The sequence below is a fragment of the Saccostrea echinata genome, unplaced genomic scaffold, assembly GCF_033153115.1.
Source record: "Saccostrea echinata isolate AGI-Se365-2 ecotype Australia unplaced genomic scaffold, CSIRO_AGI_Sech_v1 ptg000054l, whole genome shotgun sequence".
NCBI lineage: Eukaryota > Metazoa > Mollusca > Bivalvia > Ostreida > Ostreidae > Saccostrea > Saccostrea echinata.
Genome location: NW_026889803.1, coordinates 5,450,349 through 5,522,437, shown reverse-complemented (window position 1 = coordinate 5,522,437; position 72,089 = coordinate 5,450,349). Strand labels below are relative to the sequence as shown.

The 72,089-nt window shown below is 33.0% G+C and overlaps 5 protein-coding genes across 8 annotated transcripts in view; 3 read left to right on the top strand and 2 right to left on the bottom strand.

Moving 5' to 3' along the window:
• The first annotated feature begins 6,297 nt into the window (after positions 1–6,297).
• LOC133171485 (neuronal acetylcholine receptor subunit alpha-10-like) lies at positions 6,298–7,701 on the top strand. Its single transcript, XM_061306244.1, has one exon. It carries the CDS (start codon positions 6,326–6,328, stop codon positions 7,637–7,639), a length of 1,314 nt encoding a protein of 437 aa, XP_061162228.1. The 5' UTR covers positions 6,298–6,325; the 3' UTR covers positions 7,640–7,701.
• A 5,836-nt stretch (positions 7,702–13,537) lies between these two features.
• LOC133172365 (neuronal acetylcholine receptor subunit alpha-10-like) lies at positions 13,538–14,950 on the top strand. The gene has a single exon (XM_061307236.1). The coding sequence runs from the start codon at positions 13,538–13,540 to the stop codon at positions 14,948–14,950; it is 1,413 nt and encodes a 470-aa protein (XP_061163220.1).
• An 8,993-nt stretch (positions 14,951–23,943) lies between these two features.
• Positions 23,944–53,212, bottom strand: LOC133172538 (nuclear factor of activated T-cells 5-like). Of its 2 annotated transcripts, none has more exons than XM_061307449.1 (15): positions 53,008–53,212; positions 51,019–51,099; positions 49,468–49,533; positions 42,288–42,383; positions 40,181–41,096; positions 39,648–39,927; positions 39,075–39,265; positions 38,053–38,225; positions 37,696–37,895; positions 37,384–37,507; positions 33,818–33,916; positions 32,889–33,712; positions 32,240–32,666; positions 31,424–31,651; positions 23,944–26,873 (listed from the first exon to the last, which is right to left on the bottom strand). In XM_061307449.1, the coding sequence occupies exons 2-15, from the start codon at positions 51,089–51,091 to the stop codon at positions 26,815–26,817; spliced, it is 3,756 nt and encodes a 1,251-aa protein (XP_061163433.1). In that variant the 5' UTR covers positions 51,092–51,099; positions 53,008–53,212; the 3' UTR covers positions 23,944–26,814. The 2 variants fall into 2 exon arrangements, with proteins under 2 accessions (XP_061163433.1, XP_061163435.1); XM_061307451.1 differs by having other exon boundaries at positions 31,442–31,651; positions 53,008–53,211.
• On the top strand, positions 51,863–66,728 carry LOC133172539 (uncharacterized Nudix hydrolase NudL-like). Of its 3 annotated transcripts, none has more exons than XM_061307454.1 (3): positions 51,863–51,898; positions 63,316–63,426; positions 65,911–66,728. In XM_061307454.1, exons 2-3 carry the CDS (start codon positions 63,387–63,389, stop codon positions 66,615–66,617), a joined length of 747 nt encoding a protein of 248 aa, XP_061163438.1. In that variant the 5' UTR covers positions 51,863–51,898; positions 63,316–63,386; the 3' UTR covers positions 66,618–66,728. The 3 variants fall into 3 exon arrangements, with proteins under 3 accessions (XP_061163438.1, XP_061163436.1, XP_061163437.1); XM_061307452.1 differs by lacking the exon at positions 51,863–51,898 and adding an exon at positions 52,776–52,864; XM_061307453.1 differs by lacking the exon at positions 51,863–51,898 and adding an exon at positions 52,784–52,838.
• A 3,628-nt stretch (positions 66,729–70,356) lies between these two features.
• The window catches only part of LOC133172360 (multidrug and toxin extrusion protein 1-like), a 22,397-nt gene continuing 20,664 nt past the window's right edge, over positions 70,357–72,089 (bottom strand). Inside the window, exons 15-19 of the mRNA XM_061307232.1 lie at positions 71,637–71,769; positions 71,427–71,521; positions 70,909–70,963; positions 70,594–70,743; positions 70,357–70,376 (exon numbers count right to left, since the gene is read on the bottom strand). Coding sequence (XP_061163216.1) covers positions 70,357–70,376; positions 70,594–70,743; positions 70,909–70,963; positions 71,427–71,521; positions 71,637–71,769 — 453 coding nt within the window. The remainder of the gene's footprint in view (positions 70,377–70,593; positions 70,744–70,908; positions 70,964–71,426; positions 71,522–71,636; positions 71,770–72,089) is intronic.

Here is a 72,089-nt window from a genome sequence, read left to right as displayed (position 1 = left end):
AAAAAATAATTTTATATGTATGGAACTACGATTGACTAAGTTCATTTTCATTGATCAATTGCCGGTATGATACCTTAATAAGGCGTGAGACTTCTCCATAACAACCAAGTTCATCGTGCCCGATGTTAATTTATACTAGGAAAAAATATTTTGATATGGAAACACTGAAAAATTTGAAAGGCGTCTAATTTTTACTGAACAATTAATTAGCTTACTATAATTTATTTCATTTTCTTTTTCTTCTATTTTACTTTTTTAACCGCATATGATTTGGAACCCCCCCCCCCCCCAAAAAAAAAAAACGGGAAAAAAGGTGCAAAGACTTCTAAGTACTAAGTATTCTAGCTTTAATTTAAAACCGGTAAAACTTAAGATCCTTCCCTCAAAACTGCTGACATTAATTGCCTCTCGCACACCTCCCTAGGGAAAAAATCACAGATTAACCGTAATTCCGCTTTTATTGAGTTCGCTCTAAAACTAGAATGCGTACTTTTTCTTGGCATGGGAGAAGCGAAAAGGTTTTATTAAAAAAATATTATATGAAGGGTAAGTCCATAATCATCTAATCGTTTAAAAATCTTTTTTCTATTCTCCTACGCATCTACTGGCCTGACCTCTTTATTAGGTTGTGCTACAATCCAAATCTCCAAACGATATCAAAAGCTTGATTAAAAACTATAAATAATCAAAAAAGTTTCTTCTTTCTCTGAAATAAAAGTTTTTTTTTTTTCAAACACTGTAAGTACATTGCATGTAATCTACAGTTGAATGGCCCTTTCTAAAACGTGTCTCTCAATAATTAGGTAATATCTAATTTAATGAATGTAATCTACAGTTGAATAGCCCTTTCTAAAATGCGTCTCTCATTGACAAGGTAAAAAACTGTGAAATCCATTTCCCTTTGGTTTAGGGTTCTGGCATCAGAGGAGGGCCAAGATGGTTACAGATCAAAATTATATTACACTTCTGAAAATCTTTCGTCCTGGACATATGGAACGCCATAGCTGCCTGAAGGTCATTTTCATATTATATGAGGTGGAATAACCTTTATGTGAAGTGGTGAAGTCATTATATATAGTGGTAAAATCATTATATTCAATGAAAACTTTATTATATGCAGTGGTTTTATCATTATATACAGTGATAAAATCATTATATTCATTGAAAACTTTATTATATGCAGTGGTTTTATCATTATATTCAGTGGCAATGTCATTATATGTAGTGGTTAAATAATGTAATGAAGTGATAATATCGATACATTATGTTGTAAAATCATTATATGCAGTGGTTTTTCCATTTTATACATCACTGATATCTTTCTGTGATGTGATAAATTCAATATATACAGTACAAACATAATTTGTGTGATAAAGCAATCATTACATTGTATGAAACCCGCTGCATGTGGAGTGCCAAGTTCATTTCATTCAGTGCGACACCTTTACATGAAGTGAAAAATCTATTATGTGCAGTACTAACATCATTATATTATATAGTAAAATTATTATATAATTATATTCCTTAAATCATGCTTTGCAGTAGTAACATCTTTATATGAGGTGGTTAATTAATTATATGATGTTGTTAATTTGTTATATGATGTGCTTAAATCTTTATATGCATTAGACGTTTCATGTTATGCAGTGGTAACTTCTTTATCATCATCTAAACTGGTCCTTTTATTTAAAAAAATGCGCGGAGTTCCAGTTTAAAGAGTGTTTGAAAATAGGAAACCCGGGCTGTGGCAAATTTAAAGCCGGGACTATTCGAGATTTTTCTAATTTCTGATTCTATTGTACAGCTTCCTGATTTTATCAACTGTGCTGAAATTTTAAGACTCATTTTTATAGGTTAATGTGTATTCGCTGTAAAAATTGCATTTAATTTTAAAATACTTAGTAATTTAGATTTTCTTGGCGATTGTTGATTTCCAAGTTCAGTGGTGGATCCAGGAATCTTGAAAAGGGGGGCCCGACAAGTTTTTGGTCGGGGTAGGTAGCCCACAGCCAAACCAAAAAACAATTGATTTATTAAATCTTATGTATATTTTGGACACAAGGGGGGGGGGGGGCGGCGGGCCCCATTGGCCCTCTCTGAATCCGCCCGTGAGGTTGGTAAATCGGGTAGGCAATCAAGTAGACATTTTACGTGTTTTGTTTGTTTGTTTGTTGTTTTTTGTTTGTTTGTTGTTTTTTTTTTTTTTTTGCCATATTTGACAGAAAGCTTATAAACTTTTAAATTATTCTGATGTTAAAAATTATTCATTCTTTGAAAGGCATTTTTTGAGTGAAATGACATGTTTAAGAAAAACCGGTTCACATAGGCGTCGGAACCGGGGGGGGGGGGGGGGCTATTGCCCCCCCCTCTTTTTTTTTTTTTTTTTTTTTTTTTTTTACAAAGGTAGACATAATATAGGCATTGAAAATTCGGGCGTAGGTCTAGCCTCCCCCCTCCCCACTTTCTACAGGCACGATTCATTGTAGTGAAAGAAGGGTAATTGGTAGTGTTTAAAAGAATTTGGTACTGAAAGATGTTCGACCCCCCCCCCCCCCCCCTCCAATCCACCCACCCACCCACACCCCCGAAATAGGATTTTCGGGTTTGGAGAAAAAACAATTTTCCTTTTTTTTTTTTTTTTTGCTTGTCAAGTTTTTTTTCAGGTTTGATTTTTTTTCTATTTCAATTAGCCACCCCACTATCAATTTCCTTCCGACGCAAATGGTTTATTAAAATCGGATTTGATCTCCCGGAAGTCAAACATAAAAAATCCGAAATACTCATTCATTATCTACATGCCATTTGATAAAATATAAATTAATTAAAGAATTATCACATATACATGTAATTATAGGACTATTAATGCAAAGCCTTGTGTCAAACTTTAATCACGCGTAAGTTGCTTGGTTTAAGGATATCCGATCCTCAGCCTTGAAGGATAACTCTTAATTTTATCATTTTATTCAAAAAGGCTAAAATGATTTTAATTTGGTTGTTTGTTTGCTGTTTAACGTCCCTCTCGAGAATTTTTCACTCATATGGAGACGCCACAATTTGCCAGTGGAGAGCTGCAAATTTTGTCCTATACTCGACACTTACGGCCATTGAGCAGTGAGGGATTTTTTTCGTGCCAACACCTACTGTGGAACGGGACCTCGGTTTATGGCTTTATGCGGTCTCTTACGAAGGATCGGTCTCAACGTCCCACTGTCGGATTCGAACCCGTGACGTAAGGATTGACTCCTTATTCCGCGTCTCTTAGAGCAGACACTCTAATCACCGTGCCACGTTGGCGACGGCAAAGATGAAACTTGAAAATGAAATGTTTTCATGCAGCAATTTTTATTTTAAGCATTTCAATGTGATTTTCTGAAGTCTTAGAAACAGTATTATAAATAGTTGATATTAGTAATTTAACACCCCCACCCCCCGAAAAAAGTATTAAACAAATTACATATTTAACGTAATCCAGTTTCTTTCCATCTACTAACAAATAGATACATGTACCAGTGCACATTTGCATATTATGAAATTAGAAATGATTTATGGTGTTTTGCACCAGGTTCTTCCCGGATGATCGGATCTGGTTTAATAATCCCTTTTTTAATGAAAATGTGTATTTTGCATAAAAATAGCATTTTCAAATAAAGAAATAACTATCAAAAAGAAAAAGTTTTTTTTAGCTAAAATACAGTGTTTAACATCGGAATAATTTTTAAGTTTATTAGATTTTTATCAAATATGTCAAAAAAAACACACACACATAAAATATCGCCAACCCAGTCTACTCTACCCATTTTACCAACATGGAAATCAACAATCGTCAAAAAAAAAAAATCTAAAATACTAAGTACTTATAGCACAATGGATAAAATATTAAATCAGAAAATTGAAACTGCCTACCAATTTTACTTGAAACCAAAAATCGTAAAGAAAATCTAAAATACCAAGTATTTAAATACAATTTTTTACAGCGAAAACACATTAGCCTAAAAAAAGAGTCTGAAAATTTTAAATCAGAAATTTGAAAAATCTCGAATAGTCTCGGCTTTAAATTTGCCACGGCCCGGGTTTCCTATTTTCAAACACTTTTTAAACTTGAACTCCTCGCATTTATTAAAAATGTTTTTGCAAGAGGACCAGTTTAGATGATGATAAAGAAGTTACCACTGCATAACATGAAACGACTAATGCATAAAAAGAATTGACCACATCATATAACAAATTAACAACATCATATAATTAATTAACCACCTCATATAAAGATGTTACTACTGCAAAGCATGATTTTAGGAATATATATAATAATTTTACTATATAATATAATGATGTTAGTACTGCACATAATAGATTTTTCACTTCATGTAAAGGTGTCGCACTGAATGAAATGAACTTGGCACTCCACATGCAGCGGGTTTCAAACAATGTAATGATTGCTTTATCACACAAATTATGTTTGTACTGTATATATTGAATTTATCACATCACAGAAAGATATCAGTAAGGTATATAATGGAAAAACCACTGCATATAATGATTTTACAGCATAATGTAACGGTACTATCACTTCATTACATTATTTAACCACTACATATAATGACATTGCCACTGAATATAATGATAAAACCACTGCATATAATAAAGTCATCAATGAATATAATGATTTTATCACTGTATATAATGATTTTATCACTGTATATAAAGATAAAACCACTGCATATAATAAAGTTTTCATTGAATATAATGATTTTACCACTATATATAATGACTTAACCACTTCACATAAAGGTTATACCACCTCATATAAAATGAAAATGACCTTCAGGCAGCTATGGCGTTCCATATGGACATCTATCTGCAAACTAATTAAATTGTAATAATTAGTTAGTCACCCTTGATCAAATATTGAAATTCATTCCCCACATGTACCCTGCGTACATTCTGTACCAAACATTTAGGCTACAGTGGTCCTGTACCAAACGTTTGGGCTACATTTGTCATAAATGGTCATAAATGAAATTCACATGCTTTAAGAAATCTTATTCAAACCTGGATTTTAAGCAAATATAAATGAGGGCAATAAGCTATGGGTCATTGACCTAAAACCTATTGCGCTATAACGCCTGTCTATTTCCCAATATAATGCGTAACAACACAGAGTTACACCGTTCTCATTTCATGTTAAAGCGCCTTAAGGAAAGGCGTAGTGACGTCTTATAATTTAGCGTTATAACATGTGTATCACTTGTTGATGACATTAAAAAATCTTTCTTTTCTCGTTATAGCACCTTTTATTTTGCCTTATTGCACGTTTTTCAAGGTGTAGTACTTATGTAGTTTGCATCCTTTAAAAGAAATATAAGGAGATAGTAATCAAGCTCAAAAGGCCATTTAAACAATACAAACAGGAGCAGACCAAACACGGACCTCTTAGAGGTGGAATCAGGTGTCATGGAGGAGTGAGTATCCTCTGCCGACCGGTCCCACCAACCAAAGACTTCTGAGGCAGATTTTTAGAAAAAGGGAATTATTGCTGAATACTGTTGATAAGATTTTCTGTAAAGAGGCAATTTTCTGGATTTATTGGAAACCCGCTAATAAAATTTTGCTCCTTGCCACTTATTTAGTACTAAATGAGTGACTATTTGAACTTTACAAGTAATGACGTATTATTTTGCACGTAGAGAAGTTTAATATAAAACAAATGAACTTTCTATCTTCGAAACTGCAACAAAAAAGGAATTTAACAGTAGAATTAAAACAATTTTTTAGTCACTTATAGCATATTTCCGCAAATAATGTTAAATGATCTCACATTCTTAATGAAACGCAGTTTCTATATTCTGATAATTTTCTTAAAAGTGGAATAACCAGACTAAGAATTTCCGCATGAAAGAGGATAGCATAAATGTTCATAGATGATATTGAAAAACGTTTAAAACTTTTTTTAGGTAAAAAGGCAATATTTCCTTTAGGATAAATAGATAGGAAATATCTAATGCAAATGCAATTAAATACTGAAAAGAAATATAGAAGCAATATCCTGCCTGAAAAGAATAACAAAAAAAAAAAAAAAATTCGTGAATTCTTTAGTGAAGCAAACAGGAACAGTTCATAAAACGGGAAACAAAAATTACCTTTAAAAAGCCATTTTCATAAATTCTGTAGAAAATTAAGCTGCTTAGAACCAACAATGTCCACGAAATTTATATTGAACGCTTTCAGCTTCTTCATTTTAGTGCCTGTGGTTATTTCCAGTGATGGACAGAGCCATTTTGCTTCAGTTTTATATAAGGCTTTGCTCGAAGGTAACTACACATCAGCTATGCACCCTTACTGCAGTAAAAATGCTGTTAATGTCACAATTGACCTAGGACTTCGAGAAATTGTGGATGTATCAGAAAAATACGAAACCATTAAATTGAAGATATGGATCAGACTTAACTGGAAGGACTGCAACTTCGTGTGGAATGCCTCTGAATTTGGTGGAATATCTCAGATAGGAGTCCCATATGAAAAACTCTGGATCCCAGATGTGACTTTGTTTGAAGGTATTGATGATATTGCAAACATGCCAGATATGAAGCAATACAGAGCGTTGATTACCAACACAGGACAAATTCAATATCAGTTTCCTACGGCTATTCAAATGACGTGCGGAATGAATATTTCTATGTTCCCATACGATCATCAAATGTGTACCTTGACATTTGGTTCATGGATACACTCAAACAGCGAAATAGAAATGTTCAGTAAATCCGATACCGGAGATCTCACTTCCTTTATCAATCACCAAGAGTGGGTAGTCATTAGTCTAAAAGCAACTAAGATGACAGAGTTATACACATGCTGTGAGGAACCTTTCTCTAGTATTTCTTATAAATTGGTGATAAAACGCAAGGCCACCTTCTACATAATTACAATGATTTTGCCTTTCTTTGCGCTCACTGTATTATCCATTGCTGGATTCGTTTTGCCATCCATCTCTGGAGAAAAGATAACATTCCACATGAATATCCTTTTGGCAGTCACTGTCTTTTTGCTCCTGATTCAGGATACACTACCATCATCATCTGAATTCTTTCCAAAAATTGGAATCTACTTCACCATAACCCTTCTGCTAACTTGCATGTCCTGTGTGATGTCAGCAATCGTTGTGTATCTTTTCTATCACGATCTTAGTGGCAAACAGATGCCAAAATGGGTCAAAAGAGTTTTGGTTGATGGACTAGGTCGACTGATGTTCATCACACCAGAAACCATTGTACGCTTCAAATCTCAACAAACTGGTAATACGGATTCCGCAGACCAGGGCCAGGTGGTAAGGAAAACCGTGATCCCAGTAGACAAAGCCAAAAAGAATAGGAAGAGTATAAAGCCAACAGCTCTAAGTGGAATTCAGAACGCTGTCTATGATGGCTGGGAGATCGAAGTAGGGGAGGTACAGCGACGAGACGATCACAGCGTCAGCTTCATGGAAACCGACAAGTCTGCCTTCTCTGATGCCAGCAAGAAGATGAATGAGTGGGAATTGCTGGCCTATACACTTGACCGATTCTTCACAGTTTTCTATATAATTGTCATATCTCTTAACACTATTGTTTTTCTTATTGTGCTGAGTCAAAATGATGAGCCCTGATTTAGCTGAGCACAAAATTAGTCTTAGAAAGAAAGCACTTGAAAGTGTTTGTATATAATAGATTACGCTGATTGAAAGTCTATTTTCTCTTTTTTAATACATTATTTTCTCTTGTTTTGTTGGTTCCTCAAGGTTTAAGTGGTCTTTGAAAGGAAGCTTTTGACAGCGGTAGGAAATAATAGATTACGCTTTTTTATACATTGTTTTTTTTTTCATTTTAGTCACTCGTGACCTAGCTATTGCTACCCGCGTTTGTCTGTCGTCGTGCTTTAACATTTGATCATTTTCAATTTCTCTGGAACCGCTAAACCAATTTCAACCAATTTTGGCATATAAGCAGACCTATTTTTGTATTCCTATGAAGCAGAATTTGTCCAAAATCTTTTACGTGAAAAGAAGAAAACACTTGCTGTGGCCTTCAACTCGACATTTAGATATATCGACGGTGTATTGTCAATTAACAATGGTTATTTCCATTCTTATGTCGACACGGTATATCCCGCTGAGCTTGAGATAAAAGATACCACAGAGTCTGACACATCTGTTTCATATTTGGATATTTTATTAGAAAAAGACGTTAGTGGTAATCTAACAACAAAGCGTTATGATAAACGTGATGACTTTAACTTTTCAATCGTCAACTTCCCTTACTTATGCAGCAATATACCCTTATCACCTGCATACGGTGTTCATATCTCTCAGTTGATTCAATACACAAGAGCATGCTTTACGTATGTACAATTTCTAAAACGATGTAAATTAATTGTTAAAAATCTTATTTACTCCTGGACATCAAGCAGTCAAACTGTTGGCATGATTGTAATAAGCATTGAGCCCTGTACCAAAATTGTGAAAATCATGGCTCCAGGGTCAGGGATTCTGCTGCTAGGACGGGACTTAATAGATCATATAGTAAAAGTGCATTATTTCTTTGACAATCTTCTTTTTTCCTGGGTATTAAACGTACGAAGTATGTAATCATGATGAACAAGGATGCTTCTTCCTAAATTGTAAATTTCATGGCGTCTGGGCCAGGGTTTCTGGTGTTAAGGTGGGACTCTATTGATTCTATAGTGAAAATGTATTAATTCTTTGAAAATTTTCTTTTCTGTTCCTGTGTTTTAAACAAACCAACTAAATCCAGGGTTATAATAAGCAAGGGTGGTTCTTCCCAGATTGTGAATTTTTATGGCCCCTGGGTCAGGGGTTCTGGTGTAAGGGCTTTATTGATTATATAATGAAAATACATTAATTCTTTGAAAATCTTCTTCTCTGCTCCTGAGTATAAATTAAACAAACTGAGTTCATAGTTATGATAAAAAAGAATGCCTCTTCCAAAATTTTTAATTTCATTGCCCTAGGATCGGTGGTTCTGGTGAAAGGGGGACTCTATTGATTATGTAGTGAGAAACATAATTTCTTTGAAAATATTATTATCTGCTCCTAGTTAAAAAGCAAAGAAACAGTGTATAGCTATGATGAGCAAGAGTGTTTCTTACAGAATTGTGAGTTTCATGTCCCCTGGGTCAAATGTTCTGGTATAGGGTTGCGCTCTATTGATAATATAGTGAAAATGCTTAATACTATTAAATAATCCTATCTGCTCCTTAGTGTTGAGCAGATAAATAAAGTGAATAGCTATGATGAACAAAAGGGTGCTTCTTACAAAACCATGAGTTCTGTTGTTTTTCGGGGGAGGGGGGGGGTATTGAAAACATATTGAAAATGTGTTGATTCTTTGAAAATCTTCAACTAAGTGCATAGTTATGATGATGAGGGTACCTCTTCCTTATTTGTGAATATCATGACCCTGGGTCATTGGTTCTGGTATTACGGTTGGACTATGTTGAATCTGTAGTGAAAATGCATTATTTCTTTGAAAATTTTCTTTGCTCTTTGGCATATTGGAAGCAAACAGAGTAAAAGTTTTAATAAGCAAGGGTATCTTTACCAGATTTTTGAACATTTTTGGTCAAGTATTCTGGTCCTGACCAGGGCTCTTTTAATTTGTTTTCTGCTACAAGAAGTTAATCCCCTTTAATATTCACTTTTGATATTTAATCACTGTAATTGAATGTATTTGAAAGGTTAAGAATAAGAGAATAATGCAAGAATTTTTATTGTATAATACAAAAAGTACTTTCATAGTTTTAATGATCATGTAGATTTGTAAATAATAGATAAATAAAAAGGGACAAAAATAACTTATCTAATTAGATCAAATTTTCTTCAAGACCAAAAGAGGCCAATGTGAGAGTTTATAATAGTAGCTAAAATAGTACAGAAACTCTAATAGTTTGTTAATAGTCTGCATAATGATATTGATAAATGGGGGACAGATTAAAACTTAATTTATGAGTTGTTACTGAATACTAGGCTAATTACTAGACAGTTTATTTTATGCTCTTGGATTCTCTAAATTGTTGTATTATACTCAGGTGACCATTAATGTCCTTGAACCTCTTGTTGTTCTTCCTTAACGTTTAAGTGGACTTAGAAAAGAAAGCTCTTGAAAGTGTTCGTAAATAATAGATTACGCTGGATGAATTTATGCACTTTTTTGCTTCCTCAACGTTAAATATGAATGTTATCTTGTTTCATTTTCGAATAGCTTTCATTTTAGTATCCGAGAAATTTGAATATTATTGGAAATATGAGAGAACTAGAATTGTGGAAGTGTAAATTAAATGCTTATTTGGGTGTATGTTACTTTTTTATGAGTTGGAAAAATAACAGTTTTCTATTTAAAAGCTGTGTAAAGTTTTTATCAAAACTTGGTTTCAAAATCTCAACTTACCTGCACACGGAAAGTAACATTAATGCACTGTATTATGTTACCTTATATTGGCAATGTGCTTCAAATCTCATAAATGTAAAAGGTGAAGGTAACGAATAGTGATCAATCTCAAACATAAAGAATCGTGAACAGGGCAAAACCATGTGGACTCCTAGAAACACCAGAGATGGGATCATGTGACTAGGAGGAGAAAGAATCCCTTATTGACCGGTCACACCCGCCGTGAGCCCTAAATACTGATCAGGTCTACGAGGTTCTCCGTAGTCCAATTTAATATAAAAACAAAGGTTCGAAACATTTCAGACAAAATACGACCAACGATAGTTTGTATTTACAACTTCATAATTCCCTCTATCTATGATGATTCGAGAGTGCATGTGCACGAGCAGATCTAGAAAAAAAATTATATTAAATATGTTGTAAGATAGAGAGAAAATATATAACCGTCAAATATTCACATATGAAATGTGAATCTTTGTATAACATTAGTCCTGACTCTTCAGTTTTGACCTTTGTTCTAAAGATTGATTCTCTTAACCATTTTTTACTTATCTAAGATAAGACTATCAGAAACATCAGAATATTTAGAAATATCCTTGTTATTACACCACACTGTTCTTTTATACAATCCTGATTTTTGAACTTGACCGTTGACCAAATTGTTCTAAAACCGGTAGATATTGCAATACGATCATCTTAACAATTGAACTTTGATAAAGCATTCCCAAAATCTATCGATAACCTCCAACCGTTCTCCATCTCTATACATGTTCTATGATTTACAAATGTCCAAGTTATTACAGCGCTACATCATATAAATGATATCTAACTTTATTCTTGTGATCCTAAAAACTATAAATACTTTACATAAAAAATTCTTAATCTCTCCTCTACAGATGAAAAATTTAGGTCATTTATTGCATAACTTTTACCTTGAACCTATAACAAGTGTAAAAAAAAAAAAGAAAGAAAATAGATGTCTTCTCTAACCATTCTCTACCTATATGGCATGTATGGAGTTTGATAGATAAAAAAAATACCCTATTAAATTAACGGCTTTTAATAATGGTAACAAGTTTGAATTTTGTCCTTTCTCTCTGGCCAAATTACCCCGAAAAAAAAAAACAAAAAACATTGGTGTCTTCAAAGTTTTTACCACCTTTTCAAACATGAATTTTATATATGGAAAGTACTTGAATTATCATATCACATAAAAGTGCTGAGAGATAGACAGACAGCAAAAAAAGCGAACCCTGATACTTTCATAAATTGGGTTTGTGGAAGTAGAATGGACACAAACATGTGGCTTGTGCTGGTATCAAATATATTAAAATTAGTTTCTTTAGAAGAACAAATGAAAATGACAAACGTTAAATCTCTTACCAAACCAGACTGGTGTTTTGTGCATTGATATTATATGTGTTTGTATAGGGTTTGTGTGTGATTTCTCCCCCACTTCTTCCGCTTTATCACTCACCTTTTTCCCATTTCCTTTCTTCTTCTGCTTTCTCCTCCCTTTCCTTATCCCCACCCTCCATGTACGTCCCAATATTTTATAAATTTGCTGGACTTCTCTGAAAAGCGTTATTAAATAAGCATCGCCCTCTCACATCCCTTTAACGTTAATGTATATGCATCATATGAAACACTAAGCACAATACCCTCTAACTCCAATTTTTCGAAATGGGCCATTAGAGATTGATGAAACAGCAGATGATTGATTAGTTTTTTTATTCTTGTATTTTTGTGCATTTGCATTTTCGGTACTAGTGAAACGAGATCATTGCCAGGCCAACTCTATTAGTGGAGGGCTGCAAATTTTGACCTATACTTGGCACTTAGGGCCATTGAGCAGTGATGGATCTTTTTTGAGCCAGCACCTACTGCGACACGGAACCTCGGTTTATACGGTCTCATCCGAAGGACCGGCCTTCACGTCCCACAGAAGATTCGAACCCGCGAGGTAAGGATTAAATCCTTAAATCGCAACTCTAGAGCAAACGCTCTAACCACTGTGCCAAGCGGATTTGTGAAGTGTTTATGACTGTTAAAACACCATGTCTGTACGTAGACTGTCCTGTAATTCTTTAATGATACTAAATAACCGTTCTGCACTACGAATTGGGTTGTCCATCAAATTATAGTACATGTATTAAACAAACATTGTAAATTAATAAATAGTTCAGAATTAATTCTGATTATGGTGAAAATGCAGAATGAACTTTGTGTAACATCTGCTCTGGAAAATTATCAAAGTCTGATTTCTCAGCCTAGTTTCATGGTTTTCTTAACTTTTTCTTGTCTATTGAAATTGAATCTGATTATGTTATCGATAATGGAATAGATGAGTGTAAATACAAATATTATCCCACTTGTTTTAATGTCGAAACAGAATTAACACGTGTGCTTTATGGAATGCCCTTACCATGCACATCTAAATTCCGTATTTTAGTTTCAGTTTTTTTATTTAATAATTTGTTTTTATTTAATAATTTCGTTTTTTGTTTAATAATTTCGTTTTTTAATTAACCATTTCGTTTTTTATTTAGTTTTGGTTTGCACTATTGGGCTTCCGTACTATATAGATTTGCCTTAAATAATTAACATTAAGTGTGTTTGGGATTTTTTTCTCAAAAAGATTTTTCTTGAAAATATAACAATTTCAAGGTTATCGAGAGAATTCCAACACCTCTAACTCTTCATAAGCAATGTAAATGAAGCCAGGGTTGTCAAATAACAGTTTGTATAAACATGATAATTTTTTTTCACTAGATAGAAGATAAAATAAATATCCAGTGACATTAAGAAATTTAATCAATGTTACTTTAGTAAAAAGAACAAAAACTTTCCTTATCATAAATAGATGGGAAGTATTTAATTCAAAAACTATTTAATTTCAAAATGAAAATAAAAACACTAATTTCCTGTATCAAAAATATACAGGTTATACTAGTAACCTTTCAGCAATACCACGAGATCGTCCATTCTTAAATGATGTAATCACGAACAATTTGTGAAAGTGCGAAACCTAAAAGAAGTTATCTTTAAAAATTCACACCTTCATTCGGGTTATGCATGTTTACAACCGCTTCGAACCAACAATGTCGTCAAATAGTATACTGATCACTTTCAGCTTCTTCAATTTATCACCCGTGGTTATTTCCAGTGATAATTTTGCTTCAGTTTTATACAGTTCTTTATTCAAAGGTAACTACACACCAGATATTCACCCTTACTGCAGTAAAAAAGCTGTTAATGTCACAATTGACGTAGGGCTCCGTGAAATTGTGGATTTATCAGAAAAACATGAGACCATTAAACTGAAGATTTGGGTCAGACTTCAATGGAAAGACTGTAACTTCGTGTGGAATGTCTCTGAATTTGGTGGAATTTCACAGATAGGAGTCCCATATGAAAAACTCTGGATCCCAGATGTGACTTTATTTGAAGGTATTAATGATGTTGCGAACATGCCAGACATGAAGCAATACAGAGCGTTGATTACAAACATAGGACAAATTCAATATCAGTTTCCTACGGCTATTCAAATGACATGTGGAATGAATATTTCTATGTTTCCATACGATTATCAAATGTGTACTTTGACATTTGGTTCATGGATACACTCAAACAGCGAAATAGAAATGTTCAGTAAATCCGATACTGGAGATCTCACTTCCTTTGTCAATCACCAGGAGTGGGTAGTCGTTAGTCTAAAAGCAACTAAGATGACAGAGTTATACACATGCTGTGAGGAACCTTTCTCTAGCATTTCCTATAAATTGGTGATAAAACGCAAGGCCACCTTCTACATAATCACAATGATTTTACCTTTCTTTGCGCTCACTGTATTATCCATTGCTGGATTCGTTTTGCCATCCATCTCTGGAGAAAAGATGTCATTCCACATGAACATCCTTTTGGCAATGACAGTCTATTTGCTCCTGATTCAGGATTCACTACCATCATCATCTGAATTCTTTCCAAAAATCGGAATATACTTTATCAATACCCTCCTAATAATTTGCTTGTCCTGTGTGTTGTCAGTAATCGTTGTGTATCTTTTCTACCATGATCTCAGTGGCAAACAGATGCCTAAATGGGTCAAAAGAGTTCTGGTTGTTGGACTGGGTCGACTGATGTTCATCACAGAAGACACTGTTATACGCTTCAGAGCTCAACAAACTTCTGGAAAAGAACCAGCAGAAAAAAACCTCGTGATTATGAAAACCCCTAAAGCCAAAAAGAGTAGGAAGATTGTAAAACCAACAGCTCTAAGTGGCATACAGAACGCTGTCTATGATGGTTGGGAGACCGAGGTAGGGGAAGTACGGCGTCGAGACCCTAACAGCATCGGCTTCACGGAAATCGACAACTCCAACAAGAAGATGAATGAGTGGGAGTTGCTGGCCTATATATTGGATAGATTCTTCACTATTCTCTATACTCTTGTCGTATCTCTTAATACGGTTGCATTTCTTATTGTCTTTGGTCAAAATGATGCACCCTCATAATAATTAAGGCATGTCACTCGTCTGCTCTTGAGAAAAATTTGGTCAGAACCTCTAACATCAATGGTATCCATCAAATTTTAATTTTTATAACATATTTGAGTTTAAAATAAACGCAAATTGTACAACATTCATTTAAAAAGTGCCCTTAAATGAGGAATTATTTTCTTTGGTGGAAGGACATTTACAGATATCGTATTAACGTAAAATTAACTTTGTTTTCAGGCTGAAAATTGTCATTATTTTACCCATATCTCAAACGAAGATGGGCATATTTGGCGTGCATATGATGCGCAGGAATCATATGTACGAAACATTTATAGCTTAAGTGTCCACGATTTGGTTGGCTGACTACTGTTGACAGACTTTACAAAGTTACGCACATAGGAAAATGTTGCATTTAGTTTGAAATACCTTGTCAAATTGTAATATTTAAGTCTGCTTATCTTAATAGTTACGTTAACATGGTAACTCTTCACATGAATGATAAACACTATAAGATAATGGAGTATAGTTATTAAATCCAATTTCAGGCACATGTGTATATTAAAGTTACAGTAGTTTGAAAGAATTGCTTGTAAAAGAACCAAAGTTTATTTTTAAATTTTGATAAATCAGTAGATAAACTTAGACTGAAAAAAGAATGGATTTTTTGCATATAAAAAATAATTCTCTATGCGAAGATCGAAGCACAATCTTTTCTTTCTAAAGGGAAGAAGCGTAACACATAATAATATGAGCCATCATCGCCACATACACAATATGGATTTTAAAACAATGAAGCACACATTTACTCAATGGAATTTTTTTTTTGGGGGGGGGGGTTAATTTTAAGGAGAGTTTTAACACCCAAAATATGATATTTCATTAGTACAAAATAGTCACATAATATTTAAAAGAATCCGTGATATATCCAGTCTCAGCAGTGACATAACTTGATGCAAAAATCAGTCTTACAAAGAAAGTATGCATAGTATACATGTATTATATTGCATGTAGAGCATGCTAATTCAAAGTGTATCTTATCTATTCTATAAAAACATTTCTTATATTTCTTATATTTTCATGTTTTCTTAGCATTTCATTAAATTTTGTATGAGAAAAAATTATTTTGTTTTATTTTCGAAAAGCATATCTTATTTAAAAGTTTTCCACGAAATCCTTTGAATAATATCGTGGATATGGTATCGGCCTAAAGAGAATTTCGGAGAGAATGAGGGATCTTCTGAATTGAATTCGGCAGGGATCTGGGTGCACTTCAATAGTGAAATTTCATATTTCAACTCGATATATCTCAGTGAACTCAAACTAAAAGACACCACAGAGTCCGTCACATCTGTTTCATATTTGGATGTTTTACTGGCTAGATGAAAAGGGATTTCTATGGCCGATATTATGACCCTGTTAGCCAATAATATTGTTTTTTGATTTGATAAAATCTGCCTTGAAATATCACTATATGAGTCATTTAATACAAAATGGTACATTTTAACAGAGGTTTTTCTATAAGTTTGCTATCTCTGGGTTATCGCTCCACGATTTAAAACGCTATTTGTGTGCATTTTAACTCAAGGAACTGAACAAACATTTGTTAGAAAAAAAGAAAAAAAAAAAGGAGAAATGTCACAGAAACCATAAAAATTTAACTTAAAAAAATCACATTCTGTAAATGCTCTGCTTCATAGTTGTTTTAAAAATATTAAGTTATTTATGTTGATATATGCAAGATAATTCTGTCAACATGCAACTCAATTATGTCATTCTGTAAGATTCTTTTATTTACTGGACGTAGAGTAAAAGTATCAATGGAAAGTCAATAATTGCATCGAAATAGTGAGTGACTATTTATTAATAATCTCAATCCTTGACCTTTAATTTGAAATTGACGAAGTGGCCCCCGACGTGGTCTCCTCTGACCATTCTGCATCGACACACTGTATATGAAAGGACAAGGTATGGTAACGGTAATTTTCATGCAGGGTCTAATAAATATGTCATCATTGATTATGAAGCAGTTTCTTTAAAAAATCAAATGAAAAGGACACCAGTTAAATCTGTTACTAAATCAGATTTGTGAATTTATATATTAGGCAAACTTTAAAATAATGTTTGTTTGCCCTCTCCCGACTCAGGATTAAAAAATTAGGTAGGTATAGGTAGTTGAGAAATTTTCTCAGAAAATTTCAATTTCAATGCTAATTTTTAAAAATCTATTGACCGGAATATATAAAAAAAATTTCATGGAAGTCTAAATAGTTTTGAGTCGGGCCATTTTAGCCAGTCGGTTGGGAGAGGGCAACCAAACATTTTTTTAAAGATAGCCTTAATACTTTTACTTATTTATGTCTATATGTGTGTGGGGAAGGGGGGGGGGGCTTCTCCCACTTTCTCTGTATTTCCTTTCTTCTTCCTACTACCTACCTTCTGCCTGCGTGTCTTTCTCAATCCCCATCTCCAATTCACCCCTCCCCTTCCACATCTTGTAAATTTTCTGGACTTCTCAGAAAAAGAAAGTTTATTAAATAGACACAGCCCAATCACTTCCCTATCAGGACAGTGACTAATCTACTGTGGTTTTTCAGTCATGGCTTTAAAAAATTGAAAAAAAGATTTTTGTTCTTTTAAGTCCTTAATCAAAATATTAATCAGTCCATTTGAATAGCCCATTAAATTCAAGGCAATGAGTTCTGAAATTGATATTTCTAGTACGAATTATTTTATCAAAATAATTCAGTTTATTTGAATACGTATATACTTCAATAGCCCATCTTTTTTCAAAACAACCAGGAAAAAATTTAATGACTAGATGCTGTCATAAGACAGTGATACCCGTATGTAAGGGTTTGGCTCGTCTAGGTATCGAACATCTGAAACACAATCCTCCAACTATAGTCCTGCTAGACACGTCATTAGTGGTGACGTAAATATAGTTAATAATGAGGACCTTAAATCACTTATTATAAAGGGCGAAAATTTAGGGAACCCTGATATTTCAACTGGCGACATAATTTCATAAATATTATGAATTTTGTGGAAGATTACACCAGGCGATGGGCCAAACATAAAAAAAGACCTCAAGCGACACTTTGTCAGAATGGTTTAAAAGTATCAGATGGATGTTGAAATCTCACATTAAGCGATTGAGGGGCAATATGATAACCATCTATCCTTCTGTCTTCAATATTTCAGAGGTCAAAAAAGAATTAGATAGATCACAGTCATGTACACGATCAGTTTGTACTGCTCCCGGCTGACAAAGCAGGTGACAACATTGTCTTTACTAAGGCTCATTTTTTAAATTGTATTTTAGAGGAACTGGGATTTAATTCTGCAAGTGGTAATCCAACTTACACACACTTTCTAAGGAGGAAATTCTTCAAAATCATATGTCAGTTTTAAATATTTTTGATATTCCCAACAGTCAAAATGAATTTGAATTACAATACCTATACATGTACATGATTCATAAACTTCGTAAAAATCCTTGCAAACAAAGATATATAGCGGATTCCAGTAAATCTTTCTTTAGTCCTCACTAAAATATAACAGCAGTGAAGGAGAAACTTCAGGAGTACTGTACAATATTATACTCGAGAAGTGGTGTAAATCAGATGTGGATACTTAAAAACTCCAAGGAACTTTCAGAAAATTTGAAATCACAAGATTTTAACAAAATCAATAACATCAAAACGAATGACTTTTCAACACTTTAAAATACAACCATTCCTCACGATAACTTAAAGTCCAGGCTTTTTGACACCATAGACAGCTGCTTTTTCAATGAAAATTTGAACTCGTAAATTTACCTACATCATTGATCATTTGCAACATTATTTTGTTAAAATACATTTTTATTGTACACACAAGTACTCTGAAGTTGATATCAAAAAGATGTTTAAGTTTCTAATTGATAATATCTATGTAGTTTTTGAGATCAAGTCTTCCAAATCTGTCGGAATCCTCATGAGAACTATAAGCACCCCAATTTTTGTATTCATATGAAGCACAATTTATTCAAAAACTTATACAAGAGAAGAGGAAAACACTTGCTGTGGCCTTCAATACCGTTCACGGTAGCTCAGTCGGTAGAGCGCTCGCTCCGTGATCGGGAGTTTGAAGTTCGAATCTCGGCCGCGACTAACCTAAGTCGATAAAAAAAATGGGTAGCAACTGTTCCTTCGCCATGCGCTCGGCACTTTGAAGTGGAAGTTGCAGGTCCTTCGGATGTGGCCTTAAAACCGCGGCAGGCGTTGGCACGATAAAGATCCCTCACTGCTCAATGGCTCTGAGTGCCGAGCAAAGGTCAAAATTTGAAGCCCTTTACCGGTATATGGTGACGTCTCTATCTGAGTGAAAAATTCTCGAATGAGACGTAAAACAACATACAATCAATCAATCAATTCGATACATGTATTTAGATATCGACGACGTACCATCATTTAACAATAGTTACTTCCATTTATATGTCGACTTGATACATCCCAGTAAATTTGAAATAAAAGATACCACAGAGACTGACACATCTGTTTCATATTTGGATATTTTACTGCAAGAAGACATTAATGAACAACAAAACTTTATGATAAACGTGGTGACGTAAACTTCTATATCGTAAACTTCCCTTACTTATGTAGCAATATACCCTTATCACCTGCATATGGACTTATGTCTCCCAGTTGATTCGATACGCAAGGGCATGCTATACATACCAACAATTTCTAAAAAGAGGCAAGTCCTTGACAAACAAGTTGATAAAACAAGATTATCAACAGTCTCGTTTAAAGTCATCATTTTGCAGGTTCTATGGTCGATATACAATGGCCTTGTCATCAAATACAGTCTATCATTAAGTTGAATGCTGACTGGCGTTTTTCATACTGATTGTCAGGCTATTTACACACTGAATTGTTTACGTATTTTTCCGTTTTCTCGATCAAGGACAAGGAGCACACGGCGAGTGTGACCGCTCGACAGGGGAATGCTTACTTCTGCATGGCACCTAATCCCACCTCTGATGTTTTTAGAGCTCCGAGTTTGTTCTGCTCCCTATTTGTATTGTTTCAATGGACTTTTGAGCTTGATTACTGTTTGTTATCCCCATCTTTCATTTTTAGGAGCCATAAATTAAAGATGACTTTTGAAACCAAATTGGTCAAGTCTTCATTCTACATTAACGTTTAAATAACGGAAAAATGAATGTGAAATCTATTTTATAAACAAACGTCCCATGGGCCACATCGCTCACCTGAGCACTTTAGCTGGGAAAAAGCAGAAATCAATTCAGTATAGAAATGATTAAATATAAAAGTGATCCCGACATTTGATCTTCTATTGAGGCCTTCCCCTACCCCCAGGGATATGATTTGAATTTGAATCTACACCACCTTAGGATGCTTCTGAATTATTATGACTAATCATGGCTTTGCTGATCTAGAGAAAAAAAATTAATTTATTCCTTTGTTTAACGTTGATCCCCTATAGTGGCTCCCGCCTACCTACAGGGGTCATGATTTAAAAAAAATTGAGTCTACACTACCTAATGATGCTTCCATAAAAATATGATCAATCATGGCTTTGCTGTTCTTGAGGAGAAGATCTTTAAATAATTTTCCTACGTGTTTTTGTGTAATACGTTGATTGTAAATTGTAACCCCTTCCAACCCTGAGGGTCGTGATAATTTGAACAAACATGCTTCTAAACTACCTGAAGATGCTTTCATATAAATACATGTATGACCAACCATAGTTTTGCTGTTCTTGAGAAGATTTGAAAGATTTTTTTTCTATATATTCCTATGTAAAGCTTTGATCCTTCATTGTGACCCCACCCTACCCCCGGGGGTCATGATTTGAACAAAATTGAATCTACACTACCCGAGGATGCTTCCATATCAATATGACTAAACATGGCTTTGTCGTTCTTGAGTAGAAGATTTTTAAAGGTTTTTTTTTCCTCTCTATATATTCCTATATAAAGCCATGATCCTCCATTGTGGCCCCACCCTACCCCCTGGGGATCTTGATTTGAACAATTTTCAGCTCAGGTGAGCTAAAAACATGGAGTCTGAATGCATTCTATATGAAAATCGAACATTTCTGGAGAAAATGCATCAAAAAACGCGTTTATATAAACCACCCTGACACACCTCCGTGATAAGACTCCGTAGGGAAGTGGTTAAAGCATTTAACATTACGCCTTAGCGTGAACTTTAGAGATGTTTGAATCATATTTGAGGCGCCTTTTTTCTTTTCACATATCTTAAAAACTTAACTGAAAAAATGTATCAATAAATAATTCAACAAGTTGTGTTTGTGAAACAATGATGTCCCCGTATGGCAGCTCATAGAGAAGGTTAAAGTTTCTCAAATGCAAGTCAAACTCGAAGGTTAAGGTAAAGAGAGAAAAAATGTTGATGCCAAAGAACGGTCTTAACGAATATATCTGTGAAATATGAATGCCCTAGTTTCAACTGTTGGAAAGATATGGCGAAGGTTAAAGTTTTTCAAAAGTAGGTCAAACGTCAAGGTCAAAATTATTGCTGCCCAAGACAAGGTCTTGTCATAAGAAATACATATGTGAAATATAGAGCCCTGACCAGCAACTGAACACCTGACCATATACTTAAAGTAGTCTAGAATTTCAAAAATCTAGTAAAATATCCTTGCTTATTAAAACTCTATTTGCCTCTGAGATGCCCAGGAGCAGAGAAGATTTTCAAAAAAATAATACTTTTTCACTATAGATTCAACACAGCCCTACCCTAACACCAGAGCCCCTGACTCAGGGGCAAGATATTCACAAATTTGAACAGATACCCTCGTTTATCATAACTATGCACTTTGTTGAAGAAGAGAGACTCATGGGCCATATCGCTGATCTAAGCAACTATAGGCAACTAAGAGAGAGAGAGAGAGAATTTTCCTGGTATGGAAAAATCATAATTGCTCCCTAAATTCCCCTAAGAAAAATGCGATGCTTTAAGTCACTTATCGACCCTACATCTACCAAACTTAATACAGAATGGATAAAATAAAAATAAATAAGGAAATTATTCTATGAAAAAAAACCATTCCTCCATTATTTCTAAAAGACCCTTTTCACTTTATAATATTTACGAAAACGTTTGGGAACAAGACAACTCTTAAAAATCTTTAAAACGTCTATAACTCAGATCCTGAAGTGATGTCATCACCGTAATGTTAACCAACCAGTTTCATATACACATGTAATTATTTATCATACCTTAAATTTGCAAAAATATTGACCAAATCGTGCACCTTTCTTTTAAAGTGCTTAACATGGTCGATATAAACGCATTTTTATAAACGAATTTTTTTAAAAGAATTTTTTTTTCAAGGTGCGTTAACTTGATCCCAAATTTAATACACTTTGAAAAAGATTTTTCAATGTGCGTTGTAACAACCCCTGACCCTGGGATCACAAGTTTTAAATTTTTTTAAAGAAGACCTCATCAATACTATGCACTATTTTTACCTGCTCAATACCCAGGAGTAGACAAGATCATTTAATATATTTCATGCGTTTTACTTTATTATCAATGGAACACCACCCTTATACCAGAATTCCGACCCCAAGGGCATGAAACTCACAATTCTGGAAGAAGCACCCTAACTCTACATAACTTTACACTTAATTTCTTTGCTTTATTACCAGAAGCAGAGAAAAATATTTTCAAAGAAGTTATACATACCCTATGGCCATGAATTTCATAATTTTCGAAGAGGCATCAATGCTCATCATCACCATGCACTTCGTTTGTTTACATAATACCCAGGAGCAGAGAAAAATTTTTTCAAAGAATTAATGCATTTTCACAATATTATCAATAGAGCCCTGCCCTAACCTCAAATTCCCTGACCCAGAGGCTATGAAATTCACAATTATTGAAGAGGCACCCCTGCTCATCATAACTATGCACTTAGTTTATATGCAAAATACCCAAGAGAGAAGAAGATTTTCTAAGGAATAATGCATTTTCACTATTTTCAACAGAACCCCCAATCCTGAACCCCTCACCCTGGGGAACAAATTTCACAATTCTAGAAGAGGGCTCCTGGTCATCAAATACATGCACTTAAGTTTTTCTGCTAAATACCTAGGTGCAATAAAGAAAAAAGAATTTATGAATTTTCACTATATTATCAATAAAGCCCCATCCTAACACCAGAAACTCTGACCTAAGGTCATGAAATACACAATTTTGGAAGAGGCAAATTGCTCATCATAACTGAATACTTGGTTTGTTTGCTTAATACACAGGGGGAGAGAAGATTTTTAAAGAATTTATGCAATTCATAATATGACTATTAAAGCCCCACCCAAACCCCAGACCCTTGGGCCATGAATTTCACAATTTTGGTAAAGGGCTCAATGCTTATTACAATTATACCAACAGTTTGACTGCTTGATGTTCATGATTAAAGAAGATTTTTAAAGATAGCACTAATTTTGATGGTTTAAGCCACACCTCTAAGGCCCTAGGGGGCAGGGACCATGAAATTTGCAACTTTTGTTCCCCTTCACTCATTAGAAGTTCTGTGCCAAAATTGGTTGAGTGGCTCCAGAGAAGACACTGAAAATGTTCAAATCTTAATGCACGACAGAATTAAAGATAGCAATAGGTAAACCTGAGTGACTCAGGTAACAATGACACTGCAGTTGTGTCTAAGTCATGTGGGTCATGGCACATTTTTGGTGTACTTAACCATTAGAGAAACAATGCATCTTTTAAAGTATTTCCCTTGCATAAATTGCACAGTAGCTGATGGTGCTGGAAAGGCATCACTACATTCATGTACACATAAAACCATATTTGGACATGAGTGACAATTATTGCTAAATTTCTGAATAAATTTCCCACTAGTTGTCAGTAATATTGATGTGCGGCTCCTTTTATTCCATGTCTACCATTTGTTTCAGACATATCCAAAGCAATGTTCACCAGCAATTTTCAAAAAAATTAAAAAAAACCACATTCTTTGTTCGTTTGTTTTTTAATACTCAATGTGACATCTAGTAAACAAAGATAAAAATCAATACAGTAAAGAATTCTCTATGGAAAAAAGCATGCTGTATTTTTTTTTAAAAATGACGCTCCAGTTCATTACCTTTGGTAACAAGTCAGTGCCAGTATGAATTTGAAAGTGATATTCAAATTTGAATAAGCACATTAAACAGCTGATGGAAGAACATAGTCTCTGTTTACTGATGGAACATGTTCCATGTTAGTTATTGTTAAGTTTTGTAGTAATTTTTTTTTGTCAGGATTTCACAGTTCTTGATTAAAACATAACAAATAAAAACTGTAACAAGCTGAGAACATAAAAAACAATACATATATATGTGTAAAACAAACCTGCAGGCTCTCTTTAATAATTATACTGAGGCCAACACTACATATACTGCAATGAGGAATGAAAATACTAAAGCCTTCAGGCAAGCATTACTGTGCCATTTATATATATATTAGTAATGAGAAATTACTAAACACAATGCATCTGATTTGATTTGCATACAAGTAAAACGATACCAATATCACAAAGTGTGAAGCAAACTAAAACAATACTTGTTTACTGTACAGGGCAGATTTCGGCTCGAGATTCACAGTTCCCCGAATTTTACATTTACTTAACGTCAATCAACCTTTATATACAGAAAACCCTCTATATCCTTGTTAAAACATACTTCCAAATCTTTCTAAAGATACATTATATTCAATTGTAACTCCTGCAGGCCAAAGTAAAAGTGTTAATACATAGTTACTCTACATAAACAATTATCAAAAATATTTTTAAAAATTTTATTTATATTTCTTTTTAAAATTGAAAAAAATTAGAAGCTACCATGTAGGTGAATTTCAGGGCTAATTCAAATATTACATCATCAATATGCTAGTCTATTAATGTATGCTGCAAAAATTCATTATCTAAAATACATCTTTAATTCTTAATGACAATTTATTTAATATAACTACTTTACTTTAAACTTTGAAGTGAACACATGTATGGAAAGATTTGTTATCTTTCACAAATACAAACTAGTTCTGCAACCTCTAAGGAATTCGGGCAAACTTTCCTTATTATGCAGTAAAAATTATCAGATTTGAAATATTTGGAATTTCTAACATTTTTTCACAACAAATAATGTTCTCTAAAGGCATGCAGTGTTGCAGATGCAAGCATGGTGAAGCTATTCATGAACAAAGATAAAATTCTGTGATGAAAATGACAACATCTGACTGTGCATGAAAAGTAATCTCACAGGATATGTACATCTAAGATACCAATCAACCGGTATATAGGAAAATAATTTGACTTTGTCCAAGGAACGATGAAAAATAATCACAGCACCAATTCCTCTACTCAATACTAATCTGATATATGCTATGATGTCAAATCCTAGCACTAAGTAATATCACAAAAAGGTGGAAAAAATATTGGATGCACAGAACTCTGAAAAAAGTGGTATACAAAAATGTCTGTTTAAATTCAATACATTGTACAGGTACAATAGATACTACAAGGTATGACGTCGATTTTTCTTCACAGTATTTGATTCATACATGAATTCAGGCATTTGCTTTGCAATGGATAAATTTATAAATATTCTAAGTAGGGTTTACAATGAAGAAGAGTGATAAAAATATGCATCATGTTTGATAATTGAATACGGTGAAATTTTTATTCGAGAAAAATGTAATTTTAATATGCAAAAAGCTAATACAATGTGTCAAAATCTGTTTGGCTATTTCAGAAAGTTCCCATTTCATATCAAAACACACAAGAATACAAATGTATTGTTTGTAAGCAGTTTTCAGAGGGAAAAAAATTTAATCATGAAAATTTCCACTTTAAGTAACTTTTGGTAATCTGTTAACAATGATGTTCCCCTGATGGCAATTTTCTCATTCTGATATTTCTTTGTATTAAATTTTAATGAGTACAATGTTCTAAAAAGGTGATAGAATACATAGATGTATCTAAAATACTATGCACAAATATTTTTTTTACACATTTAAGTCACTGCATTTCTTTAACATCCTACTCCCACACAATAATGTAACTGGAGAAATAACAAGAATGATTACATTTTAAAAACAAAAGGTGTAATAATAATACTAATAAATATGAATAGGTACACACAATGTTGAGAGCTGCCAAAGTAAAATCCATTTTCTTCTAAAATTTAAAAATTTTCAATTTACATGAACACATCTGATCAGGGAAAAGATATGGAAAAAATACAGGTACCTTTGAATTTCTGGTTTTAATTGTATGGCCATATGGGTAGTATTTTTTTTGTTGAAGTGATACATTCATCGTAGCATCAGCATTCACCTTTACCCTTTCTTAAGCCTTCAAAAAATAATCTTTACCCTAGCTAACAACCTTTTTAAAAAATTGAACAACCATGCTTTATGGTCTGCTTCAATCAAAACACTTTAATTACGTACGTACAGCAGATTTTTTCCGTCTCAATATTATACAAATAGCCTCAGCATCAGATTACTTGACCAGTAATCTAAAACTGAAGTGAAGTTTTGAGATCTAATAAATTATGTAACTCCAAAACTTAGAAATTTTTTTTAGAGGTTTGTAAAGACAAACTTGGGTTATATACATGTACATGTCTTGTGCTGTGAATCTTGCTTGGATCTTACACATTTTAAAGGAACTACATTTGTACATTAATAACAGAATAACCAAAAGAAAAAAAACAACATAAACAAACACAATAAAGTTTTATCACAAAAGAATTGTTGAATAAATACTGAAAAGTCAATCTGCAGAATCCCCCCCATCTTTTCAATGCTGTCATTTTGGCTACACAGACGCAGATGTGTATGTTATGTGCTGCCACCTTGTGGGCGCAGACTGTCTAAAATGGATCTCAGGATGTTTTCAACTGAAAAAAAAATTAAATAAATTTAAATATTCATAAATAAAATATATCATGTAGAACAATGCACATTTTCATCACTTTATACTACATAAAAGAGAATCAAGTTTTGACACCAGATGCACTTAAAATTTTCAATCTTAATAGGAAGATACTTTTTCTTTATATCAAAATCAGAAAATCATCTTTGTAACATTACCCCCCCCCCCCCCTCCCCAAATATAGCTTAAAAAATGAAATATTTCCTGGCTAATATTTTTTCTTTCAGTTTTCAAAATCTTTCAAGTTTACCAGACCTTCTTCCTTCTATTAAATTTCAATTGACAGGAACAATATAAAAAAAAAAAACCTTTCTACATTATACAAATAAATTCTAAAGATTGTCATTTTTGTTGAAAATTTTAACAATAAAAAACAGGAAAGTAAAGATTTTTTTAAAAATTAGTCCCATTTCCTCATTTCAATAGACACCTTTCAAATATCCTTGAAGGAATAATGTGGTCAACATTGCTATGGAGCATTTTCAGTTTATTTTTTCTAACATCTTTGAACGTTTCAAGTGTTCATCGAAACCATTTTATTTCTGTATTATACAAGACTTTGTTTGAGGGTAACTACACATCAACCATTCATCCTCACTGTAGTGAAAATGCCATGAATGTAACAATTGATGTTGGCCTCCGAGAAATTGTGGAATTATCTGAGAAAAATGAGGCCATTAAACTAAAAATTTGGGTCAGACTCATATGGAATGATTGTAACTTCATATGGAGTACTTCAGAATTTGGTGGAATTTCTGAGATAGGAGTCCCATATGACAAACTCTGGATTCCAGATGTGACTTTATTTGAAGGTATTGATGATATTGCAAACATGCCAGATATGAAGCAATACAGAGCCTTGATAACAAACACAGGAGAAATTCAATATCATTTTCCAACAACAGTACATATGACATGTGGAATGAACATTTCCATGTTCCCATATGATCATCAAATGTGTACTATGACATTTGGTTCATGGATACATTCAAACAAGTATATAGAAATGTTCAGTAAATCTGATACTGGAGATCTCACTTCCTTTGTCAACCACCAAGAGTGGATAGTGGTCAGTCTAAAAGCAACAAAGAGGATAAATTCATACATCTCCCGTAAAGACCCTTTCTCCAGCATTTCCTACAAACTGGAGATAAAACGCAAGGCCACCTTCTACATAATTACAATGATTTTGCCTTTCTTTGCTCTCACTGTATTATCCATTGCTGGATTCGTTTTGCCATCCATCTCTGGAGAAAAGATAACATTCCACATGAACATCCTCTTGGCAGTCACTGTATTCTTGCTTGTTATCCATGATACACTTCCATCATCATCTGAATTCTTTCCAAAAATTGGAATTTACTTCCTCATTACCCTTCTGCTCACTTGCTTGTCCTGTGTGATGTCAGCCATAGTACTTTATTTGTTCTACCATGATTTCAGTGGCAAACAGGTGCCAGGATGGGTCAGTCAAATTCTGATTAAGAAACTAGGTCGACTGATGTTCATCAAACCACACAATCTTAAACCTGTCAAATCTCATGAAAATAGCCCAAAAGAAAGAAGCGAGGAACTAGTTGTAAGAACCAGTGTGATCCCCACTAACAAAGGCAAAAAGAATAGGAAGAGTATCAAGTCACTCTACTCACAGGCATTTGAGAATACTATCTACGACAACTGGGAGAAGGGGGAAGTTCAGGGACGGGACCAGGAAAGCGACAAGTCTGTGCATTCTGAAGGCAGCAAGAATTTAAATGAGTGGGAATTGCTGGCTTATACATTGGATCGATTCTTCACAGTTTTCTACATCTTTGTCACAGCTGTTAACACAATTGCTTTTCTTATTGTGCTGAGTGAAAATGATAATCAGTAATTCTGTTCTAACAAGATTTTAGAGTGTTATCAAGTGGCAGAGAATTGCACTTGAAACATATCTTCCATCTATATATGAAGAATAAACAAATTCTATCAAGTTTTGAAGAAAAAAAATGCCAATATCTAATTTCAGCATATTGGAAGTTAATCCAAAAATATTTTTTAAAGGAAATTAAAACATATCAAGAAAGGTAATGCTATCATATATATATCATTTACATAATCCTACAAAAATTCTTACCAAATTGTCATGTTTATGTACAAAGAACACATTCTTTCAAATGAGTGCGGGACGGTTCGCCCCTAAAGACCATTTGCGCTGAGACGTTTCGCCCCAAGACGGTTCGCGCCTAAGATCAATTAAATTAATTATGTGGCAATTATCACTTGTTAACAGCAATTATTAAATTCTTAATAACTTTTGCATTGTGTTACTTCAATCCAATCCATTGGTTCAATTAATAAAACCAATTTATTTGGGATAAACTAAAGACTCAATTGACATACTAAAGACTTGACATACTGAAGACCTGATTGAGATAATTTTGCCTGTATGGGGGAAATATTGATAATAGATGATGCTTACCAAAATACACTTGTAGAGAATAAAAACTGAGAATTTATCTCTATATCATGCTATATACCCCCCCCCCCCCCCCCATAACCATACTAAAAAAAAAAAAAATTTTAAATTGTCAGACCTGATTTTTTTTTCTATGAATTCCTGTTACTTAAAAAAAAGTTATTTCTAAATGACCTGATATTTTATATGACGTGAGACAACAGCAACTCGTGATTATTTTAATGACATGATGAATTTAAAAAATGATCTATTTTGGTATAACAGACATAGAAATAAATTAAGGTATGTCACTTGTGAAATTAGTTATATTAAAGATTTTTTGGAGAAGTATATTTTTGATAACTACTTATATAGCAATACTCAAAATCGCAAAGAAAACTGGAGTTAGTGTGCATCCTATTGAGCAACGGAAAAATGAACTTGACCTTTTTGCACTTTAATTGTAACTCTTGGGTTATTCACTCTAACCTTTGTCATATTTTACCAGATTTAATCATGGCATTAATTATAATCTTATTTTACGTAAAATAGTTTGAATAATATTTATTAATAATATTAATATTGGATCTTCGCATATGTAACCACTAGTTCTCATTAACACCCGTCTCATAATTTAATTCTTCTCTTTATCTTGACATGGAGAGTCTCTAAATTATATAGTTATAACACCTTAAGGTCAAGATCTAGTAAATGAAAGGTGCCTACAGATTTTTCAAATTTGAGAAACGAGTTCTTTTAATGACCCTTTACAAATATAGCTTTGTAAAATAAGGTGTTTTGGGACATAATTTTTTGATAAACTAGACGAAAAAACATATTTCAAACTGTAATTTTTAATGAAAACCGAAGAAAGTCAGGTATAAATTTCCGAGATTTTTCCATCTCAGATAAAAGAAATGTAGCAATATTGCCTACAGTTTCTCAGAAAACGGTTTTTCGTTTCTTCTTAACCTCTACTTCAAAATGATATTAAATTGAATATAGATATCGGGGTTACTTTTGACATGATTTCAAATTGAATAAAATCAAAATGCTTCATTTCCTACATAATTCTATTACAGCTGTAAAGTACGGGAAAAAATAAACTTAAAATCAATTATGACGTCATAATGGATCTAGCACTAAAAAAACAGTCTAAAATCATTTACTAGATCTTGACCTTAAGTACAAAACTGAATCCGACAATTATGTTTGCTGAATAAACATAATTATATCTGCACATGGATAATTATACATTTAATTTTGGTATAAGCGTATTTTCAACAATTTAAACATGAAAGTTTTTTTTAGTAACTTTAGAACGTTTTTTTTAATAAAGTCAATATTAACCTTATATATAAATATTTATCTTAAAACATCGTAATATATCGTTATAGACAATGTAGATTAAATTCGGCGCGAAACGTCTCAACGCGAAAGGTCTTACGGGGCGAATGGTCTCGGCGCGAAACATCAAGAGGGGCGAAACGTCCGTTACCTTTCAAATGTATGTGCATGTTATAATTGTGCCATTGCAGCTATTATCTCATTGCATCTCAATAAATATTAAGTAACAAGTCTTGCATGCAAATCTTTCTGCAATTTCAAATTTAGTACATTTTCAGGAGCCTGGATAATTCAGATTCAATTATTTTTTTTAATCAAAATGTTATTTTGAACATTACAGAAATAATTTGCTCAAAGACAATAACACTTAATAGTACACTTTACAGTAAAACACACTTTTAGAAAAGTGCTATGGATGAACAATTTTGATTCCTTATAAATCTGATGATGATCTTACATATGTAAAATGAAACAACTGTTTTTTCAAGTTTCCAAAATCAACTGAAAAATTGTAACCAATTATCCCCCAGCCAATAAAAAAAAAAATTACAACAAATGTTTGCATGACCTTATATTTCTTCTCAAACTAATCTGTTTTAATATAAAAATATATGCATTGTATTCCTGTTTTTTTTCTTGTTTAAATAAAACTATACATTACCTACAGACTGAGATCAGTGATAAGCATGGTAAAAGCAGTGTAATGAGCAAAGGCAGAATGAAAGTTCTACCTTCTAACTGGTTATTACCTTGTGAGGAAGGATTGTTCCCCTGACCGCCAAGTATAACAATACTAGGGGGCTGTGCTGGGGCAGGGTTTGGCACAAAGTTATTAGCTGAGGAGTGCTGGGGTTGACCCAAGGGCTGGGCAGCGGCAGCAGGTGGTGGGTTACAGATGATAATCTGGGGTACATTCTGCTGCTGTTGTTGTTGAAGCTGTGGCTGCTGCACATTTATGTCTAAAATTATAAAACAAACTTTTACAATTACTTTGAAGCTGGAGACAAAAAATTGCTTTCTTTCAGAAAAATATAAATGTATGTGAAAGGCACAGAAAAGCCAATGAATTTACTTTCCATTGTGATGGTAAGGATTTCATTTTTATTTTTGAGGTTTCGTATGGATAATACTTTAACATGTTTAAAATGTTGTGGGATTAGGGGTCCAATTCTGTTTTTAAAGTGATGAAACAATGAAACACCACCACCCCTTGTGTCTCCATATGAGTGAAAAATTCTCGAGAGGGACATTAAACAACAATCATACACCATCCCACAAAAAATTTTAAGTGAACTGACTCCAATATCAGGACAGAAATGTCAGTATAGTTATTAAATACAAGTATATTGTTATGGCGTTTCCATTTTGCCAAACTGTCAAAAACAGGTTTAAAAAAAAGTTTAACAAGTTGTAGTTCAATAGTTGGTTGGTTTTAAAATATGACTTAGTTCACTAGTTGGTTGGTTTTAAAGTATGAGGAATCTTCATAGTTTTATGCTGACTTATTTGAAGTCAGTGTAAATTAAACTAAAAAGAGTGTGCCTTACTTTGTGTGGGAATAGAACTGCTGTTTATAAGCTGAGGCTGGGGATTTGCCATCTGAACTTTCATTTCAGGGGTTGATTCTGCAGTCATCGATGTGATAGTATGGAGAGGAACATTCATGTTTCTCAGTAGAGTCTGTGTGATGGATGTATTAACACCACTGTTTGTAATCCCCGTCAGTCCAATTCCTTGACTGGGGTTAAAGCTTTGTTGACCACTTTGAATATAGCTATTATGAGTCTGGAAGGAGGTGGTTGTCTGAAAATTAGCTGGGGAACTGACTCTGTTTGACTGGATGGAAGCTAAATGTGTGGCCAGCAGCTGAGCTATACTGGAGGACGCTTGGTAGTTGTTCTGAGAGAATTGAGGAGCCGTCTCTGGTGCAGGGGTGTGGGGCTGCTCATGGATCTCATGTTGGTTCCATTTCTCCTGAAAAGATATGAATATTGAATATTACATACCTGTATAATTGTGAGAATTTCAATTTCATTGTTTATGTGGACAGGGTGAATACATCGTATATTTGTAAGAATTTCAATTTTATTGTTTTAACTTTATCTGGACAGTATTAAAGAATTCTTCCTGTGCATTTGCTCAAAAAACTTTTCCTTTGAAGAAATTTCACGAGGATTTCAATGTAGTAGAACTCACATTCAGAATAGCTTCAGCCATTTTATCAATGTTTTCTGGGTGATCCTTTTTGGCATCTTGTAAAATATTTGCAAAGTCATGTGAAACATCTAGAATATTGGTCTGAGAGCTATATGAATTAGAACCATTGGACGTCAAAGAATTGTTACTGTTCTGTCGACTTAGCTGTCTTGATGGTTGTGCACTTGTTGCCATGGTTCCACTCAAATGACTAGAGTTGATATCCTGTGTATTTGTGTTCAAACCTCCTAGTTTTACATTAGAGTTAAGACCAGCATTAAGTATTTTATCCATATCAATTTGAGAGACACTAATGTTTCCCTGGGATACAAGGTTGTTCATACTAAGCCCAAACCCTTGCTGTTGATTTCCATTCCTCACATGATCTGGGATACCATGTGGTCCCTGCTGTTGCATTGTGGGAGTTGTCCCCTGAATCATTGGACTGGGCACTTGCTGGTGCAAGACTTGATTTCCTTGTTGCAGAATGCTGTCTATACCTTCTTGCTTGGTTACCACCACTTGCTGGAAGATGGCACTCTCTAAACTTACGGGAGTACTCATCATGGAAACAGGAGTATTAATCACTTGTGGATTTAGGTCTCCCATTGATATAGGACTGGCCATGTTACCAGAATGTTGCATCATCTGTGACTGGACAAGATTTTCTTTTGTATCCATGTTCTGTTGGGTATTCATTGGAGAGGCATCCACCTGCATCTTCATATCTATGTTGAGGGTCCCTGGGGGTAGTTGGAACATTCCCGATCCATTCTCTGTTTGTTGTTGTGTCTGTTGTATTTGATTATTCAGCTCCAAAGCCTCTGTAAAATGGATGACATTGAAAATTAAGAAAGAAAACAAAACATCTTACATTAGAAATTTCAAGAGAAACACTTATTTGAACTTCAGGAAATGGCCATTTGTACCTGGAGACACTGTAAACGATACTCTGCGCTTCTGGAAGGTGTCTGTCTCCATAGGTGTTTCATGCTGTTTCCGAGGAGTAGTTGGAGTTTGTTGTACAACTATAAGTATGCATTATCAAAGATTAGATATTTGTGACTTAGTAACATCTAACAGACACTTTCAATTGGCTATATCCATGTCTTGAAGAAAAGAAAAAATTATTCCATGCAGTATCAGCCAAGAATGGTAGTACTATCTGAACTCTAACATTATACACAGAGAATACACTGGGAGCAACTGTGAAATGTCATGACCAATGAATGTGTAATTATAGGATGACATGTTTCATACCAGACAAGGTTAGAACACTCAGAACACAACCACACTGTTCTACATTAAGCTACAAGTTTTGAGTTTTGATGACATTCAAACAAAAACACTCAACATGTCATCCACTGTAGAGATGCACAGTGATAACAGGAAAATACGGATGATCTTTTTTTTTTAACGTTTCAAATTCAAACTCCCATGCAAATAAGCAAGGACAGACATCTTGGATGTAGCTAATTGAAAGGTTTTAAATTATTTGATCTGCATCTGCGGGTCTGAAAGGAAAAAAATATATACAGCAACATCATTTATTTCCAAATCTGAAAGATTTTTACACTCCTTACCCCCTTACACTATGCATAAGAAATTCACAGATATTAAGGTTACATTTGTATTCATAAATAACCAGCAGTAAAAGCAAGAAACATACCCAAAGTTTAACAATTATCAGAACACTATGATAATTGCTTATTTACAAAAAAAAAAACTTGATGGTAGAACCACCTGTTTGTGGCAACTCTTGACCTCTGGCTTCTGATGGGAGAACCTCAAAATAAGGCTCTAGGTCATCGTTTGAATATCAGCCATAGTTCCGTCGAACAAGTGCGTCTAAGGGAAGATCACATTTAAACAATGTTAGCACAATCTCCCCCCAAACAAATAACTAAATCCACAGCATATCAAATGGCCTCAGTGTTTTTTAATCAGAGATTCTGTTTTCATGTTTTTAATATATATAGATATATATATGCAATATAAAGTTTTCAAGGTTTCAAATTTTGTTCCTGAGTTAAAAAAAAAAAGATACACACAGAAAAATGTAAATTTTCAAAGTTTGTGCAATGTCAAACCTTGAGTGTGGAACTGTTAATGTGTCTTCAGAGTTTTCTTCAGGCCAATTAACTTGGGATTATTTAAAAAAAAAAAAAACCTTACAATATCCTTTTTTACAATATCTTCTTCAACTCAGTACCAATGTTTTAAAATGCAACTTTTTACAGATGTTCAAATTTTAAAACTCTGAATGAGTATTGATTAAATTGATGAAATTAATCATTACAGGTACAAATGAAAGAAAATGGTTAAGATAATCATTCAAATAAAATTTCAAGACTAAAGCAGAAAATAGAACTCAGGAAAAAAAAACATTCTTAGGAAATAAAAGCATCTTTCACTAAGTAGTAACTATAGACGAAAAATGGTGCTGCAGCTATATCTGTGGACTTGAAGTACATTTATTTAAATTACATATAATAATTAATATCATAAAAACTTAAAAAACATTTTCAGCCATAAAATATGCATGAAAAAGTGAAATATTTCCTTACAATACCTCATGTTTCCCGATCCTGGATTCACACAAAAGTTACTAATTTATTCTTGATAGGCATCCTTGTACAGAACACATTTGGAAACAGAAATTTTCCTGCCCAATTTTTGTTCTGTTCACTTGGAGAATTTATCTAGTAAATTTCTAAAACTAAGCATGTGTACAATTCAAAAGGTAAAACAATTTCTTTGCTAATTTCAATTTTCTTTGTATAGGTTGAATAGAATTTTTTAACTTAATATCTTTTCTCTTTCGTTGACAATTTAAAATTTCTAAACATGCATTTTTTTTAGAACTGTTTTCAAAGATATTCAATTTATCATGTGTTATCATTGTTTTGTCCGAAAATTTGGCAGGAAAATGCTGAAAACTAATTTTTGTATAATTAATATCAACAACGTTGGACATGGTGCTTGAACACGGATGCCAATCTAAAAATGAAAGATCATTGATTACATATCAGAAACCATCCACACGCCATCTTTCAATCACAAATTTTAAGAAATATAACCATTTTTTTAAGAACAAAGACATTCAATCTGAATACCTTGGTTTCCTCTATTCATTGTCTTGCCTACAACATTGACATGTCAAACATTCACTTGAACCCAGAATCGGAAATTCCATCCATAGAAACTTTCACGTCTCTCATGCTGACACATAAAACACACAAGTTCCAAGACTTAACAATACCCTGATGCCATTCCGTATGTACTGAAGATGAACTTTGAGTACATATGTTAAATCCACCACCTCTTAGAATAAACTTGGTAGTTTCCAATGAACAAAAAATTAGATACCATAATTGAAATTTTCTCAAACACCATCATATTAAATGAGTCTACTTTCATCACAAGTCATTTACACTGTACAGAATGCTGTTAATTGAACAAAATATGGTCCAGACCATTAAATAAAACCATGGACAGAAAGAGGGATAACAGCCTTTAGCTGAACATGAAGGTCGTGTTACAAGTGTAACATGGTAAAGAAATTATACTCAAACAATATATAAACTATCTCTCTTTCAAATATTTGTACATACTGACACAATTGCTGGCAAGATAATGAACAAGTAATTCCAGTTCACATTTAATGCACCACTCTTTTGGAGAGCAAACCCATACTGTTGCAATTTCTGACAATATCACTGAAGAATTTCCTCCTCTTTAATGAAAATGTGGATGGTTCCTAATCTGCCAGTCCTGTGGGCTGTTCTCCTGGCCATTTCTTTTTTAAAAAATCCCCCCTTCACTTTTGAATATCAAATTTGCAAATGGGACTAATTTATTCATGGTCTTCTGCCACTAAGGGTCAGCAAGAACCACCGAGAGTTGAGAACCAGCACACTTGTGACCTCCTTAGAGCTATGAGGGTTCTGAATATATACACAGCAGCAATTTACATGTAAAATTTTGCCTTCGTGTTCGCATCAGCGCTATTGACAGCAATTTCAATTTCTTTGTAAGAATTTAGCCTCAATTTAGTCTCATTTCCATTTCAAGGTTTAACTACATGCAAGAGCAAAGCAAGGGAAGTAACTCTAGTTGTAGCTAGACTGTTCTCACAATCAGGCATACTGCTGACAGCACTGTTGATACCAACAAGAAAACATTATTGACCATTTACCCATAATGCCTTATTCATTATTCTCTTCAATTCCCCATAAAATCTTATCAAGGCATCCTTATAAAATGGTAAATAAGTCTTTCAACAGAAGCATATTCACCATTTGCCACCTATAATGGTACTGTACCATTCTTTCTTTGTAATAAGGAGACATTACATCATTTATCACCAAAACATTCCTCAATTAACTGAATATGATTGAGGTTACTTTACCCCTCACTGCCCAAAGGAGGTTCTCAGACTGACCGTCATTTCTATGAGGTGTAGGAGGTGAGATTTTGAAACTTCTGTCCTTACCTTGTGTGTACGTGAACTGGGTGGGGTCGCTTGCCTTACCAGCACAATGAACAACAAGTTGAACCTTTTTGGATTTGATAAGTTCCAGGTTATGGTATGGTGGTATAGTACACACTAAATGAGTCTGCAAGAAGCAAATTAATGTAATCAAAAGTAAAACAGATACAATTTTTTTAAATAAACACTAGCTCCCCTGCTCTTCAAGACAACACACTTTGAATTTCATTGCATGTAAAATCATTTCACAGAAAAATGATTATAAGTTAGAATGAAATTTCTTTTAAGCAGTAACTGGTTTCTAATGAAGCAAACCTGCTGGAAATAATCTTTATCAATGTCAGCTTCTTTCTGCCACGTGATTTCTCCCTCCTCATCATCATCCTCTCTCTCCTGGAAGAAAACTTTGGTCCCCTTCATGAAGTTTTTACCAATGATGAATATTTCTCCTCCTCCTTCCACAGGGGATTCCCGACAACTAATCTTACAAATCTCAGGCTGACCAATGGGTTGAGCTGTTACAAAGATATTGTACACTGCTACTAGATAATCTTCTTCATGAATTTTAGAAGCATTTCTAAATGTATCACCTGTACATACTATACATCTTTGGAAGAAACAAACATTAAGTTCCCTAGATTCAAATTTTGTTTCTCGTATACATGTACTTACTACAGAGAATGGAATTTGAGGAAATCTGCAGAGTCTGCATGTTGCCATCAGCTTTCTGAAACATCACACGGAATATCAAGCGAGCTTTAGTGCTCTTTTTCTTGGCTTTGGCTAGTCCTATTCTTTGCTCAACATCAGCATTTCTTAGCTTAAGAATTCCTACATTGTCAACCCTAGGAAAAAAGACTCACATTTAGTTCCTTATCCAGATTCTAAACTCAAATACAGCTCTCTTTTGAAAACCAACATATAATTGTTAAATCCCCCTCTCCCCAAAAAAAGAGTTGTATTTATGACAAATACTGGCTCCAAGAAGTGGACAACTTGCTCTTTAGGAACTTTGTATGATTCAAATCTAACATACATGTACATATGAAATCTTAGTTCAGAAGAAAATATTTTACAAAGTGTTTAAAATTTAGATCCATATTTAAATGTAGACAGCATACATCTGTATCTTCTCTTCATATCCATTTACAATCTTGATGATATACATGTAGATTATTTACATACACCATGTATACTTACGTTTAGTGATGGGAATTGGTAAAAATTTCAAAATCGATGATTGGTTTTCTGTAGTTAACTAATTATCAATTTAATCGATAAACAAAAAAATTTATAATAAGCAACTGAAAGAGAGTAAGTTATATTGAAATGTAACATTTCCTAAGAAGAATTTTCTTTCTTTCTTGCTACTGACAAAAAATTTCCTTGTTACACTTTTATTTTTGAAGAGTATAAAAAAGTAGCTAAGAATAATCTAGAAAATCAATGCAATATGTATGAAGACTTTTATGTTGTGGAATACACATATGGAGCACGATATTAGTAAAAAAGCATGATATAACATTACCAAGTGCCTTTTTAAGGCATTATATTATCTGTGGCTGGAATATAAGGCCCGTTGATAAAAACAGAACAGATTTATTGAAATAAAATTCTTATAATCAAGTGCATGGAATATACCAGCAAAATGAATTGACTTTTGATTATAATTGATGATTGGAACATCTACTTACGATACACTCATATCATCGACAGCCTTCATATTCATCTCTATTACAGTTGTTCCCTCAATGTCCCTTTCACGACAAGGTGTAGAATTTTTTCCGCAGACTTTACAGGCTTGGTAGAAGCCATGTGGCTTCACTCTGCCTGAATCATTGCCCACGAACACCCATAGCACAGCAGATTCCACCTTTCCAATAAGCTGAAAATCAGGACAAGTCATACACATATACATTAAGTATTTCAAGATATACCTCTAAATCAAACAGTTTTTATTTTCCTTTCTTGCTGTAAAATTATCAGTTTTATAAATACCAGCAAAACTTTACTGCTGCAGTTTCTTCTACTTTTAAATACTGTAAAATCACTTATTTTTGTGGGGTCAATTTTTGTGTTTTGTTGAAAAATTACTGGATCTAGGGGAATTAGATTTCGAGGCTTAAGGAGAAAAATCATACTGCAGTAAAAAATATCATGGGGAATATGAATTCAAGGGTCACTTCATTTCATGAAACAATGAAAATTAAACACCCACAAAAATAAGTGAAGTAATCATATAAAAACAGAGATAAGAGTTTGTGTACCTTGACCATAGCATGGCCATCCCCAGCTTTGTTTTTGACTGCTCCTCGGCTTCCCTCTGTCAGATATCTGGCTCTGTGTTGTTCCTCTGGCTGGTCCACAATTTGCAGCTCATAACCTGGTACACGACATGGAAATTGTTGGTTTAGAGAGAGTTCTCGTAGTCGGTGACGTGAGCGAGTCACATGATTTGTGCCCACTTTAGGAGAAAGCTGAATATGTGTGATTTCAGGAACATTCATCTCATCTGCTTCAAAGTCTGGTCTCAAGGAAGATATTATACTGAAAAAGCACAAGACAAAGTTGAGAATATGTACCAAATACTTAAAATTCATAGATTTATCTATATTTTTAGCAGGTTTTCAATCTATGTTATAAAGATTTGTGAATGTTGCTTCGTCAAAAATTTGTAGGTATATAAGGGCCCATTTTGTCAACTTTAAGGCTTGATGACAATGGAAATATCTTGGTAATCAAATAATCATAACTATTATTAAATATTCAATCAAGACAATAAAACCAAAAATTACAATACCTCACAGATGATGTACAATCGGTGTCATCTTTCTCTCCACTGAATGTAAAAACAGGAGATACATCAGCTCCAAACTTAGTGAAAGTAAATTCTGTAGTGCAGGCCGACGCACTTCCACCATCGAACAGACTATCAGGTTCAGTGTCTGCTATGGAAGTCCCGGCATTGGAATTCCTGTGAGTTTTCAGTGATTTGTTAGGTTCATGATCCACAGTATCCCAGGCAAAGTCTTCTACTTTCACATCATCACTGTGTTCAATCCGCAGCTGCTCTGATTTGGCTATCAATGTTGATTGTGTATTCGTTTCAAACAAGGACACAGGGGATGACATGGAGCTTCTAATCTCCGGACTAAGTTGACTACAGTTCGATGTAGGACTGTCAATCATTGAAGAGTCCACACCACTGGTCAGAAGATTATGCAACACAGACCCTTTGTCTTGTGAGGATTCATCCTTTGATGTAATTCCATTATAATTCATGAATGACTGAGAATTGTGAGGGTTCTGCTGGAACAGCACAGGATCACTAGTGGTAGAATCCACATTGTCCATCTGAACAGTCAATGTCCTGTTGCTGTTACCATGATCATTTAAGAATATATCAGAAGATGTCCTGACTTCACCATAGTTACTGGAGCTGCTGAGAAACACATCAGAGCTCCCTAAACTAGAGACTGTACATGGACTGGAGACTTGTGTGAGAGTAGGTTGGACAACAGCTGTGTTAATGGAGAGGGAATGGATAGGGGAGCTGACACCAGGGATTCTGAACATATTCCCAGCATTTCCAGATGAAGATACAGGGGATGCCACCTTTAGAGGGGTTGCAGTGAGAAGTGCCTTCAACTTGTTCATGCCGTCCAGTTTCTCTGGTGAAAATTTCACATCTTGGGCAGGATTGGATACAGGCAAAGCTATAAAAATAAAATGAGGATAATTCAAAGAGCACATACTGTATATATAGAATACAGAGTTTTTGTAGTTTCAGTTGTTCATAAAATATACTGAAAGAACTTCATATTAATTGTTCTGCTGCCTACCTCCAAGTTAATTTTCAAAAGTTAACATATTTGAATTATTTTTCATATTTGTATAGATATTTATATGAATTTTCAGGAAACATAACTTATTTGGGAAGACAAAGAGAGATAACTCTTTAATTTTGGTAAAAATTCCGTTTTTCATGATAGAAATCAATGGAAAACGGAAACTATATTTAAAACAACTTCCCCCCTCCAACTCATCTTTGCATTAAATCAAGTTTTAATGGCCAAACTGCCATTTATATTGAATAAAATGGGTGTAAAATGTAGGCGGGAATCGGAGAGTTGGCGTGCTTGGTTCTTTCACTTGTATTGAGATTGAGTAAATATTGACATAACACTAAAATAATACAGAAAAAACATAATCAAAAGTACTGAAAAACAATAAGCTGAATCAGTTATCAGTTAGGCAGAATATTATTGTTCTCCGATTCAGAAATTTCAAGATTGAGACAGTAACATTTCTCTGGGATCAGTTACCATTACAAACTATATTTCTGCACTGCTGCTTTACATCAGGCAAGCAGAGTAATATGCTACATTGTACTAAGACAAGTCTAACAATGACTTGTAAACATATTCTTAATGAAACCAAGAGGTGGCAGTTACCACGAAACAAAAGCATGAAAGTAGAAGTGCAACTGGTGACAAAAAAGTGCTTGAGCTATAATTATCTTTTTAAAATGCATCTTTGCAAGCCAATTCTTTTTGATCCAGTAATCACAAACCCTTGGAAGATTAGGCCAATAAAACTGTAGCTAACATTAGTAACCTGAGTTTACTGAATTTTATCTCTAGATTTTAGCCAATCAGATAAAAATTAAGTTTCAAAATGCAGTGAAGTATTCATTGTAAACAAGAAGTGGGGAAGCACATGGCACAATGCAAAATGATATGGGTCTCATTATTGGCATAATTTAATGTGACAAATCATAAAAATTATGCTAAAATCATAATGGCTGACAGTTCTGTAAATTAATGTAGCATTTCATAACATATATCACATGTAAATACTGGTGATTGTTTTAGATTTTTTTTCCCAATTTTCTTAAAAATTATTACCAAAAGTGAGAGTGCTTGGAGCTGTTGGACTTGAGTTGATTGGTTGGCTTATGAGAATTATCCCATTGGTTCCTGACACCTGTATCGCAGTCAACCCTGCAAAATGGAAGATTGAAATAACCAATACCACATTTTTCTTACAATGAACAGAATTCAAAGAATGACTAGTATTATGCATCCATATTGATATATATGCACATTCTAGAAAGTCTGGCAAATGTAATCATTACCCCACCCTTGAGAAGAGATGCCTTTACCTTCTTCCTTATTAAAAAAAAATCCCTAGGCATTTCAATTTGAATAATAAGTGATTTACTCTTTATATAAAGGGTATGTTTTAAAGAATTTTCCCATGCATTCCCAGGGGAAAAAACTTCCTAAATGTCACAAGTACCCTTGTAAAAAGACTCGTGACATGAATAAATTTAATTCTCCACAAAATGCCCCTACATGCCTGTGTATTTATTTGACTGAATTAAACAAACTCTAGAATATATTGAAGCTTTCCAATAAAATTTGTCTTCCTGAATGCAGTAGTTCTAAAGAATACCTTTTGATCCCCCCCCCCCCCCCCAGTTTTTGTTCTTTGGCTAAAGTGACTTAAAATGCTCAAGGATACTAAGACTTTGAAAAGAATACTGTGAGACAATTGTCCACTAATTGAAAAAATGTAGTGTGTGTACTTCATATATGTTAGCACAATGTTTAAATTCCAATATCGCATTAAAAATAGAATGCTGCAACTAAACATTGTACTTCCAAATGTCACTGCATGATATTATTTTAATTATTATGATGAACTAGAAAAATGACAATGCCAGACTGAGATAGGGTTCTGCTAGGGACTGTCATAGGAAAGTGACAACTGTACTATTATACAGTAATGTTAACTATATTTATAAAAGTTACAGGAAAATGTGTGTTTGTTATGAATGCAGTACAGGTCTATCAGTAATGGAGATCAATTGGTTGTTCATTTTATTTATGGGTGAATATTAGTGTTGTTATGATAGTTGCTGACAATTGAAGTATCGTCACTGAAGGCATCATGTCAGTAACGATCGATAGAAAATTTTAAAATCAATAGCCACTAATTTTTTTCAAAATATTTTTTTTCATACAAATTGGTTTTTCTTTTAACATTATCAAAGGATGTTCCTCTATTTCTATTGCAAATGGTGGACAAATTTTCCTACTTAGCATAAAATAAAGTTAGTCTCAGAGATTTGTATTGAAATATTGTTTCAATTTATGACTGATTGATTGATTGATTGTATGTTGTTTTACGTCCCATTCGAGAATTTTCACTCACATAGGGACGTCACCATATATCGGTGAAGGGCTTCAAATTTTGACCTTTATTCGGCACTCAGGGCCATTGAGCAGTGAGGGATCTTTATCGTGCCAACGTCTGCCATGACACAGGGCCTCGGTTTTTAAGGTCTCATCCGAAGGAACCGCAACTTTCACTTCAAAGTGCCGAGCGCATGGTGAAGGAACAGTTGCTATCCTTTTTTTTAAAGACTTGGTGAGTTGCCGCCGAGATTCGAACTCACGACTCCTGATCACAGAGCAAGTGCTCTACTGACTGAGCTAACGTTTCTTTCATTTATGAGGATATCTGAATATTTCATGGTTAACTTTACTTAATTTAATCTTTAAATCAAAGTTCAAACTATCGATCTATATAATTGATTGTATGCTACCGATTTTGCAACACTAGTAAATCTGTTGAATCCATGCTTCGCATGATTCAGTCATGCATAAGGTAGATTTTTGGGTGTTCAATGTCATTTGAAGTTCGCTGCTACAATGCAACACACTATTCCCTCTCCTGGTACTGTTATTTTGTACCGGGGTATGTTTTTGTTCGTTTTGATGTTGTTGCTAAATTTATATGAACATTTTTCTTTTGTAAAATGATATGGATAAGAAGTCGAACTAAAGATTGCTTTGTATACTGTATATGTCACTTCACTAAAGTCGCACTCGCGCATGGGAGCTCATCCTATAGATAAAAGTGTTTTGAGTTTATTGTATAAATAATTTAAGGTCAGTTGAACTGTGAATTAGAACACAAGAACAAAATGTAGCACATGAGGAAGGTGACATGGAACAATCACTCATTATATTTAAAGATTGGATATATATAAAAACATACATAGAAAGAGAGTTCTGTGAACTCCATGGAGACTGAAACCCTTAAAAGCCTTCCTTGTTCATACTGTGACCTTATCTTTCTATGAAATAGAAAAACCTCCATTTCCTATAAGCTTTCTTTACCATATATAATTACACATAATCTGTCTAACAAACAAACAAACCAACATCCCTCTAAGCTTTTCCAACTTTTTTTTCTGTTTACTATAATGCGGCCATCAAAAGCACTGCAACCCCCCTCCCCCCAACTAGAAAACTAGAACCTGAATGGTAACAATGATGGATAATATAATTTCTCAAAAATATCTATAATAGAGCATTTACACATTTTAGGGCATCCGTATGACAAGACATTGATAACTTTTAAATTGATACTTTAATCAAATAAATCCAGAAAGAGATATTGGTTAATGTATGCCAAGCTCAGAAGGGTTAATAACACTGTCAAACAGTAACAAACTTGGGCATTATGATGTAAGCATCTGCACAAACGTACTTCTCATACTTGTCACAAAATCAAACAAAAACTCTTAAAATTTAAAACTGAGTGAACTGAAAATACAAGATTAATCACTTATACAAACTGAAATCCCACCGTAATCTGTAACACTGTAGAGTTCTACTGTAACAAAGATGTGCACTCTCGATCTAGACCGACCTACTGACCAAAATCGGTCATTCTGACACACTTTTAATACACAATGACATAACATTACTAAGCTTAGACCAAAAGATGATAACAATTTCCTCTTGTGGACATAAAGTATACTGGTCATCAAACTAGTACTTATGTACCTAACCTAGGGATCATGATTATTGACCTCTTTTAACTGAGAAATTAAACCTTGGTGCAATTCTAATGGTATAGTCACTCAAAGGTTGATGTCACATTATTTTATCTTCAGCCAAAGTTATCACTGCAACATCTAAGTTGACATAACCTAACTTTGACTGCTACTACGAAGTATCTCTGTCCTTTTGTTCTTGACAGCTAGATCAGAAGTACTTGCCACTAGAAGTTCATGTGTCATTGGACTGACCTCATTTACTTTGCAGATAACAAACAGCTGTTAAGAATTAGGGCCAAAACTTTCTAGGTTAAGAATTTGTCTGCTTGCATCTTCTTGCTTTTCTATTTTAAGCAACTTCTTATTACGTGTGGGACATCTCCTTTCATCAAATGAAAAGGGGTTCAGATATCAGCACTTTACCTGAAGCATATGTTCATGTTAGAATGGATGATTTTTTTACTGTTATATGTGTTCTCAAAGAAAGAAAGCAATTACACCATGCTGTACCATGCACGTATGTTTATTGAAATATACGGCATCTTTAACAATGCATTGTTCCTACATTCTAGAGGATTTATAATGCACAATAAGTCATGTTATTACCCATCCATGTCAAAAACCAATTAAATCACATTTGTTTGTGCCAAATATTAACAATGACCCAGCTAGCCTATCCTTCTTTTCACCCCATTGACCAAGATAAAAAACGGTAAACACTGCCTATTAAAATACTAAGCATATTCTGTGAATATGGGCCAAGATCTATTTTTGAAACATTGGGGTCATCGTTAAAACTCTGCATTAAAATCAATCTCAATTCTTTCTTAACACAGTTTTGATCAGTACACTAGCTTTTAAAATATGTCTGGTCTTAGCCTGTCTTCAAAGATCTTATCAGACGAAAAACCCATGGTTGTCAAAAACATTCCTAAAAATAATAATGGACATGAACTTCTCAACCTATGTATATTAAATGTAGACAAAATAGAGACCAATGAAACATACAAATGAGTCTCTTAATGCAATTATAGTAGACAATTTTATTCCGCTATGTAAAACACAGAGATAAGAATCTTAAAGTGCATTTGAGGACTAGTGAATCTTACAGCTGTGCTTTACAACTCACACATTCCTTTATGTCTGGTATGTGTATTCTCCTCATTGCCCCTGCAGTGAACAGCTCATGATACTGATGATGAGTTGGGAAAAAATTTATAAACTTTGAAACTATTTCACAGAACACTTAAAAAGAGTAATTTCAATTTCCTCATATCACTGGAATCAACTACATTTTTGAAAATGATGAAAAACACATACTACTCATTTCCATTACTCATAGATCATCCACAGGCAGAGAAAGGAACCAGCTCGTCCGGCATAATTTTGTCTGACCTTACCATGCTTACTAGCACCACTACTCTTTGCAGTACATGGAACATGGAGGAATACACACTTCTCATTAGTTAGTATTGACCTTGGAGCAAAGAACACCAACACTGCACATGTACCTTGTATCACTTAACCAAATTACTTCTGCCAAATACAATAATGATGAAAGCCTAGTTTCTGGGTAACATAGAGTTTCTGCCATATTCAATATCTGACAAGCAAATTCCGTGCTCAGAAAAGCAAACTCATGAATTAAGTAGACGATCTGCTGGTATTTACAGGCAAAAGGAATATCTGCAAATCAGTGGAAGAAAGTCATAAGTAAATCGTGACAGAGCTCAGACTTTGTCCTGAGTTCTCTCCACTTTGACACTTGAACACACTTCAGCACAAAGGATCAATGACTCTGCACATGTTTATCGAACTCTCTCAATCAATATTGCAGACCTTGAGAGTAATAAACAATATCTTATCTGGCTTTTGAACTGCATTCAAAACATTATCATTTTGTATTTTATCATTTTTTTCTCTCTCTTAAAAAGATGCTACTTTATTTCCTGCGAAGTACATGAAGAGGCCAGTAGGCTACAACACTCACCTGAATCATCAAAATATGGAAGAGAAAAGAATTACATAAACAAGAAACAAGTCTTGTTTTAATTATCTTAAATCTACAATAAATATAAAAATGTCTAATTTTTAATTTCCAAAAAATTATCAAGATGTTATTGAAAAGATTTTAGAGATAATTCCAGGTACAAAATTCCCCTTAGTGACCCTGACATTGTTCTGGGCAAAAGGTTAAATTAGATTTAAAATAATTAATATCAATTCTTATAACTAGTTTTCAATTTGCTAGTATTTCTAAAATTGAGATCATGGTCATGACACAAGACCTTGAATATATATACACTCTAACAATATTCCCACATTATACATATTTTAATTATACTAAATAATGTTTTAATCCATCAAATTTTTGGGGGATTTTTTTTTTTTTTGTTGAGTTTCTTAGATTCAAACAAGTGAAAAGAAAAATACTGTGGAGAAATGCAATAATCAGAAAAAAAATAACAAAATGAGAGACAGCAGACTTCAAAAACTTAAAAATAAAAACAAATTTTGTTGATGTGTAGAAATATATACATGGGTTTTAAAAAAATACTGAAATTTCTCTCTATATTGTAAGTGTTAATATTTATACACCTATTATAAAATCATCTATTTATAAAGAGGGTGTATTTCATTCAAAAAGTAGGAAAAGAAAAAAAAATTAAACCTTGGATATACAAATTAACAACAACCTTTTAATTATACAATATACTAGCACATGATATATTTCACAATGTTTTATGGGGGTTACTAAAAAAAATCTACCATGTTTAATTAAACAAGTACATGCATGTTAAATTCATAATTTAATTCAAAAAAAAAAAAAACCCTGAAAATTATAGAAAAAGCTAGACATAAAAGAATCAAGAATACATTAAATTCTATTTATTGGCATTTAATAAACCTCAAAATTTTAATGAAAAATGATACTTGCCCTATCAAAAAAGTATTCAGTATGTCTTTATCATTAGAGAGACACAGCCCATAGCCATGCAGCAGGGCAGAAGACCAAAGGGCAATTTAGCTGATAGAGAGGAAATTCTGTTATTGGTGGAGCTATCATTGAACTTATTCAAATACTGCCTGATAACAAATCTGTACCAACCAACAAACACAGAAGTACACACAGTGCACCTAACATAATTTTATTCACCCCATGCCAAATTAATCAAAATTTTCCGACAAGTATCTTTCACCAGCTCTGAAATTCAATTCAATTCTACAACACCCCACTTACAGCCATACCTCCTGAAAAACACTCTGAATCAAATTAAATGCTATTGATTTTTTTCTCTCCCTGACATTCATTGATTTAAAAAATGCTCCTTTTCTGTGTTATGTAATAGGCCCCTGTCTGATAGAAGACAAATATTGTCTACATTATACAACACAAAGTCCCCAGAAGCTATTCATTTTCTTTACTTCTCAGACATAATTTTGTACTTCCACCCACAACACATTCATTTAGTATGCAGAGTGAGAAACAAGGCATTATAAGAATACCAACTTAAATTAATGGCCCTTGAAATGATTTAGCTTCAAGAAAACATGCTAGTATGTAACTATATTTGCCATACAGTAATGGTATAAAAAATCTGAGTGGATTGCATCACCAAACAAGGATGTTTAATCTCTAGAGGAGGCAAACAACAAACTATTAAAATATACATAATTAGACAAACTATATTTAATTTCCTCTTTCTACAACAGCTGGTCTGTGATGATTTTTCTCCCTTAAGAGCACTTTTCTGAGCATCATTATGGAGATTTCTGTATCAATCTGATAACATTTATGGTACATGTGCACTTTAGCTAAACCAACACATGAAGAGCAAATCATGGTTCTGATCAAACTCTGAACAGAAGGAAAAAACAGTGAATTAAGTATAATGCTAATAATTTACATCCAGTGAGTGTTGTCTTTTCAAGAAAAATCAGGTACATTTCTAGGCAACCTTAGGTTTAAATGCCAAAACACCAATCTTGGTTTACCAGTTTGTATATTGACACTGTCATCATCTTAAAAATATTCATACCTAGGCCAGGAGACTTAATATTATTAAATTCCATGCAAACTTTTGCACTGCTTACAATTTTTACTACTTTAAAATGTTGAAGCCAACTTGCAGCATGGAAATGAAAAATGAGTTATTTTGTACATATGCTAAAATAGAATGTTTTCATGCTGATTCAATATACAATGTGAATTGATTAAAAACCTCTCTTACCTAGTGATGATGGAGCAGACACCCCCTCCATATTGCTTGTCACTATCCCATTCAGTGTAGAGGTTCCTGAGGGAAAATAATGTTACCAAATCAACATCACAGTTATAACTATCTTCTACTGTGTCTGTTGCAATGGAAGTATGTTTCACAAAACATCAATACATTTACAAAGGTCACCTAGCATCAAAACAACCTACCTGAATAGTTGTCTGTAATGAATATTGATGACTAATACAGCTATAGATACACATGTATATTTGTTCGTACTATAAAATTACTGAAAATATTTTATTTGGAAAAGAACACTTTACACTATGATAACAAGTAGTAAGAGAACCTTACTGAATGTTAGATATATATATATGATTTTTAATTTGTTTGTGAACTTTACACTCTCAGTGAGAGAGATACAATTCTGGTTACATGTAAACGAAATGTCAGCAAAATGTCATGATATGCTTGTAGTTCCACCTGGTTCCAATAACATCCTACTATAATAACATATTGTTTAAGAAACTGATTACAATTACATGTATATCACTTAATGCAAACACATGTAGAGTCAGATTATATGTTCCTGTTTAAAATGTATTCCTTCATAAAAATATTCAATCTCACACCTAGCATACACTGAAATACTTATCTCAGGCTTTATATCATGATGCACATTGACAGTGATAAATGACTAGAATCTACATCAGGATCTACACAGTGTATACCAACAATGATGTCTAAATAAAAGTCATGTGATTCTTTAATTAAAATCTTATCATTCATAATAATTCTTGCTTTGTTTATATGTCCTAATGTTTACTTTTCCCATTTAAGATACATGTATACCTTCACGACTCAGACTGGGCTTCTTTAGTCATGTTTGTCAATATCATTATCCTTGAAAATACAGATAGTCATAAATTATTGTCTGTTTCATTAATTAATCAATATTGCCTGGCAATAAAATGTATTTTAAAAACTGATTTCTTTAAATATATCTGTACATATATGCATTTACATTTTCACAGTGCACTTTCAAATAATGAGCTGATTAATGCCAAAAGACTTGCATGTCACTAACAATTACAGAGGGTGCTCTCTGCATTGTACTATATTAATTGTATTGATGACATAAAATCTGTTAGAGCTGTCACGTACACTAACAATTCTGCTAAATATTATATATGGACTTTGATTGCATGCATTTTCTTTTCCATTCTTCTCTTTACCAGTACCTTCAGTTTTTTTTTTCTAAATGACAGGAAATAGAATCATTATGGTTACATGTATTAATTACAAATTAGTCTTTCAGGTAAATCACCTCAACAACTAATTTGTAATTAATACATATAATGCTTTGATTAAAACCTGGGTATCCAAAGACCAGTCATTCAGTACAGTGACCCTTTAAGTAATGTATATCCAGGCCGCATGCCACCTGTGCAAGGTAACACTTGTCTCAGGAAGGATTAGGAAAGTTCACCGAGATTCCTCCAGCCTTGCCACTTTACTCACCTTTACCCCCCCCCCCTCGCATTGATGGAACTCCCTACTCACCTGTAACAAGTACCCCACTACTGGTCCCCTGTAAACCATTGAGTAAGTTGGACTGATTCCCTGGAAGGTCCATCTTCTCTTCTGAAATTCAAGGTGCTAAACTTTTTTTGTGTTCAAATGTAGCATGACATGTTTCATTTTAAATCCTAACTGCCATCATGCATTTTATGCAGTTGAATGTGACTTACAGCAAACATGTTTTGCCCAATGTAATGATATATAAACCAGGCCTAAAAAAAATTTCCTGCTGTCACCTGTCCTCCCCCCTTGCAATAAGATCTGGTAATATTAGATTGTGTCTTACCTGACTTCATTTTTCTGTCTAGTTCTAAGATCTGTATTACCACCTAAACTTGAACATCTCATGGTTATCCAACACATTGCAGCTCTTTTGCAAAACAGTCAAAAAAGCTCTAAATCATTTCAAAGTCATTTTTTGAGCATAACATATTGTTCATGCTAGTAACAATGAGTATGCCAAAAGTACAAGGTAGTGGTATTGCCAATGGTTGCACTCCAGAAAGTAAGTCATATTATTTGGAATGTTTAGATTTCCAAATGTAATGTTTATCAGAAAGAAATGGTTGAATTTATTACGTATTAATAGAAGAATCGATCTGCTTAGTGGAAAATATCTACAAAAAAGTAACACAAGAGAACTTTTGCAACGTGGTGCATCGAACATTTAGCAAGATATTTCACCATGACTTCTTTCTTAAAATGTCTTTCATAAATTTACACTGAATGATCTCATAATATATTCAACAGCACATTTTCCCCATTTTCAGCTGTGTAATGGATGTTTCCTACCTCCACCTCGAAAGAATTAGAACTAGCTGTGAAGTAATCGCAATATCAAGTACTGGCTCCACACCCACAGGTACTTGGGTTTTGGCTTATAAATATGTGTATCTATATTGATATGTAAAGAGAGATTTATCTGCTATCCGACAAAAAATTCAAAACAAGCAAGTTTACTGGTCTGTAGAGACGACTATAAAGGGTCTGGAGGTGTATGGATAAAATATAAATGTATAAAGTTAAAGATAATTATGTCTAGAATTAGGTAATGAAAGGTCACTGACAGATTTAGAGGGGGGCCCATCCCCCCCCCCTTTTGTGTCCAAAATATACAAGGTTTAGATTTAATAAATCAAGTTTTTTGTTGTTGCCGCGGGCCCCTACCCCGACCCCAAACTGCTACCCCCCCTTCAAGATTCCTGGATCTGCCACTGAAGGTGGCTGATTGTCCAATGCTGAAAAGTGCAGAAATACACCCCCAAAGTGCGCAGAAAATCTTGCACCATAAAATGCATCTTAATTATTTGCATTACGGGATCTGTAGCGTTATGGTCAAAGACTATATTGTGATAAGAACAGTTTTTCCCTGTGCAAAATTAGAATTCAAAGCATATTGTTATCTCAAACTGAACTGTTTCAGAAATATTTATTTTATCAATTGATCAGTTCATGGACACTGTCATGGTGGTCAGTCTAATGATTTGTGTTCACTTGGTTTTTCCATATTTGGCAGAAACATAAATGTGATGATCATGATGATGTTATTTAAATGAAGTCTGCATTTAGCAGGTCATCTGGAATTATGACAGACAGACAACTATATCCCCAAAATAACACAGGGAGGGGTGGGGATGGACAACGGAAATATTCCTTACTGCTGACTAAAACTGATAACCGTGGCCTTCATTGTTATGATCCGCCACTTAATATTGTTACTATCGTTCCCACGTGATCAAATGATTAAAAACTTTGAGCTTTAATCTGCCTTTATCAGGTATCCTTCGGAGATAATAAAGCAGGTAAAAGCGCAACTCGTCAGATACATGTAAGTTGTAGGATGCCATAATTATTTGTGAATATTTTCACTTCAGATTTATGTTTTTTGTAGATATTTTCTTGATTAATGCGCTAAGGGTGCAAAATGGCTACGCCAGCCATCTTGAATTTTTTCAATGACTGAGCACGTACCTTAATATATGTTTCGTCCTTATATTCCCTTGATGAACGTATTGATATATCAAAATTAATCTCTTTTTGCATAACTATGTCCACAGTTTCTTTATACATCACAGTCTTTAGCTATGTCACTATTTTTAAGACAAATAGCACATTTCCCGTTTCCGAATTGCCCTTCTGCTTCGTGAATACATTAACCTGTTAACCCAAAACCTTCGGCAAGAAGGATTGTTATTCTCTACATTCTGATTGGTTAATTTTTAACAACAAATTACGCAATAATTTATATTTAGCAGGTGCCTATATATATATATATATATATATACTAGATGAAATCCCGCGCAAGCGCGGGGAATTGAATTTATACCACTACCGACAGAAAATATATTGTAGTTCTCTACTGACAGCCTACAGGCTTATAGCAGGAACAAATACTTTGTTCAAAATCCCGCATGAAGTAGATTTACCTATCCAACACCCCCCCCCCCCAACCCCCATTTTTTGTTTTTGTTTTTTTTTTAACTTGAAAAAATGCGATTTCATTAATTGACGTTTATTGTGAAACCTGTTATACTATGTTATGGATATTGTACTTCAGATGCTCTTATTTCATTTCCGTCAAGGATAAAAGCAACGAATATGCACATGTTACTAATAAATTGATTTTTTTTGGGGAGGGGGGGGGGTAAAAATTCACAGGTACTTGGGTCTTGGTTTATAAATATGTTTGTACCTTATTGATATGTAAAAATGTACGTTACTTTTTTACCTATCAATAAGGTACATACATATTTATAAACCAAGAACCAAGTACCTGTGTAAAAATTAGCTTTTCACGCCCTATGAATAGGCTGAGTATTTGATACAAAAGATTATAGCCCTCTCGGATTTTCTTTTTTCTTTTTCTTTTTTTTTGGATCTGATATTTTCTGACCTCCCCCCCCCCCCCCTGAAAAAAGGAGAGGGCTACATTATTCCAGCTATAAAAGATTGTATTCAGAAATTAACTGTGCATTGATTAAAGCGCAAAATTTTACATCTTTAATTGTATTTGAACATTATTTTATTCATTAATTTTCTATTTTCATGTATACAAGTTTATTACGAAGTACAAATTGTACTTCGGGTTCGTTGCCACGATGCGCTCAGTAAGGAATATATACAAATTTTACCGATAAATTAATTAGGAAAACCTACTACATACATGTATATGTTATAGTCTTTCGATATTTAATTATATTTACAACTTATATAGTGTTATCAGTGGTTTACCATTATTTCAATTATGACCATTTACACAAAAGCTTTATTTATGGTCATGTAGCTATAATCGCCTCGTTTTTTGTCCCTTAACATCGGGCTCGATGCTATATGATGTTCTAGAAGCTTCCGTCAATATAAAGATCGGCGAATGACGAAAATATTTTGCACATTTCCCTTTTTAATCGGTTATCACAACTTATTTCTTTTATATCATTTAAATCGAGTTTTGATTGAATAATTCAGTGATGACGTTTTATGTAATAAATAAACGATTGCTTGTTGTCAGTTTCATTAAAAATTGCCAGTAACTTAGATCCGCCAACCGGAAACGCCACCGTACTCACGTTTTAGCTATTTCATGGCTGTTTATAGCAAATGAAAGTAGACTTTTAATTTAATGTACGATACTTACTATGCGAGTGAAATCTAAATATAGTTTACGGACATCAGCTTGTGTCTAGTGTATTGTAAGAGGAGTAAGTAAGAACTCTGGTGCACCCGTTTCTGAGTTTATTTGCAAAATTTATTAATTTATAAGTATAGATATTTAATGAAACAGGCAATAATAATAATAAAAAAAAAATTAAAACAAGCTGAAATTTAAAAAAAATTTCGACAGGCCTAAAGAGACGCATCGGGGGGGGGGGGGTCATAAAAAATAATTAAATAAATTAAAAGCTATGAGTATGATAAAAAAAGGTGGGGGATCCAGACATAATTATTAAGGTGAGATAAATTAATACTTATTATAACCACGCAAACGATGGAATCGCTATATGTCCGTCTGTCTGTCCGTTAAATATTGTCAGTCTGTAGAATTTTTTTCCGGTATAAACATTGTAATGTTGTAATGTGAACAAATTGCATTATAATTATAGATCAATTATTTCCTGAAATAATAATAATAAAAAAATAATCCAATTTCCTCACGGATGTACAATGAAAAATTGTTGTAACTGTGAACAGAATACCAAATGCATTCCGTTTTTTGTTTTTGTTTTTGTTTTTTGTTTGTATAATTTTTTTTTCAACCAGTTATAAGTAAAAAGCTTTATAGTTGCATTTGTGGGGGAAAAAAACTTGAAGTAGGTAGGCCTAATGATAATTTGCAGAGAAATCAAAATAATTAAAATCTGGGGCTTGAAAAAACAGACACAGACAAGTTATGGTGCCATAAATTCAATAAAAACAATTTTTAAGCTATGTTTTAAATGTTGGTTATGTTTACATGTTCCTAATGAATCAATTTTTCTAGGAAAACTTTTTTCTAAATTGTAACTTAATGATTCCTATCCCTAAAAGGATTTGTTTAATCGACATTATAATTAAAATTAAGAGAAGTTGTAATTTAATAATTACTTTTCAAGTTTCCAATAATTTACCACATAAGCCCAACCCCAGGGATAATTCATTCATTTAATCTCTCAAAAATCATATAAACGGTACATGGGGTGCATATAACATATTTACAACAAACTGAAAGAGCAGAGATTATTTTGATTGAGGAGAGCAGACAATATCATAAATTTGGTGATAAATCTACGATATATATATATATATATATATATATATATATATATATATATATATATATATATATATATATATATATATATATATATATATATCGTACATAGCTTTCTTCAGAATGCAGTATCAGTATTTTTCATCAAATTGCAGAATTTTATAATATGTATTTCCAAGGATGCACATATTTTTATAAAAAAATCTTTCCGAATAATTACACATTACATTACATTCCAGTAAGTATGGTGAAATTCATCTTCAATTTGATTATTTATCCGTACTCTTTCATTTATATCTACTCACCTCTATAGGAAGACGGTGATTACTTGTACCAACTTTTGCCCCCCCCCCCCCCCCCCAAAAAAAAAAATAAATAAATTTTCTTGAGAAAACAGTCAAGTATAGTATTCTTCACATTCAAACCGTTTTAAAGATTTTATATTCAATACCTTTACTGGAATTATTTATATCACTTTATAGAAAATTCATTTAGTGCATGTTGTAAATCACTTTCAGTTTCAGAGAGAATAATAGTATCATCTGCATGAAATAAAATAAACGATATAACTTTTACTTTCTTCATATTTGCATGTATGCAGCAATATACCATTTTCCCCGGCATTTCCCAGTTGATTCGATATGCAAGAGCATGTTCTACAAACAATTAATTTTTAAAATGAGGCAAGCTATTGACAAGTTATGATACAGATACAAGGATATCAACAGTCTCTTTTATAGTCAACATTTCGCAAATTCTATGGTCGATACAATGACCTTGTATAAGCAAATACAATGTATCGTTAAGTCGAATATTGACTGACATTTTTCATACAAGTTGTTATGTCATTATTTTCACAATGAATTGTCTATGGATTTTTTCCCTTTGCCTGATCACGACAAAAGCACACGGCGGATAAAAGCGGTCGACAGGGGATGCTTACTTCTCCATGGCACCTGATCCCACCTCTGATTTTTTTCGAGGTCCGCGTTTGCTCTGCTCCCATCTGTATTGTGAGCTTGATTACTGTTCGTTATCTTTATGTTTCATTTTATAAAACTGCAAAGTTCATATTCAATCTTTAAGAGAAGCTCTCTTTACTGCTAACACTCCTTTCTGTAAGATACTTGTTTAAGTCATTGATATACAACGAAAATAAAAGGTGAAATATATTTTCCTTGTCTGACCCCAACATTACAGCTGAAAAATTCAGAAGATGCGCCGTACTTCTTGATTTTATAACTGCGTACATATTTCTACATTCATTTAATTGTAATATAAGTTAAACATTTCCCACTAACACCACTTGAAAACAATTTGTACCAAAGACCATCTGAATCACCTCCCTCGGGAAAAAATTTGCTAATCGTGTATTTTTTCTGCAAGTTTCCAAGGACTTAAATAGTCTATTGGAAGTCTAGGATCCTGAATAAAGCAGATTTTCAATCACAGCATTATTATTTTGCTGAATTATATCTATTCCTTGAGCCTCAAGTGATAGATATCGTGGATTATTTCATATTTAAAGACAAAAGTTTTTATATCTTTTTTTAATAAACATTTTTTTATTACCCCAGTGCATATATGTGTGTGTCCTTATAGCCAAGGTTGGGGAGCCTTGGAATCTATAAGTTAATTTAACATAGTATTTTTTTTTACATATACCTTAATGTAGCATGAGGTTATTATTATTATTTTTTTTTTTTACATACATTCATCTTTCATAGTCCATTCATAAATATGTCTTTTTGCTATACATATTATTACATTAAAAATGTTGAAATATTTGTAAAATCTACCAAGTAAAACATCAGTTTTGTTCAATGTGATATCTAAATGAAATTCTTCTTTTATCCATATTAATATATTATCCCATATTTCACTTACATAAATGCATTCCCAAAATAAATGGCCTAAAGTTTCTACATTACATTTACAAAATGTACAAAGTTCGGAGTCTGCAATTCCAATTTTATATAGAAATGTGTTAGTTGCAAGAATTCTATGTACAATTCTATAATGAAACCACCTCAACTGGACATCTTCAGTTATTTTAAAAAACAAAATATTTTGCTTTTTCCACCATATATCATTTACATTCAAGTTCATTTTCCCATTTCAATTCCCATTTTGGCTTTTTCCATTTCTGGTCAATAAAGATATCATAAAAATCTCTTGAACCTTGCTCATGTTTCTTAATTTTTTGTAAAAATTCTGGATAATAAGGTATATTTTGAACAATATATTCTTTGTTATAATCTAAATGTAACTTTTTTATGCATTCTATTATTCCTAAAAATTGTGTAAAAGGAGGTTTTAAATCGTATTGTTGACAAAAATGTTCATAGTTCATCATTGTACCGTCACTATTGAAAAAATCTAATAAACGATGCACACCATTGACAAACTGTTGTTTGTAGTAAACATATTTGTTATTAATACATATAGCATCATTAAACCACACAGGGCTAAGAATCGAGTTTTGACAGTCAATATATTTCCTTAGCTCAAAAAATGCCAAAAAAAAACATCTCTCCAAAACAGGTTTTTACATACTTTTGACAAGTTATTTAGTATTTGTTTTCCAAAAAGCAAAATATTTGCTACATTTGGAAGAATACTTCTAAGCATATCTTTCCAACTTGACAGACAAGTATCATTAAAAAGTCTATGAATCCATGTAATTTTTAGGCTTTTACAGAAAGAATCAAGATATATCATTCTTAAACCTCCCTTTTCATAACTTTGAATAATATCCTTTTTTGCTACTCTTGGAGTTTTATAATTCCATATATAATCATAAAAAATTGTTTCAATTTCCTTTATCTTTTCTCTGGGAGGACTTGGAAGACTAATCAGTAGATATGTAATCTTTGGAAGAATCAAAGTTTTAATTACTGTAATACGCCCTGCTGTAGATAACATTCTTCTAGACCATGACTTAATTAGTGATTGCATTTCATTAATTTTTGGATTAAAATTCAACTCGTACATATCTTTATTATCCAAATTCACACAGTATGTAATACCTAAAACTGTAAATGGGTCTTGGGACCATTGAAGATTTTCAATATCTGTAAGAAATTCATTTGATTCATTTGATAAGGATCCTATTTTCACACATTTAGTTTTTTCATAATTTGGCTTTAACCCTGAGTATTTTGCGTACTCATCTACTAGTGACAATGCTGACTTTAGTGAGTCCTTGGTACCTTTTAATAGTAATACAGTGTCATCTGCATATTGCAATAATTTATATTCTTTATCATTTACAACTATTCCTTTGATTTCTTATCATTATATGCCCATTATCTCAGCACAAAGAAGAAAAAGATATGGAGAAATAGGGTCACCCTGTCTGCATCCCCTGCCAATGTTAAAGAATTCTGAGAAAAAGCCATTTTGAATAACACATAATTTTGCCTCTTTAAATAAGGTTCTTACAGCATTCTGAAATTTTTCACCAAAATTAAAGAAGGTTAAAACTTTGAAAATAAATTTCCATGAGACTGAGTCAAATGCCTTTTCGAAATCAAGTAGCAGTATCATTCCTGGTGTATTATTTTCATTACAATATTGAATAATGTCATAAAGTAATCTAGAATTTTCTCCTATATATCTTCCTGCTAAAAATCCTTTTTGATTTTCATGGATAATTTCAATTAAAATGGGTTTCATTCGATTAGCTAATACACTGGATAAGAGCTTATATGACGTATTTAGAAGTGAAATTGGCCTCCAGTTTTTGAGGTATTCTCGTGGTTTATGTCCTTTAGGTAAAATTGAAATAATTCCTTGAGTTTGGGACTTTGAAAGCTTACCCGAGGCAAGACTACATTTAAAAGAGTTAAATACATAGGACCCAATATCTGACCAAAAAAATTTAAAAAATTCTGCAGTGAATCCATCTGTTCCTGGTGATTTATCATTTTTGAATGATTTTAATGCTTCAAATATTTCCTGCTTAGTTATTTCTAATTCCAGTTGATTTTTCAAGTTGTCTGATACTTTTTTAACATCTTTATCATATATTAATTCTTCAAGATTAACATCCTCAGGAAGATGATCATTGTTTCCATATAATGTCTTGTAAAAAGTTTTTATCCCTTCCAGAATTTTATCTTGTTTATTTACCTCTATACCTTGTTCATTTACAAGTTTAAAAATGTTTTTATTAATATAGTTTCTTTTTTCAAGTGCAGCAAAATATTTAGTAGGTTTTTCTCCTTCTTCTATCCATTTACAATGACTTCTTATAAGTAGTCCTTTTAATTCATATTTCCTTATTTCTTCCAATTCTGTCTGGAGTTCATTTAATAAATCTGAATATAACTGTGTTGGACAAATGTCATACATTTCTTGTAATATTTTTATTTGCGTGTTGAGGTCTTTTTTCTTATTTTTTCTTTCCTTTGCTTTATGAGATGAATAATAGATAGTTAGACTTCTTATTTTCATTAACAGTACATCCTAAAATAAATCCTTGGGAATATGCAATTCAGCATCAGGTCCTGGTGTATAAGGGGGTGTTGTGTATTCTGCTACTGTATCATTAATAAGTTGTTTGATTTTTTTAATATATTCTTTGTCCTTTAATAGATAATTATTAAATCTCCAAAAACCTCTACCTCGTTGAAAATCATTAATTCTAAATTCAATACTAATTATTGAGTGGTCGGTTCTATACCCTGGAATGATCTTAACATTTTCCAAAATTGACAATAATTCTTCAGATATAAGAAAAAAGTCTAGCCTTGCTTGTTTAATAGGGTTTCTACGGCTCCAAGTGAATTTTTTTACTATTGGGTTTTTTATTCTCCAAGGGTCCACAAGATTAAATTTATTTTTTAGGTTTTGTATTTCTACCCTATTTTTAGGATTATTTTCCTTAACATAATTATGACAGTCTAACTGAAAATTTTGAATTAAATTCCAATCTCCACACATAATAATAAATTCATTACCATATTCCTCAACTATATTACCAATCTCTGTGTAGAACTGTGGATCATCTCTGTTTGGACCATATACATTCACCAAAGTAATATTGTATCTATTATCCAAAATCATATTAGTAATAAGGAAATTTCCATTAATATCAGACTTCACAGTAGAAATTTTAACTTCTACATTATTATTCATAAGAGTTAATGTTCCTCTAGAATGTGTTTTTCCTGCACTCATCATAATATCATGGCCCCACTGGGCATAAACTAAGCTTTTTTCATTCTCTGTACAATGGGTGTCTTGAAGACAATATATTGAGGATTGTAAATTTCTAAGATAGCTAAAAACATCTTTTCTTTTTTTACTATCGTTTAAACCCCTACAGTTTACAGAAGTTATGCTAAAAAGTGACATTGCTATTAAGGTAAGATAATAAGTATCTAAGTATATTGCATATACACACCTCATACACAACATTCATACTTAAAACACAATATGCTTCCTGCAAGTGTACTCGAAAAAAAAAAACACAAAAAAGAGAAAAAATCAGACAAGTATGTGAGGCTACATATTAAGCCATCCGAGACCCTCTGGTGTTTACTTATTGGTCTATACCGACTTGAAAAAAAATTTGTCTCAAATAGGCTACCTATAGGGTTCAATACAATTCGATAGCCCTATTAGATGTACCAATATGTAGGTTAACATAGATTATTTTGGAAGGAAAAACAGTAACATACTTCATATTCTGATAATTATGTTAACTTCCATAAAGGGAAAGGAAAAAATCAGACTAGTATGTGAGGCTACATATTAAGCCACCCGAGACCCACTTGTGTTTGCTTATCGGTCTATAACAACTTAAAAAACAAATTGTCACAAATAAGCTACAATACGCCTAGTAAGTGTATGTTAACATCAATTATACTGGAAGAAAAAAACAATACCACAGTAATATACTACTTATGCCGTAACTGATAATTATGTTAACTTCCATAAAAGGAATGGAGAAACAACCGAAATCAGGCACAACATCAAAATTAAAGCTTATAGATGTTCCACTCCTCTTCTCCCTTTGCACGATATTGCAGAAGAACGTCATCCTTCGTTTCTATAATGCGGGTTTTCAGATTATCTTGGCTCCTCATCCTGTATGCTCTTTGCGCTAGTTCACTATGCTTTTTCTTCAAATGGTTTGCAAGATCCGTACGAATTGCCATTCCTTTTGGAAGCGTTGCCGTTCTTGAGTGATGAAGGATAAGATTGCGGTCAGCCATTCTCATAAACTTCACTATAATTGCATCTGGTGCATCTGGCTTGTAGGTATTTAATGGGTTTTTTGGAATTCTATGTGAATTCTGAATTACAGTGGCTTTGACATCTTCTTCTGGGATTTGCAAGTTGTGTCTCAAGCACTCAAGAACAGTCTCGGAAGTGTTTTCTTGATCAGACTTTGGGATACCATAAGACAATAAGTTGTACTTTCTGGAACGGTTTTCTTGTTGTACCACATAATCATGTAACTGCTTGACACGAGTCTCCAGTTCCGTAATTTTCTGTTCTTGAGGATCTACTCGTTCAGTCTTCAACATTTCTAGATCTGAGATCCTGAGATCTTGGTCTTCCAAAGCTCTCTCTATGTCTATGAAGTCTTTCTTCAGTTTTGATAGCGACTCTTCCACTTTATCAACTTTCTCTCCCACAGTTTTCAGGTTTTCATTCACAGAGCTTTCTAGTTTACCAATAAGCTTCATAAAAAGAGCTTTAAGATCATTATTTGAAACCTCTTCATGTTCTTCTACCTTTTCATCCTTTCTGCCTTGTTTTGAGTCCTGTTTTTCTTGTTTATCTGTCTTGTCTTGTTTTGTTCGTCCCATAGTTAGAATTTCCTCTGTTTTTTTTTTGGCCGTCGAGGAGAGGTTAGCAAGTATTTATACATCAAGGAGCACGAAAACAAAATGAGTGGAGTCTCTTATAACGTATTCGTTATCTTGCCGAATCCCACTACTAAAATATCCTGTCTTTACTTAGCCTACATTTTCCTCACTTTTCTCGCCTCTCGAAAAAATCACGCCATGCTTAATGATGAATATGATAAGAAAGAAAAACATGTATACATGTAATTTGATTACAGGTTGGGTCTAAATCAACATTCAGAGGCAAATAAACATGTTCCAATCACACAAAGCAAATAATAGAACTACGTGTATGAGATTTAATAATACATGATATTGATTTTTACTTCGTGAAAATAAGAATTTTGAAAAAGAGAAACTTAAAACATGAAAAATAAAAATAAATGTGAATCATCTAACCATCTAAAATATGGCATGGGATATAGTGAATAAATTGTATTTTGTTTATTGCACGACAACTGCAACGGATTGACAACAAAGCCAATTTTCCTTTTTGCAAACAATGTTAGATAACTCCGCGGTGTTATTTCACTGTTTAGATGCAAGCATCTAGATCTAGTGAAAAAAAATTCACATCATGTATAAAGTTTATTTTGACCTTACCGTGAGCAAAATAAATGTTACTTATTGGGTAAGTATTTTCATTACTTTTATGAATTTGCATTTCAGGATTACAAGCATGGTACTGTGAATTGTGATGGATTAAGGCTGAGCAAAATGTATATTTAACCAACATTCCCATGCTGATTATGATGATGAATCCAAACTCAAGTGAACCAGGTACTTAAATTTAGTTGCGCAACTTGTTTAACATTAGTAATCTACTTACATTTTTCAGAGATGAATATAAGAGAACAATGGATTACCATTTTGGATTTTAATGAGGACTCTTTGCAATGGCTTACCATTTTGGATTTTCATGGCGATTCTTTGCAATGGCTTACTATTTTAGATTTCAATGATGAATCTTTGCAATGGTTTACCACTTTGGATTTAAATGGTGACTCTTTGCAATGGCTTACCATTTTGGATTTTAATGGTGACTCTTTGCAATGGTTTACCATTTTGGATTTTAATAGTGACTCTTTGCAATGGTTTACCATTTTGAATTTTAATTTGCATATTTAGGCACTGTGGATTATTTTATATCTATATGTCATTGAATGTCATTTGTATCACAAGATGTTCTTTCATTGGTGACGATACCTCTTTATATATAGATATCGCCATTGAATATAGGCATATTTGTCCATTTACTAATTACATGTAGAGGAATTAAGTTGAATAATTGATGATAAACTATATATAAATGCATATAGTAACCCCAAATAATATACCATAGCATCTAAAAGATGACTGTTGCCCTATCAATTGTTATTATAGTGTCCTGTTTAATGAGTGAAATGAATTCTACATACAAGTACAAAACATTGGATTTTCTGCTCATTTACTTTCTTTCATTTTCCCTTTGCCCTGTCTCTTTATCGAAATTTAAAACAATATTGCGCGGCGAATATGAGTTTATAGAATGATGCAAAGGTGAAGAAATCAATAATTAATGGTTTGAACAATTGAAAGACTTCAATTTAATTTAACTAAAATAAATTTTAACTTTATTTTGTTAATTTTAATGTTAAAATACGAATTAAAAAAATGTTTTTCTATGAGGAATTTTGCATTTGGTTCGCAGGTGTCGTTCCGATTGTTTTTTTTTCCCCACATAGTGAAAATAACACTCTTGTTATTTTCACCAAGTGGAAATAAGATCTGTGAAAATATCAATTTCATTCAAAGGATAAATAACAGTGTTTCACTGTTGAAAATGTAGATTGGTTTTATTAATATGCGTTCATGTGAATTAGGAGAGTCTGATTGGTCTGGATTAATTAAAAAAAACATTACCATCTGAGAACATCGAGTTAATGATAGAAGGTCATTGTATCGACCATAGAACTTGCGAAATGATGACTTTAAACGAGACTGTTGATATCCTTGTTCATCAACTTGTTTCTCAATAGCTTGTCTCGTTTTAGAAATTGTTCGTACGTGGAGCATGCTCTTGCGTATCGAATCAACTGGGAGATATAAACCCAATATGCAGGTGGTAAGGGTATATTGTCACATAAATAAGGGAGTTGACGATAAAAAGTTGAAGTCATCACGCTATCATAAAGATTTGTTGTTAGGTTACCATTAATGTCTTTTTCTATTAAAATATCCAAATATGAAAATTAATAGATGTGTTAGACTTTGTGGTATCTTTTAAGTTCACTGGGATAGATCGAATCGAGATATGAATTGAAGTAAATATTGTTATTTGATAATACGTTGTCGATATATCTATATGTCGAGTTGAAGGCCACGGCAAGTGTCTTCTCCTTCTTATGTATAAGTTTTTGAATAATTTCTACATCATATGAATACAAAAATAGGCCTGTTAATAACGGGGCGCAAATGGTACCCATGGAAATTCCGACAGATTGTTTGAAGACCTGATCTCCAAAAACTACAGAGATATTGTCAATCAAAATTAATATCTACCTGAGAGTACTTGTGTGTACAATCAGAATGTTTTTAACAAATAGTTTGCAAATGACCAATGACATGGTAATTAAATTGACGAGTTTCATTTTATGGAGAAAAAAATACACAGCTGTCTATGATGTCAAAAAGCCTGGAATTTAATTTATCGCAGGGAATGGTTGTATAAAGTGAAACGTCGTATGTTTTGATGTCATTGATTTTGGTAAAATTTTGTGATTTCAAATTTTCTAAAAGTTCCTTTGAGTTTTTAAGTATCCGCATCTGATTTACATCACTTCTCCAATAAATTGTTGTACAGTACTCCTGAAGTTTCTCCTTCACTAATATTAATATTTTAGTGAGGAGTAAAGAAAGAGGTTTGGTAGAACATTTACTGGAACCCGCTATATATCTCTGTTTGTAGGGGTTTTTATGAAGTGTAAAAATCCAGCATAGGTATGTTAATTCAAATTAATTTTGATTGTGTGGAATATTAAAATTATTTAAAACTGACATCTGATTTTGAAGAATTTCCTCCTTAAAAAGGGAACTATGGGTATAAGTTGAATTTCCACTTGCAGAATTAAATCCCAGTTCCTCTTAAATACAATTAAAATAATGAGCCTTACAAACAAAGACAATGCTGTTGTGCTTTGTCAGCTTGGACCAGTACATACTGATCGTATGATCTATCTAATTATTATTTCACTTCTAAATTAATATCAAGATTTAATATTTCAGACTTGGTTTCAACAGTGGAAGAAATACGTGAACGATTGACAAAGTTTGACGTTCGCCACTATAACGCTGAATATACTATACCGGAAGGGTTTGTTTCAGCAAGTGTCCTCGTACCATTGTTTATAAAAGACGGACAGATCGATGTTCTTCTCACATTGCGTGCTAAACATTTGCGGTCACATGCTGGATTGGTCGCTTTTCCAGGAGGTCATGTGGATGAAACTGACCAATCAGTTGTAGAGACCGCTTTACGAGAAGCAGAAGAAGAAATTGGTCTTCCTGCCAAGGATGTGGATGTACTAACAGTACTTCCTCCGTGTTTTGTGCGACCAAATAAATTCGTGAGCTTAGTAGTTGGCATCATTCCAGCAAATTTTGAGCCAGTTTTGAACGAATCAGAGGTTTCTAAGGCTTTCAGTCTACCATTAAAGAGATTTTTGAAAGAAGATGTGAAAAAAGAGTTTCCATTGAATGGGATAGTTCATTGGTTGTTCTTCTTTCATGACATAGTTGATGGCGAAAAAATTGAAACTTGGGGCTTCACTGGCATGTATTGTATGCTGATAGGGTTAGCCCTTACTACTTCCGACCTAACTATCGAAGTCTCGAAAGGAATCTATGTAAATAAAGACTCGGTGTTCCAAGAAAAGCGTACTTATGAAGACTTTTTAAGGTGGACTACGGCACTTCGAAACGCAAAACTCTGATGTCTGACTTATTTTAATGATTGGCAGTTATGGATTTAACCACACATACAATAAAACATATGAAATAAACTAAGTAAAATGTAATTATGGTGAAATAAATTTATAATCAAGCTTCCTTTTTCAGAAATCGCTGCGCAATTTTATATTATTTGGTAATAATTTACATGTACTTTATTTCAAATAGAAAAAAATATCAGAATACATTTAAGAATCCGTCCTTCAATATTCTTCACTTTGAGGTTATGATGGCTCTCCAGATTGGATATTCACTATCATATACAGTATTTCTTTAATGGGGAATGTATGAATATTATTTTGAAATTACTTAAAAACGATAAAGCAAAATTAACTAGCATTAATTGTTAATAATTAATTACAAAAAATACTAGTTTTTAAGCGATCATATTTTACCTTATTTTGCACTCCTGACTTCTGATATGTATTTATTAAACATTGTTTTAGAAATTAAAACACACAATAACTCAAAGTTTGTAAATCAGGTAGTCGTTTTGAAATTTTTTATCATTTATGGCAAGTTTTTCATATTTTCTAGACTTCAAAATATGATTATTTGCTTGTTATTCATATTTGATCAGCAATAATTCTATAATTTTTGTTGCACTAGTGACCTAGAGCATGGTAGTCTTTAAAGTAGAATTGTGAAGCATAAATTACGTCAGAACTTGTTCTGTTGTTTCAATGGGTTACAACGTTTGCTTTGTTAGACGTTAAAGTTTCAAAGATAATCAAACTACCAGACACATACATATTTCTCAAGCGATTATTGAAGGATTAAAAAAATAATGACACCGTTGATTGTGAAAACATAATTACTTTGGACTTCACAGCCATCTTTACAAAACTTGTTCAAGTTTAAAGCAAGAGACATGGCAAATTGTTTAAGACCTAAGGTCATCTCATAATCCTGACATCAAACGACTTTTTTTTTTTGCCCAAAAGGGTTTTCAGCGCCTCGAAGAGAATTAACAACAACAGTGTGTTGCTAAGATATTGAAACCAATCTGATTACAAGATGTAGTTGTGAAGAACCAAGTTTTTAATGATGTGAACTTAAATTTTATTTCAACAATCACACAATCCCTCAGACACCAATTTACGGCGTCAATGTTTTTATCTGTCTACAAGAGACTGTTTTAGATGAACAGCTAAAATGTGGTGTAAATTACATGTAGTTAAACCAGGTAAAATGTTCAATATTATTAAATCATTATATGCTAGTGTGAAATCATGTGTGAAGTTCAATGGTATGCTGTCGGAGTATTTTGAAAATAATGTGGGCTTACTACAGTGGGAGGTTTTATCACCTCTGTTGTTTTCATTATATGTTAATGATTGTGAAATGCATTTTTTAGAAAACAATTGTCCTTATGTTGAACTGCAGTTAATTTCCATTTTTCTATTGATGTATGCAGATGATATGATACTTATTGCAGACTCACCAATGTCACTTCAAACATTATTGAATGAATTAAGTACTTATAATAAGAAATGGGGTCTTGAAGTTAATAGATAAAACTAAAATTTTAGTTTTCAGAAATGGTAGAAGTTTAAATACGAAATGAAGAAAAATGGGTTTACAATGGAAAAGAACTTGAAATAGTAGATAGATTCAGTTATTTAGGAATGTGTTTCAATTATAATGGTAAATTTAATATAACTCAAAAGCACGTAGTTGAACAGGGAAGAAAAGCATTTTATGCGTAGAACAAAAAATTCTGGAACTTTGATTTTAATGTCGAAACCCAAATATCACTTTTTGAAATGTATGTCTGTAGTATTCTTAATTATGGAGCAGAGGTGTGGGGATTTCATAAAGCTCCAGATGTAGAAAAAATACAATGTCTCTTTTGTAAAAAGTTACTTCGTTTAAAAAAAAGTGCCTGTAACAATCTTGTGTATTTCGAACTTGGAAGAATGCCTATGAGGGAATCTAGAAAATTGAAAATTATAAAATATTTTTTGAAACTAAAGGGGACACAAAACATTCTACTAAAATCATGCTTGGAAGAAAGATTAAATAACAAGCATTCTGAAAGTATTGCATTAGCAATACTAGTCTCCTACCGGCAAGTGTAATCTGGTTCCCGTTAAAAATTGAAAATGCCATAATTCCGTTAAAAATCATTGAAGCGGAACGAAGTGCAAATTTGATCTATAAGTAATCAAGGTTAAGTCACATACCAAAAATCAGCTCAATATCTGCAAGCGTTAAGAAAAAAATTGCGGAAAACCCTTAAAAATTGAAAAGGTCATAATTCCGTCAAAAATCAATGAAGCGGAATGAAATGCAAACTTGATCTGTAACTCATCAAGATACGCTCACATACCAAAAATCAGCTCAATGTCTGAAAACGTTTAGGAAAAAAGTGCGGAAAACCAAGTGGGACAGACACACAGACAGACAGACAGACAGACGGACGGACAGACTCAGAGGAGACCTCTAGTCCCCTCCGGTTTCACCGGTAGGGGACTAATAATGATATTTGGATCAGAGATATTCAAAATGAACTTAATAAACTGGGACTTGGCTATATATTTGATGCAGATTTCAATGATAATACTTATATGTTAGTAAAACAAAGATTCCTTGAGGTGAATAACCATACTATGATTTCTAATATTTGTAACAATGCCCGTAGCCCGCTATACCAACATTTGGTTGATAATTTTGGTATACAATATTACTTGCGTAAACCTATTAATTATATGTACAAAATACAAAATGCCAGAATTAGACTATCTGCACATAATCTAAATGTTGAAACTGGTAGATATGTTAATGAAATTAGAAAAAAAACAGATTATGTAAAATGTGCTCTTTGAATGTTATCGAAGACGAATTTCATTTTATTTTACAATGTCCTTTTTATCATGACCTTAGATCTAAGTATTTGAAAAAGTATTATTATTATAAGAAATCCAGTGTTTGGAAATTAATTCAACTTCTAAGTGTACAAAATATAAAGGAACTTTGTAACCTTGGAAAATATTTATATCAAGCTTCCACTAGAAGAATGAAACATTTGTAAATTTTTTAAGTGTTTTATAATTACAGTTGCCTGTTAGAAAACACGTCCTACATAGTTTACTTGCTATTTATTGATTATGCTCACTCTCATATTGTTATATTTTATAATATTGTGTATATGTTTAGTTATTAATATATGTAATCTGATGTGTCGTATGACGCAAAGAAATAAAGAACTCGAACTTGAAAAAAAAAATGTTATCAAGTGAGTTTAATAAAATGTTTTATCTAATTATATGACGATTATTGCGTAAATTATACTGAGTACAGGTATAAACCACAAAGCAAAACACATGATTTTGGATCATTTCCCAAACATTAATTTATAAAGATTTCGAATACTTTATTCATGGTTCATAATACAAAACAAGTAGATTAAATCTTTTCTAAAATTTTGATGTTCTGATATAATAGAAAAATTAATTACAAATAATTAAATATATAAAATGTATATGATGACTTGAATATCAGACAGTCATGCATGGCAAGATTATATTCTTTTTATTTGAACAAAAGACGATATGACCTGAATTCAAATAATTACTTAATTTGAACCTATTTCAATTTAATTTGAAAAAAATACAAAAGTGTACAGACTAACAATTTTTGTAGATAAACCACACCCCAATGGATGTCAAAATCATTTCTGCCATAAAAATACAGTGAAAGTTATCATAAATGATATAATTTTCATTTTTTTCTGTTATCACCTGTAACCAAGATGACATATACATTTATCTTATAGAATAGCTGTAGAATTAGAAAGCTACGTTATGTCACGTAACATATAAATAAGAACACTAATTTTAAAAATCAAGTTTTTATCGATAATATTGCATAATTTTTATCATCAAATATGAATAAGTATTCTTATGCAAACACCACCCGTTAAAATCAACAAAAATAGTATCAAAATGATTATTTTACAGAATATGCTTCGCCGATTGGATGGTAAATTGTCTGTTTTATCTTGTGTCACATCAGCGCCTAGGATAGAACTATCCATGGAATAATAACGTTTACTGCCTTCATTTAAATTGACATCTGTCATTCGTATTGATTCCTTTTCATCATGAGCTACAAAAATAAGAAATCTTTTACAAGTTCCTGCAGAATGATCTGAATGTCGGTTCAGTATTTGAATATTATACACTTCGCAGTTATTCAACAAAAAGTATGGAATAATTAATGAAATAATTTATTTATTGTCGTAAATATACATCAACAATATCTTGTACTTACAGATAATATTGTCATTTTCTCTGACGGATTCTTCCATACACGCTCTCTTCAAAGCCTAAGCGATATAAATATGCTAAAATTATATGGTTGCCAGTGGAAGGACTTACACGGTTAAAAAGATAATGTTTTTGAGAGGGATGGAACATTTAGTTCATTTCAGCAAGTAATGGTTACTACTGAACCTGAGAAATAGCTTCTTAGAATCACTATCATTGTCAACGTACTTCAAGGAATAGTTTGCAGTGAGGATTTTTTCCCCCCAAAATCCAAGATTTTCCTTGATTTAAAAAAAATCATCTTAACTATTGGTTTTAGAGAAGATGCAAATAGAAAGTAAAACGATTCAATAGATTTGATGTAAAAAGATAGCATAAATAATGAATAACTAGCAATCGCAAATATATATATATATATATATATATATATATATATATATATATATATATATATATATATATATATATATATATTTAATGCTCTCTGACTGTACGATACATTAAACCATCCAAAACCCAAACCTTGCTCGTCTCCATCTCCCAGTCGAGTGTAAAAATTCTGACACAGTATATCAAACAGACTAAAAAAGATCCAATGATCATCCCCCAGTATGCACCTGTCAAAGAATGAAAACTGATATATCCATATAATTGAAAAATGTTGACTTATAGAAAAAAAAATATTTGATACATTTTAAGGAAAATGAAAAATTTAAACTGAAGAGTAATTACCAGGAACTTTTAAGGGCGTTGCCAGCATCAATGCTAAGGATATCGGTAACGCTATAATGTAATAACCAACAAAGTTGAAAATAGCACCGAAAGCTTGAAGACCTATTCCACGCAATAATCCCCCGCAAGTTGCCTAGAAATTACCAAAGAAAAAACGTGATAAAACTAGGTCTATGAATATAAATTCAAGTTTAAGATTATGAGTTAGTTTCTTATGTATAAAATAGGGATGTCAAATCGGTCAATTTTTGATAATCGGTTACTCGGACGTTTTTCCGATCGAGTACCCGGGTACTCGGTAAAAATGTAAATGCAAGTGTGTTAATTTTCTTGAGTCCCGTTAAGCTCTGTTAAACCCCAAAGTTGTTTTTATCACGTTTATAAATGTATATAAACATCGAGTCCAACGGAAATGGTTTTTTGGTACTAAATTCATTTATCAAATAAACACAA

Excerpts from the sequence above, each read along its gene's own strand:
- LOC133172539 (XM_061307454.1), top strand. The coding sequence starts at position 63,387 with ATGCTGATTATGATGATGAATCCAAACTCAAGTGAACCAG. Across the intron at positions 63,427-65,910 it reads TCCAAACTCAAGTGAACCAG|ACTTGGTTTCAACAGTGGAA; the intron begins GTACTTAAATTT and ends TTAATATTTCAG.
- LOC133171485 (XM_061306244.1), top strand. The coding sequence starts at position 6,326 with ATGCACCCTTACTGCAGTAAAAATGCTGTTAATGTCACAATTGACCTA.
- LOC133172538 (XM_061307449.1), bottom strand. The coding sequence starts at position 51,091 with ATGGACCTTCCAGGGAATCAGTCCAACTTACTCAATGGTTTACAGGGG. Across the intron at positions 37,896-38,052 it reads CTCAAATTCCATTCTCTGTA|CTCAACCCATTGGTCAGCCT; the intron begins GTAAGTACATGT and ends TCTTTGTAACAG. Across the intron at positions 33,713-33,817 it reads ATCGTTTACAGTGTCTCCAG|AGGCTTTGGAGCTGAATAAT; the intron begins GTACAAATGGCC and ends TCCATTTTACAG.
- LOC133172365 (XM_061307236.1), top strand. The coding sequence starts at position 13,538 with ATGTCGTCAAATAGTATACTGATCACTTTCAGCTTCTTCAATTTATCA.